We start from the raw sequence: 70,794 nt of genomic DNA on the forward strand, positions 1-70,794 counted from the left end.
CTTCGGAAGTGAGAAAGGCAGTGGGTGCTCTCATCAGAGGGACTGAGGCGGCGTTAACACAAGGCCCCACTTTGAAGGAGAAGCAAGACTGATCACAACCACTAGTCCCAGCCTGCCGTGGTGAAGCCCTCTTGGAAAAGTTCAAAATAAGTATCACGTTCTGTAATATCCCCGGGTTAACCGCAAAAGCGCTAGAAACCCAGACCGGAAGTGCACAGAGCTGGAAGAATCATGGCAGAGAAGGTTTCAGCGTTGGTCCCAGCCCTCCTGCCCTCATGTGTCACCTGCAGCAGCCGAGGCTGGGTATGGGCCTCGGACCCAGCCCGCCCCATGCTCACCTTCCTGCCACCTCTGAGCGCTTGGCTGGAGTGTGGTCAGGGGGCCCAGAGTGGGCTGCAGGACGAGAGGTGTACTCAGTCGTTCAGAGGGCTGCTTGCCAGCTCACCTGCTTGTGAGCCTGGGCCCCAACTCCAGCCACTGCAGACCCTGGGCAGACAAGATCCCACCCCCACCCCAGCACAGGTGTGGGCAGGTGCGTCTGGGCGCCTGGGCTAGCCACCTCCCCTTACCTTCTGTTCAAAGCTGTCTGGGGTCAGGAAGAAGCTATGCAGAGGCACGAAGTAACCCTCCAGGAGCCCCATGAGCAGCACCAGGTACACCCCATCTGCAAACTGGAGTGAGAGACAGGTTGTTGGGGGGCAAGGTGCCACCCAGAATATAGGAGTGGCTGGGAAAGGTGGAGGTGGGCTTGGGTTTCAAAACCTAGAATCTGGGACAGCTTGGGGTCTCTGCCTGTCCAGATATCATCATGTGAGTATCAACTCTGTTCTTCTCTCTCCCTCTCTCTCTCTCTCTCTCATGCTCTAACATGTGAATGTTCTGAAGTTTCCTGAATAAAAGTCCAAAGTACCTGAAAGCCATGCTCAGTTCTTTTGTTGGGATAATAATATATGACGAAACTTTTAATATTGGGAGACGAGCGGTGACCTCTCTTAGCCCTTAAACAAGGTGAAAGCACTGGGTCCCCATGCCTTCCTTCCCAGTCACGCCCTAGCCAGGGGTGGCAGTCTCCAGGCTGACTCCTCCAAGAGACCTTTCCAGACAGGAGTCTGGCAGCAGGTGAGGGTCAGTGGGCTGCAGCAGGTCAGCTCACAGCAACTGCACCCCTCCTGTCATCTGGCTGATCCAGTGGGGGTAGATAGTATAATGGTTATGCAAAGAGACTCTCATGCCTGAGGCACCCAAATCCCAGGTTCAATTCCCCACCTCCTCCCCACCCCCATGACCATAAGCCAGAGCTGAGCAGCATTCTGGCAAAATAAAGTAAAAAAGAAAAGCTTTTTCAAAAAATTAACTTAAGGGAGTCAGGCGGTAGCGCAGCGGGTTAAGCACCCGTGGCACAAAGCACAAGGACCAGCATAAGGATCCCGGTTCGAGCTCCCGACTCCCCATCTTCAGGGGAGTCACTTCACAAGCAGTGAAGCAGGTCTGCAGGTGTCTGTCTTTCTCTCCCCCTCCCTGTCTCCCCCCTCCATTTCTCTCTGTCCTATCCAACAACAACAACAACAATAATAACTACAACAATAAACAACAAGGGCAACAAAAGGGAAAATAAATAACTATTAAAAAAAATTAACTGAAGAACTCCCAAGTCCCTGGTCCTAATACCTGTTGATTTTTTTTTTTAAATTTCCTTTCAAAACATTGTGGACACTGATTATTGACCAAGCCCTGACCTGGTACAGGGTGTGTGTGTGGTGGGGGTGGGGGTTGTGTCAGGTATGGCTCCTGGGAGTTCACAGTTCAGTGGTGAGGCTAGGTAGCAGCTCCCTGATGGAGGGAAGCTTTTTGACTGCAGTGAGATGGACTAAAGTTGCCTACCCTGACTGAGTTGATGGGGGGATCTCCAGAGGTGGCTTTGCCTAGGGAGAGCTAGGCAGAGCAAGGCTACTGGAGTGATCTCTGGTCTACTGGCAGGCAGACCTGGGCCAACTCTGTCCCCACACCTCACTTTACTATTGCTCCAGAGGCAACACAGGACTGCTGTCACACACCTGAGCCCTGGGGCTGGGAAGACAGCTTAATAGTCATACAAAAGACTTTCATGCCTGAGGCTCAGAGGTCCCAGGTTCAAGCCCCAGCAGCATCAGAAGTCAGAGCTGACTAATGTTCTAGTCTCTCTGCATCTTTTTCATTAAGTAATAACAAATATCTATCCATATTCTCTATCCACACACACTATCCAAGTGAGCTATTCCTCTCGGCCTCACAGAATTTTATGAAGACGTAATTTTAATCCCCAAATCTCAGAAGAGAAGCTTTTAGCATTTTTGTTCAAGAAGACAGTGAAAACCTGGTACCCGTGTCATGTTTGTGGATCACAGAACAGAGGGATCTGACACGCCTCACAGCCTGCTTTTGTAATAAGCACATAAAAGCGACAACTAGTTTCTCTTCTTAAAAAGTGAGACAATAGAATGAACATCAGAAAATAAACAAAAGAAAAAATGCTATAAAATATTTCCATGCTTTTCAATAAATATGTGCATTTTTTATGCTTCTTATATTATTCTGTATTGCATACAATATACAAATAGCCTATTTATTGTTAAACAGAAAAGGAAAAAAAGATAAATTCTGAGTTTTGTCGTACTGAGATACTTATGTGATAGGGAAATGTACTGTGAACTATGACTTAATTTGAGAATTTCAACTTAAATAGTTGCAAGCAAATGGTTTAATTGCTGACTCATGTTTGCCTGTGATATAATTTCCAACGTGTATTTTTATCTGTGATTTTTTTTGGACACAAAATACCTTTATTGCAGAAAGATAAGAAGCAGAGGAATAAAAAATGAGATCATGGCATCCTATTTTACATTTTGCAGTGTAGGGAAACTAACATTTCACTTCTCAAGACATATAATGAACATTTTCATTGTATTCATGGGCATGCTTCTGGGCACTCACTCCTTACAACTGGTGAAACCACAGTGATGTGATTTTTTTTTGTGTGTTAAAATTGTTTTTGTTATCTTTTATTTGATACAGAAATCAAGAGGGAAGGGGGAGATAAAGAGGGAGGGAGACAGAGAAACACCCGCAGCCCTGCTTCATCACTTGCAAAGCTTTCCCTCTGCAAGTGGAGGCCAGGAACTCGAACCCAGATCCTTGTGCACTGTAAGGTGTGTGTTCAACCAGGTGCGCCACCACTCGGCCCCCCAGCAATGTGACTCTCTAAGTTAAACTTTGTTTATATTTTCAATTTTGCCAAGCAAAGGAATTCTAAGGACTGGAATTCCTGGATAAAACATGGAGTACGGGGAGTCGGGCTGTAGTGCAGCGGGTTAAGAGCAGGTGGCGCAAAGCACAAGGACTGGCATTAGGATCCCGGTTCGAACCCCGGCTCCCCACCTGCAGGGGAGTCGCTTCACAGGCGGTGAAGCAGGTCTGCAGGTGTCTGTCTTTCTCTCCCCCTCTCTGTCTTCCCCTCCTCTCTCCGTTTCTCTCTGTCCTATCCAACAACAACAACAATAATAACTACAACAATAAAACAACAAGGGCAACAAAAGGGAATAAACAAAAAAAACAAAACAAAACATGGATTACGTTTTTAATGGTTTCAATCGAAAAAATGGCCCCAGAAAAGTGAGGGATGAGGTGGGGGGAGTGAGTTTCTTATTCGTAGTTCTTGGATCCTTTGACCAAATTTGCATATGACTAGTATGGGCTCTCTTTGTTTTAATAGAATCAGTTTCTTTCAAATATATATATTCTTTCAAATATATATATATATATATAATTTACTTATTTATTCCCTTTTGTTGCCCTTATTGTTGTTATGATGTCGTCGTTGTTGGATAGGACAGAGAGAAATGGAGAGAGGAGGAGAGAAAGACAGACACCTGCAGACCTGCTTCACCGCAGGTGAGTTGACTCCCCTGCAAGTGGGGAGCCGGGGGCTCGAACCGGGATCCTCATGCCGGTCCTTGTGCTTTGCGCCACGTGCACTTAACCCGCTGCACTACCGCCCGACTCCCTCTTTCAAATATTTTTTATTTATTAATGAGAGGGAGGGAGGTAAGGAGGAGAAGAGAGAGAGAGGGTGTCACGCCAGCATTTCAGTGCTAGCAACTCAGCTTGGGAGTCTCAGGCCTGCATGTCTTGCCCTCTGCTCATCTGAGCCACCTCCCTGGCCACAGGCTTGCTTTCTTTCTTTTTAAAAAATATTTATTTATTTATTCATTCCCTTTTGTTGCCCTTGTTGTTTTATTGTTGTAGTTATCACTGTTGTCATTGGATAGGACAGAGAGAAATGGAGAGAGGAGGGGAAGACAGAGAGGGGGAGAGAAAGACAGACACCTGCAGACCTGCTTCACCGCCTGGGAAGTGACTCCCCTGCAGGTGGGGAGCCGGGGGCTCGAACTGGGAGCCTTACGTCATTTCTTGTGCTTTGTGCCACCTGCACTTAATCCACTGTGCTACTGCCCGACTCCTGGCCTTTTTTTTTTTTTAATATATGTCCCATCTTCTCTTCCTTTCCAAGTCACACATACACGTATTATTACATCCAAATGTCCCTCCCTCTTTCCACCTCTCTTTCCAGTTCCTGATGGAGCCTCTGGGTCAGCTTCCCCTATCATTTCTCCCCCACTGGGAGTATGGATCAAAATCATTTTTGGGGTGCAGAAGGTGCGAGTTCTGGCTTCTGTGATTGCTTCTCTGTTGAACATAAGTATTGGCAGGTCAGTCCGTACCTCCAGCCCCAAGTGCAACTTTTGAAAATATAAGATAGGGGAGAAAAAAAACAAAACCAAAAACCAACTCAGAAAAAGTTCATCTAGTCTACTGCTCTGAGCAGAACACAATGGCCTTCCCTGTAGGAAAAGGTCGGGATCAGTGTGAACAGTCCTCTGGGTGAGGCGGATACGGCACAATTCTTGCCGTGACTGGTGAGCGAGGCCCTGTCCCACCTCTGTGGTCGGTCACCCACCTGGGTCTCCAGTTCCGTCACCTCCAGATTCAGCTTATTCAGGTGCTTGTTCACGAACGTGATGAGTGTCTGAAAGAGAAGTACAAAGCAAGCACTTAGAGACACCCCTGCCAGTGTCTAAAAGAGGCCTCGACAGGGCCAGCTTTCATGCTGTGGTCGGAGCGGACTCTCCCAAGGGCAGGATGACGGGGAATGTCCTTGCCTGAGGTCAGGGGTCAAAGGGTAATCAGAAAGACAGACCCATGTGGTGGGTCTCCTTAGTAATTTGTTCCACCTTGTCCCACCCCTACCTTCCAGGGACCCTCTTCCCCACCTTTTTCACAACGTTGAGCTTGTCTGGTGCGTGGTCAAACAAGGTGTCAAAGGCATCACGTTCTGCAAAAGAGGGCAACGCAGAGGTGGGGTGTACAGAGCAGACTCCTGGAGGGGAGTCAGCTGAGGTGCCAACCACGAGCCTTTCAAATCCATGCAGTCAGCTACGTAGGGAATTTTGGGGATGAGGCTGGCAAGGACTCAGGAAGCTGAGTGTGTGTGGATCTGGGAGCTCATTTTTTTTTTTAAATAAATTTATCTTTATTTATTATTGGATAGAAACAGAGAAATTGAAGCTGAAATAGCTGAGCCAAGAACATAACTAGCTGAACAAGCTAAAATAGTATCAGAACAGGGTAACAAAATAGATGAACTCCAGAAAACAGTAGAGGGGAGAGAGAATAGAATCAATGAGGCTGAAGACAGAATTAGCAAGATAGAGGACAAATTAGAGACAACTAAAAAAGAAGTAAGAGATCTCAAAAAGAGATTAAGAGATTAAGATTAAGAGATACTGAAAACAACAACAGAGACCTATGGGATGACTTCAAAAGAAATAATATATGCATTATTGGCTTACCAGAGGAAGAAAGAGAGGGAGGGGAAGAAAGCATTTTTAGGACATAATAGCTGAGAACTTCTCTAGTCTAGACAACATCAAAGACATAAAGGTTCAAGAAGCCCAAAGGGTCCCAAACAGAATTAACCCAGACTTAAAGATACCAAGACACATCATATTTGAAATGGAAAGGAATAAGAATAAAGAAAGGATCCTGAAGGCTTCAAGAGAAAAACAAAGAGTCACCTACAAGGAAAACCCATAAGATGAGCAGCAGACTTCTCCATACAAACACTACAGGCCAGAAGAGAATGGCAAGATATCTGTCGAGTGCTCAATGAGAAAGACTTTCAACCAAGAATACTGTATCCTGCTAGACTGTCATTCAGACTAGATGGAGGCATAAAAACTTTCTCAGACAAGCAACAGTTAAAGGAATCAACTATCACCAACTATCTGCCCTGAAAGAAGTTCTGAAAGGTCTCCTATAAACAGTAAGGCCACCATAAACATTCCATGTATGAACACTCTAAAAATCTACAAGAGTGGTGTCAACATATCTTCAGTCTTTGATATCAATAAATGTCAATGGTCTGAATTCACCTATTAAAAGACAGAGTAGGAAGATGGATCAGAAAACACAACCCAACAATATGCTGTCTATAGGAATCCCACCTAAACAAGATAAACACAGACTCAAGGTGAAAGGATGGAAAACTATCATACAGGCCAATGGCCCACAAAAAAAGGCAGGAACAGCTATTCTCATATCTGACATGATAGACTTTAAAATAAATAAAATTTAAAAATATAGGGATGGACACTAATTAATGCTCAGTGGATGAGTCAATCAAGAGGACTTAACAATTATTAACATCTATGCACCCACTGAGAAGCCATCTAAATACATCAAACGTCTACTGAAAGAGCTACAGCAATATATTAACGGCAACACAGTCATAGTAGGGGACTTCAACACCCCACTCTCTCAACTTGACAGATAATCCAGGAAGAAAATCAATAAATACATGAGGGAGCTAAATGAGGAGATAGATAAACTAGAACAATTAGACATTTTCAGAGTCATTCACCCCAAGAAACTGGAATACACGTTTTACTCAAGTCCACATGGGTCATTCTCAAGGATAGATCATATGTTAGGCCACAAAGACAGCATCAGCAAATTCAAGAGCATTGAAATCATCCCAAGCATCTTCTCAGACCACAGTGGAATTAAACTAACACTTAACAATCAACAAAAGATTAGTAACAGTCCCAAGATGTGGACGCTCAACAATACACTTCTTAACAACTTCTGGGTCAAAGAGGAAATAAAGGAAGAAGTCAAAATGTTTCCAGAGTTCAATGAAAATGAAGACACAAGCTATCAAAATATTTGGGACACAGCTAAGGCAGGACTGAGAGGGGAGTTCATAGCCATACAAGCACACATTAGGAAACAAGAAAAGGCACATAAACAACCTGATTGCACATCTTAAAGACCTAGAGGAAGAAGAACAAAAGAACCCTAAAGCAACCAGAAGGACAGAAATCATTAAAGTCAGGGCAGAAATCAATAACACTGAAAATAGAAAACCATACAAAAGATCAAGGAAAGTAAATGTTGGTTCTTCGAAAGAGTAAACCAAATCGACAATCTTTAGCCTTTAGGGAGAAGACCCAAATAAACCGGATCATAAATGAAAGAGGAGATATCACAACAGACACCGCAGAAATTCAACATATCATGCGAGGCTCCTATGAACAACTATATGCCACCAAGCTAGAGAACCTGGAAGAAACGGACGATTTCCTAGATAGCTACCAACTTCCAAAACTAAGTAAAGAGGAAGCAGATAACATGAACAGGCCCATCACAGCTAATGAAATTGAAACAGTTATCAAAAACCTTCCCAAAAATAAAAGTCCTGGGCCAAATGGTTTTACAAATGAATTCTATAAAACCTTCAAGGAAGAGTTAATACCTCTACTTTTAAAAGTCTTCCAGAAGACTGAAGACACTGGAATACTCCCTGCCAGCTTCTATGAAGCCAACATCACTCTGATACCAAAAGCAGACAGGGATACAACCAAAAAAGAAAACTACAGACCAATATCTCTGATGAACATAGATGCGAAAATATTGAACAAAATTCTAGCCAACCGGATACAGCAGTATATCAAAAAGATTGTTATTCATGACCAAGTGGGGTTTATCCCAGGCATGCAAGTTTGGTTTAATATACATAAATCAATCAATGTGATCCACCACATCAATAAAAGCAAGACCAAAAACCACATGGTCATATCAATAAATGCAGAGAAAGCCTTTGAGAAAATACAACATCCCTTTATAATCAAAACACTACAAAAAATGGGAATAGATGGAAAATTCCTGAAGATAGTGGAGTCTATATATAGCAAACCTACAGCCAACATCAGACTCAATGGTGAAAAACTGGAAGCATTTCCCCTCAGATCAGGTACTAGACAGGGCTGCCCACTATCACCATTACTATTCAACATAGTGTTGGAAGTTCTTGCCATAGCAATCAGGCAGGAGCAAGGAATTAAAAGGATACAGATTGGAAGAGAAGAAGTCAAACTCTCTCTATTTGCAGATGACATGACAGTACACATAGAAAAACCTAAGGAATCCAGCAAGAAGTTTTTGGAAATCATCAGGCAGTACAGTAAGGTGTCAGGCTACAAAATTAACATTCAAAAGTCAGTGGCATTCCTCTATAGAAACACTAGAAGAATATGAAATCCAGAAATCAATTCCTTTTACTACAGCAACAAAACCAATCAAATATCTAGGAATAAACCTAACCAAAAAAAGTGAAAGACTTGTATACTGAAAATTATGAGTCACTACTCAAGGAAATTAAAAAAGACACAAAGAAGTGGAAAGATATCCCATGTTCATGAGTTGGCAGAATTAATATAATCAAATGAATATACTACCCAGAGCCATCTACAAATTTAATGCTATCCCTATCAAGATCCCAAGCACATTTTTTAGGAGAATAGAACAAATGCTACAAATGTTTATCTGGAACCAGAAAAGACCTAGAATTGCTAAAACAATCTTGAGAAGAAAGAACAGAACTGGAGGCATCACACCCCCAGATCTCAAATTGTATTATAGGGCCAGTGTCATCAATGAGCCCCAGAGGGCTCATTCTTACTCCTGGGGCCTCTGTATTTTTCGTGTGTGTGTGCACATGGCCGTGTCTGTGTCCGCCCTGTGTCAGTGTTTTTAGGGCTTTGGAGTGGGAGCGGGTGCTCTGTCAAGCTGTTTTACATGGAATAGTTTTTCTTTTTTTGCCTCCAGGATTATCACTGGAGCTCGGTGCCTGCACTATAAGTCCACTGCTCCTGGCGGCCATTTTTTCCCATTTTATTGAACAGAGCAGAGAGAAACTGAGAGGAGAGGGATGTAGAGAGGGAGAGACACCTGGAGACTTGCTTCACTGGTTGTAAAGCACCCCCCCCCACCCCCCGAAGGTGGGGAGAGGGGGTTTGAACCCGGATCCTTGCACGGGTCCTTGGGCTTAGTGCTGCGTGTGCTTAACCCGGTGTGTCACATGGATTAATTGTCCAGCTAATTATTTGTATCTCGTGGCATCATGGCTCTGTCACGGTTTTAAAATGTTTTCTGTGTCTTTGCAGAGGTAGAATGTTATCCAAATACCAAGTCCATTTGCTCCCTGGTTTTGAAAACCAGACACCCAAGACAAACATCCTGGTTGATGGTGCAGATAAGGAGACCGGGAGCCAGGGAGCCCCGCATGGAGTGTGAGCTCCTCCTCTCTCTACGGGGTCACTTCAGTCCTCGCATCTGTCTGCCCTCCTCTCCTATGGAAGGTCATCTGGAGGCTAAACTTCCCTCACGTATGTCCTGGGGAAGGAGGACATATGTCTGTGCATGTGCCTTGTGACCTGAGGTGGCTGAGGACCTGAGTTGTTACTGGAATAAATGCTTTTCTTTTCTTTTCTTTCTTTTCCTTTCTTTTCTTTTTTTCTTCTTCTTCTTCTTTTTTTTTTTTTTTTTTGCCTCCAGGGCTATCACTGTGGCTCAGTGCCAGCACTACTAATCCACTGCTCCTGGTGGCCATTATTTTTCCATTTTATTGGCTAGGACAGAGAGATAATGAGAGAGGAGCAGGGGAGATAGAGAGGGAGACACCTGCAGACCTGCTTCGCTGCTTGTGAAGCATTCCCCTTGCAGGTAAGAAAACAGCAAAGCAAGGTCCCCTGCCCCCATGAGAATTTCCTTGTTATAGTCAGTCCCCTCCCCCCCTGAGATGTGAGCTAGTGGAAAGGATCCCAGGCAGGTAATGAGAAGTTCCTTCAAGAGGAAGCTGGGCCTGCGGCTTCATAGCTATAGGAGTCTCTCCTCTCCTCTCTCTCTCTCTCTTTTACCAAAGCATTGCTCTGCTCTGGTTTATGGTACTGGTGGCAGCAGTGGGGGAATTGAACCTGGGACTTTGGAACCTCAGGCCCAAGAGTCTCTTTGCATAACCATTATGCTATCTACTTCCCCCAGCTCTTCTTTTCTTTTTTTATTCAGGGCCCGAAGGCTAAATCTGAGACTGCCTGAGAGGTGACTGTGACCTCTGACACTCACACTTTGCAAACACCCCTCCAAAGTCCTGAGAAGCAAGAGGCAAAGGTGGGGAGGCTTCCCCTGCCGGGGCCGCACAGAGACCCTCAAGGGAGGGGCGAGTCTCTCGGTGCCCACATCCAGCCCCTTCTCCTTCAGCTCTCCAGTGTGCTTGGAACTAGCCAGCCTGCAGATGCACAGGGATCTCCAGGAGCCCCGGCAATGCCTGTGGCCTGGCTCCTTCCACGAGGACCCTACCGCTCGCTGGCCTGCCTGTCCCACCAGTAAGCTGCCCCCCCCTGCAAGGCAAGCCCTGACACCGGGCACAGACAGGGGTGCAGGAAGCAAGCTCTTGCTAGCTGCTGCAGAGTGAACCACACTCCCAAGACAGCCACCTGCACCAGAGGACGATCTCCTGTGACTCACCATGCCTTCCGGAAAGAGCCCTGCAGAAAAGGAGAAAGAAAGGGACATGAGTCTTCTCTCCTAGCTTGTGGTCAACGAGTCCAAAACGCTACCTTCCTGGGAGTTTTTATTCTACCAAAGATCTCCAGTTATTGAGTTTTTAGGCACATTACCATTTATTCCCCCCCCACACACACATACACACACAATGCAAATATATGGCATTTATACAAAGTCTGCTTCTTGGGGCTGGGTGGTGGCATACCTGTCTAAGTGCACATGTTACAATGCTCAAGGATCCAGGTTCAAGCCCCTGGTCCCCACTTGCAAAGGGAAAGCTTCACCAGGCTGCAAGTGTCTCTCTGTCTCTCTCCCTCTCTATATCTCTCTTCCTCCTGATTTCAGACTGTCTCTATAAAATAAAGATAATATATATTATCTCTTTGACCTCTGAAACGAGAAGAGTAATGGTCAGCACCTCGGCGGAGGGTTGTGCGGATTCAGCATTTAGTACGCAGGGAGATAGACGGTAACGTGATTTCCAGTGTCGAGTAAATGCTCGGTACATTTTTTTTTTCTCAGTCTGTTTTTGGTTCTCCCTGATTTACTGCCACTAGACACCTGTGACCCACTACGTGGTCAGAAGCAGGTGGAAGGGGTTAATGGAGTTGGAATTGGCTGGTGAAAGGCCAGGCCTGGAGGAATCCTCCGTTCCCAGCAGACCTGACCCAGGAAGCTGGGCTCCTCCCGCCTCTCACAGAACCCGGGCAGGATTTGGTGTGCCGTGTGCACCCACTGCCCCCTGGCTGCAAGGGGCCAGGGCTGCCTCTGGGAGGGTCTCTCAAGGTTCTAACTGGGGGATCTGGGGCAGGTCTGAAAGGCTTGCACCCCTGGGTCCTCTGGAAGCAGACGCATCAAAAGGGTGTGTGTGTGTGTCCATCAGCCATGCCAGGGTATAGGGAGTGAGTTTCTTTTTTTTTTAATTTTAAAAAAAAATTATTTATTTATTTGATTTGGATAGAGACAGAAAAAATTGAGAGAGGAGGAGGAGAGAGAGAGAGGAAGAGAGACAGAGAGACGCCTGCAGACCTGCTTCATCACCTGTGAAGCAACTCCCTTGCAGGTGGGGAGCCGGGGGCTCGAGCCGGGAGTGAGTTTCTTAGAACTCAGGCAAGAATTGGAACTTGTGGTTCAGCTGCCAAAGGAAAAGACCAGCGGGGTCAAAACAGAGGCCAAGGGTGCCTGGGCAGCTGCCGTACTGTCTCTCTCTCATCCCTGGTCCCGCGAATGCTCTCCACACCGAGGTGGAGGAGTCCCACTGACTGAGAGAGGCTCCCAGGCTCGGCGTAAGGGCTGCAGTCTGTGTTTGATCTCAGGTTTCTGCTCTTCTTACTTTGTTGTCTTGTTCAGGGAACAGAGAAGCCTGCAAGCCAGGCTTTGCCTGTGGCCAGGGCTCAGGGCTGCCCTGTGAACCTGCCCCTCACCCCAGCCCCACACCTTCATCATCCTGCTCTTGGGGCCTTGAAGCTTTGCCCGTCACCTCCCACAGGGTATACTTCTTGCATGGTCTGAACTTCCAATTTCTTAATGTAGATGAAAGAAAGAAAACACCCTCTTCCAACACACACACATACACACACACACACACACACACACACACACACACACACACACACACATCTAAGGTAGAGGGCTTTTGGGGTCAGGACACATGACCACATTAATCAGATTCAGAAAAGGGAGAAAAATATCCTTTTGAAAGTGAACGATTTAAGATTTAAATGCAGCCTCGTGTATACGGCACGATGACTTCATGCCGGTCAGTGGGCTTTTCTCTCTTTCTTTCTTTTTTCTTTTTGAGCACCCTTTTTTCCTGGAGTGCCACAAAATCAGAATTTTCGATCGCTGCTAATTCCCTCTCCCGACTTCCCCACCCAAGTTTGTACCTTAAGCATTGAGAGGCATGTTTTGAATGCATGGAAAAAGGCTAAACTCTAATCATTGGCTGAAGTCTAATCCCTCTTGCAATCCCAATAAATGAAAACTAAATATCAGCAAATGGATGAATTTCGGAGAAACATCTGTGTTCCATTACAGAATCGCTGGCAACAATGGTGTTGACATACTCTGTGTTACCAGTTATCTCCTCTTGGATTTGCCGAGACTGGAGGATTCCTTCTCGTTTCTGAAATGGGTGGGGAGGAGAAGAGGGAAAAAAAAACATGTTTTAGAAAAATACAGAACAAAGCAAAACGGATGAGCATTCCTGATATTGAAAAACAAGACAAAACAAACAAACTGGCGATCCTTTCAAAATAAATCTAGAGACAAGTGAAAACTGGAAGTGAACCAGACTTTTGGTCACCCGGGACTGGACTGTGCCACTCGCATGTAAGTGCAATTAGTGTTCAGTCCAAATAAGTAGGCTGTTTCTTGGAGGGGGATCTTTTCCCTTCTTTATTGGAAGACGTTCTGTTGGAAGCAAACTGTTAGCCTCCTGGAGTAATCCGCAGTAAACCAAGTGGAAATGAAGGCCAGGGTGTGTCTGCCCTTCAGCTGGGACCACGGAAGGGGCTGAGCTAGAGACACTGAAGCCAACTTGGAGAATTCAAGTGGAGGGAGAGTTGTGGTTTATTATTATTATTATTATTTTTCCTCCTCCAGGGTTATTGCTGGGCTCGGTGCCTGCACCATGAATCCACCGCTCCTGGAGGCCATTTTTCCCCCCTTTTGTTGCCCTTGTTGTAGCTTCGTTGTGGTTATTATTATTGCCCTTGTTGACGCAATTTGTTGTTGGATAGGACAGAGAGAAATGGAGAGAGGAGGGGAAGACAGAGAAGGGGGAGAGAAAGACAGACACCTGCAGACCTGCTTCACCGCCTGTGAAGCGACTCCCCTGCAGGTGGGGAGCCGGGGGCTTGAACCGGGATCCTTACTCCGGTTCCTGCGCTTTGTGCCACATGCGCTTAACCCACTGCGCCACCGCCCGACCTTATTATTATTATTTTATTTTAATGGATAAATATGGATGTTTTAAAATAAGTAAGTGCTTGGGGGCTGGGGAGTGGCGCACTGGGTTAAACACACGTAGCACAAAGCTCAAGGGCTGGCGCAAGGATCCTGGACCAGCAGGGGTAGCTTCACAGGCGGTGAAGCAGGTCTGCAGGTGTCTGTCTTTCTCTCTCCCTATCTTCCCCTCTTCTCTCTCTCTCTTTTTTTTTTTTGCCTGGGTGATTGCTGGGCTCGGTGCCTGCACCATGAACCCACCGCTCCTGGAGGCCATTTTTTCCCCTTTTGTTGCCCTTGTTGTTGTAGCCTTGTTGGGGTTATTATTGTTGTTGTTGATGTTGTTCCATTCATTGTTGGATAGGACACAGAGAAATGGAGAGAGGAGGGGAAGACAGAGAGGGGAGAAAGACAGACACCTGCAGACCTGCTTCACTGCCTGTGAAGTGACTCCCCTGCAGGTGGGGAGCCGGGGGCTCGAACTGGGATCCTTATGCCGGTCCCTGCGCTTTGCGCCACGTGCGCTTAACCCGCTGCGCTACCGCCTGACCCCCCTCCCTCTTCTCTTAATTTCTCTCTGTCCTATACAAGGTTTAAAAAAGGGGAAAAAATGGCTTCCAGGAGCAGCAGATTCATAGTGGAGGCACTGAGCCCCAAGGATAACCCTGGAGGCACACACACACATACTCTCTCTCTCTCTCTCTCTCTCTCTCTCTCTCTATATATATATATATATATATATATAAAGTGCTTCAGTCTTCAGGTAACAAACTTACTTACCCACCTACCCACTCATCCATCCATATGCCACCTTCGTAACCCTCTCTAGTGATCTGTCTTCTTTATTTCATGAATCAGTGTCTTCTGTGTACACAACCCCCTCCCACCCACCCTGGCTGGATTTAGAGAGCACATCGTGGATTCGATGGTTCCCATCTTTGTACGATACAGTGGGATATGCTGGGTGAGGCAGGTATGAGAATGTGAAATCCTAACCAGCCCTGGTTTGTCCCTGACGCCCCAGCCCAGCCACTATGAACAGCACCTATCACTCTCCCCAGGTGTCTTGGACAGGGGCTGGGCAGTGGCACAGAGTGCGTATGCTAGAGGCTGCGAGGACCCAGGTTCAATCCCCTGGTCTCCAACTGCAAGGGGAAGCTTCATCGGCACTTCAAGTGTCTCTCCCTCTCTCTCTACCTCTCGTCTCTCTCCATTTCTTTCCTCTGTCTCTACCCAATAAACACTGTGTGTGTGTGTGTGTGTGTGTGTGTGTGTGTGTGTGTAGAAAAGAGATGTTATCTTAAAAAAAAGTATCATAGATAATAACATGTGGTTATGCTGAGTGAGAATAAGAACGAACACTTTCCACTTTAATCAGGAGAAATTGTCTCCTGATTGGAGAGGAGGACCTTGAGCTGGCATAGAATTTGACTGGACACAGAGGAGAGACCATACCCCTGGGAAGAAACAGCATGATTCAGGAGGGTCGTTCGGAAGTTGGCTGCCATTAATCAACTCAACAGGGAATTGCTGAGAGTTTAGATCTCATTATATGAACACGAGAATCAAGGAGGGTGTGCTCAAACTTAGGAAGGCTGGAAAGGCCTGAGGAGAGAGACTCCTTTGATCAGACCACTTTGCAGTAGTTACCAGGCACTCAGGACAGGGTGGTCTGGGCCTGGCAAATGAGTGTCTGAAAGGATCCTTCAAGCAGTAGTGTCTCAGTTAAAATCTGCCTTTCAGTCAATTGACCTTCTTGCGAAAACTTTCAGAGCCTTTTATTTTACATTCCCAGTGACCACAGAAAAAAAAAGTGTCCTTGCAGAATACTTCTATAGAAGGCAAGGTAGAGCTGGATAAAGGCCAGAGTGTATCTGGATTCAATTAAGAATGGACTATCAAAACAAAAAAGAAGTCATGAAAAAAAATCAAGATACCCTTTTATTGGGATCAAATGCGGACAGATCAGGACAACCCCTCCTTTTTCAAATTCAGCTTTAAACATGTAAAAGGTTCACATGTGGCTCATGGACTCTGTCTCCCTGTCACGTGAGGCCATTGACAGGCCTGAAACCTCCTCTTCAGCTTTCTGCAGAATCAAAAATGTTTGCAGCATGGGATAGAAACCCGGGGGAAAACCCTAGCAGCCGGTCTCTGATGCACCTCGACCTGTGGTTGTTCCCTGCAAGATTCTGGTGTCTATCCAGTCAGTGACTCAGAGTCAGCTCCGAGTCCTGCTTCTGTGTAACTCCATAAAGCAAAACACCTCTTGCAAAAGCTGAGCTGCATTGATGCCATTTGATGGAACATGTCCTCTTTTCTCCCCTGTGCTCACACAACTGCCTATAGCAAAAATAAAGCCAATACCACCCTTCCGATGGCCGGTAACTGAGCTCGAAACAAGGCGTGTGATGTGGGTCGACAGGGACCACTGGTTCAGACTTGGAAAGAAGGTCCTCTTCTGCTGCTCCAATCTTGAGCGACAGTTTTACATTTAATGAGATTCAGATATTATCTTAAAAATAGAGAAAGAGAGAAGAAACGAAAGAGGGAGAATACAAAAGAGATGGCCTGGATCAGCTCAGAAGATGCTTGTACCAGGATGCTGGCCACACATCTGTAACAGACATAAAACGCTTAGCTCTGTGCTTGACGCAGCCGAGTGCTCTGTAAATCAGGCCAATGAGTCCTTCTCAGTCAGCTGCATCTCATATCTGAACCGCACACATTCATAGAGACTGCGGGCTTCTCAGTACTGCTTATGGCCACGGTGCTACATTCTGACTGTGCCCCCGGGTGGCTCACAAGATCAGTGCTCAGAAGGCTGGAAGAAGGGCTTTCTCCTTAGGAGGCGTCTGACAGAGGAATAAGACCGCCAGCTCCTTCACTCCTATGAACATCTGGTGCCTGGAAGTCCTTGTGAAGACCTTTTTTTTTTTTTTTTTGCTGCTTCCAGGGTTATTGCTGGGGCTCAGTGCCTGCACCATGAATCCACTGCTCCTGGAGGCCATCCCCCCCCCCCCTTTTGTTGCCCTTGTTGTTGTAGCCTTGTTGTGGATATTATTGTTATTGGTGATGTCGTTCGTTGTTGGATAGGACAGAGAGAAATGGAGAGAGGAGGGGAAGACTGAGAGGGGGAGAGAAAGATAGACCCCTGCAGATCTGCTTCACCGCCTGTGAAGCGACTGCCCTGCAGGTGGGGAGCCAGGGGGGGCTCGAACTGGGATCCTTATGCCGGTCCCTGTGCCTTTTATCCTGGATACCGGCCTAGCCCCATTAGGCCAAGTTCACCAGCCTTTGAGTCTCTTTCTCACCAAGGGATGGCGGAACTGCCAAGTTGTTTCTATTCCAGAGTGCTGGGTGACCAGGGAACTGCTTACAAAGAAGGGCTCTCTCTCTCTCTCTCTCTCTCTCTCTCTCTCTCATGCTTATTTGGAAAAGAACAGAAATAAGCAAACACACAAAATTATGTCCTTCTACTAAACAGGCATAAAGTCAGAAAATAAAATGAAATTTGAGGGCCTAGTGGGGTTAAGGGGAGAGTGAGAGTCACGGGGAGAGAGAGCACACCCTCACTGTGGAAGTCACACAGCCACATGAGCGTGGGGATTCCATCCAATAATCTGGAAAAGATGACGTGACATCCAGCTGAGTGCTGCTCTGGGCACATGAAAAGCAACGGTGCCCTCAACACAGGCAAGGCCATTTGTGTCACATTCTCCCTCTCTCTCTCTCTCTCTCTCTCTCTCACACACACACACACACACACACACACACACACACACTCACACACACACACACACTGATACTTGGATGGATGACTCTTAGTGGCTTGCAGCCCCCCACACACACACATGTGGATATGTCTTCTCCTGACCTTATTTCATCTCTTTTTCTATTTTTTTTATTAGTGATTTAATATTGATTTACAACATTACAAGATAACAGGGCTACAACTCCCCCCCTCCCATCCCACCATCCGAGTTCTGGATCCTTAGTCCCTCCACTGGAAAATCCAGCAGTTCTAAGGTGGCAGATAAGAGTTAACTATTATTTCTATAATTATTTGTCTATATTTGTATCGATCTGCCCACCCCCCCCCCCCCGCGACGGGCCCATCTTCTCTGCCTTCCCAAGTCACACAAACCCCCTTCTACTACACCCAAATACCCTCCCTTCCCCCCCCCTTCTTTCTCTGGGTCCTGATGGAGCTGGAGTTCAGAGCCATCTGGTCACCTTTCTCCCTATCATTTCTCCGCACTGGGAATATGGATCAAAATGATTTTTGGGGTGCAGAAGGTGGAAGGTCTGCTTTTCATATGCCTCCCTAGGTCTCGAATAGCCAAGGACATCTGTCCTGGACACTGGTCTGGCCCCATAAGGCAAAGCTGACCAGTGCTTAGCAAAGCAGGCTACCCAGTGAGCTTAGTGTTCGTGGGACCTCGGCCACAACACCTCTCTCAGGCTGCATCCGCTTAGTGTTGTCTGTCTTACCTGGACCACAACCACTTGGATAGAGACATGGTCTGGGAGTCGGATGGGTGCCCGGAAATACTGGGACAGAGCAACCAGCAGGTGCAAGATGGCTACCAGGCTCTTGGCATGAACGGCTGAAATCAAAGATGGTAGGAAAGTTAGAGTATCTGCTTCCAAGCTCTGGGCAGATACAGACAGTCACAATGGAGCAAGACCGTATGCAATGTCTGTTTTATTCAATAAAATAAGCTTGATCACCACAGATCTTTCCTAGGGACCAGTGACTTTTTGCATTGGAAATTTTCGTTTGTTTGTTTGTTTTACCAGAACCCTGCTCAGCTCTGGCTTATGGTGGTGCAGGGGATTGAACCTGGGACTTTGGAGCTTCAGGCATGAGAGGCCCTTTGAATAATCATTATGCTGTCTCCCCTCCACCCTGCATTGGAGTTTTCTGGATCATGTTCTTGCTAGGTTTCTTTCTTTCTCTCTCTCTCTCTCTCTCTCTCTCTCTTTCTTTCTCTCAAATTAAAAAAATTTTTTTTTAACCAGAGTACTGCTTAGATCTGGTTTATGGTGATAGGAGGGGGGGAGAGGGGGACTGAACCTGGGACTTTAGAGCCTCAGGCATGAGAGTCTCTTTGCATAACCATGATGCTATCTACCCCCATCCTTCTTGCTAGATTTCCAAGGCAGTGCCTTTCTGATGTAATCTAGTGATCCTGCTGAGACCTGGACTACTGCTGAACTCAGTCAGACCAGCCCCCCCAGCCCCCCATAATGGTGTTTACTCTATTTTGGTAACACAAGCATGTCTGCTCTCTGCAGTGCCCTCCTTCCACCTGACTAGGAACTCTGGGTTACCACTACTTCCCTTCTCTCTTTCCAAGTTCTTTTAAAAATGTTTTATTTAATGAGAGAAATACACACACACACACACACACACACACACACACACACACATGGGCAGAGAGAGAGAAAGAGGCAGAGGCAGAGGCAGAGAGAGAGGAGAGCAGGAGAGCTCCTGGCACACAGCAGCTGTTCAGCAATGAGTTGAACACAAAGCAGGCCTTCAGTCAGTGGACACTGAGTCAGGAATACTGAGTGATCTAAAGCATTGTGACCTTGAAGAAAGGCATGAGAGACATCTAAATAGTCTTGCTGTCCTCTCTCTTTCTCTCTTACTTTTTTTTTAAAAAAAAGAGTTTGTTTATTTATGAGAAAGATAGAAAGAGAGAGAAAGAACCAGACATCACTCTGGTACACGTGCTGCCGGGGATTGAACTTGGGACCTCATGCTTGAGAGTCCAAAGCTTTACCACTGCGCCACCTCCCGGACCACTCTCTTTCTCTCTTACTTTTTTAAAGTTCTTTTAAAACCATTTACAGAGAGAGAGAGAGAGAGAGAGATGTTTAGGAGCCATCCCAGGGCACTGCTCAGCTCTGACTTAACGGCAGGCAGCAAACCTGGGACTTCAGAGCCCCAGGCGTGAGAGTTCTTTTTGCAGAAGCATTCTGCTATCTCCCGGGGTCCTTGCCATTCTTCTGAGAGCCGCACACAGTCAGTGTAGGCAGTGCCCCTTGGGGAGTGTCTGGGAGCTGGTGTCAGTGACTCAGTGGGCCTCTGCGACTACTGAGCTGAGAGTTGGAGATGCTAACAGAGACTGAAATGGCTTGGTAAAAGTTCACAGCTCCCGCTCAAGCTGCTGCTGTGTGCCAGGAGCTCTGCCCACAGGACCGCACAGCCTGCCTCCTCCTGGGTAGGTAGACTTAGTCCTTGTTTGCTGTATTGCACCAGAGTAAAAGACTGTGGGGGAGGAGGGCTCAGGTCCTGGCAGACAGAGGAGGACCTAGTGGGGTTTGAATTGTTATGTGAAAAACTGAGAAATGTTACACATGAAATGTTATTGTATTTTATTTAACTGTTGACTGGAAACCATTAATTCCCCAATAAAGAAATAAAAAAAAAAAAAAAGAATTTTCCCTACTTGTGAAAATGAGAGGAATGAGACTCACTCGGCCTTAGGGAGCCTGCCCGAGGCCATGCAGCCTAGAGAGGAATCATCCAGTTGTCAGAACAGAACACAAACTCATCTGGGGGACCGTGTGGGGCCTCACTACCTCCCGGCCTTCCTTCTTCCTCAGCTCGGCCATGACCCATGAAGTTTCCCTTGTGTGGGTGTTCCCTGCCCTGAGGTGACCTCCCACGAGGGCTTTAACAGAGCCCTCACACAGGATAAAGTGTGCCCTCTGCTAGATGAGATAGTCACCGTCCCCTTCTTCCTCTTCTTTTTTTTTTAATATTTATTATTTATTCCCTTTTGTTGCCCTTGTTGGTTTATTGTTGTAGTTATTATTGAGGCTGTTGTTGTTGGATAGGACAGAGAGAATTGGAGAGAGGAGGGGAAGACAGAGAGGGGGAGAGAAAGACAGACACCTGCAGACCTGCTTCACCGCCTGTGAGGCGACTCCCCTGCAGGTGGGGAGCCGGGGGCTTGAACCGGGATCCTTCTGCTGGTCTTTGCGCTTTGCACCACGTGCGCTTAACCCGCTGTGCTACCGCCTGACTCCCCACTGTCCCCTTCTTTTCTCTGTTTTTTTTTTGATAGTCAGGAAGAAATTGAGAGGAGAAAGGAAGACAAGACACAGAAGGAGAGAAACACAGACACTAGCAGCCTTTGTGAGGTTCATCCCTGGAGATGGGAAGGTGGGCTTGAGCCTGTTACCATTCACAGGTGTGCTTAACCGAGTGCGCCCGATCCTTTCCTTTCTCTTTTCTTTCCTCTTCTTTTCTTTTTTTCCTCCTTCTTTCTCTTTCAAATATTTATTTATTAATGGAGGAGAGAGAGAGAGAACCAGAGCATTATTCTGGCACATGGGATGCTGGGAATCAAACTCGGGACCTCATGCTTGAGAGTCTAACACTTTATCCATTGTGCTACCTCCCAGGCCAGAGTTTGGCTTTGTCCATCCACTCTTTCTGCCCTACAGGTCATTTTTGCTCAAGGAAGCCATTTCAGTCTCTTAAGCACACACACAATGTGTACAGAGATGTTCATTTTTGTGTTTTATCATTTCCAAAATCTGGGAAACATGTTTAAGCAAAGGAATAGTTGAGACTAGTGTTTTTTTTTTTTTTGCGTCCAGGGTTACTGCTGGGGTTCGGTGCCTGCACTACAAGCCCACTGCTCTTGGAGACCATTTTCCCCCTTTTGTTGCCCTTGTTGTTATTCTTATTATTGTTACTGCTGCCATTGCTGTCAAACAATTATCACTGTCTTCATCAACATGACATGTGCATACAATAGAAAAGTATTGTGCATTGGTAATAGCAATATGGCTGTTTGGCTCTGAAGTAGCATAAAGGTTGTTGTAAAAGGCAGTAGCCTTAAAGTTCCCTTTTTATGCAGAAGTTTTTAAGTTCCTTTTAGTATAAGTTGCTTGTAGTGTGAGATGGAAAATTCCTTGTCCTTTCCCCCTTGAAGAACAGGACCTAATCAGTAAGCCACTGGTTGTTTACCAAGACCCTGCAAACAGGCAGAGCTTATCAGGGCCTTTGCACTAGGAAATTATTTTCTAGGAAGGGGCAGCTGATGGCGGGGGATGCGGTGACCCTACCTGGCTAGATTCTATTGGTTGTGTGATTTTGCAATGTTTGAAACTAGTCCACGCTTTGCTATGAATGGATCATGCTTTTGCTAAGTTTGAAATGATTGGATTTTGTGTTTTCTATAGCCTGTTACTGGATGTAGGTTGATAAGGTGATGTGCTCCCCCTCCCTGAATTCCTATAAACTGTGTGGTTTGAGCCTTGTTCAGGGTCGAGCTGGTAGACTGCTGTCAGTCACCACTCGGCCCGGATTCGAATTCGTGAATAAACGTCTTTTGCTTCCTTGCAGTGGATGGTGGTTTGATTTTTGCTCACTAACAGTTATGCAAAAAGCCTTTCATGCCTGAGGCCCCAAGGCCCCAAGTACAATCCCCAGCACCACCATAAACCAGAGCTGAGCAGTGCTCTGGTAAAAAAGAAGTGCAGCTGTAAGCCCCATCCAGTCATGTGATGTTGAAGAGAAAGTAGAGATGACAGCATCTGACTTATACGCACTATATGCTTACGTGCATAACCATACAGAGAAATAGATCTTTACACAGAGCACACGTGGAAGCATGTATGAGTGGTCAAGACTTCGAAAGAAATACAAGTAAAACGAAAATAGTCATGCTGGGAGACAGTTTTAAAAGAGCCGGTGGTGGCGCACCTGGCTAAGCGCACACACTAATTACAGTGCATAAGGGGCTGGGTTCAAACCCTCGGGCCCCATCTATAAGAGGATAAGCTTCAGGAGTGGTGAAGCAGGTCTACAGGTGCCTGTCTCTCTCCCTCCTTTCCCCCTTCCTTCTAAATTTCAAATAAAGTTAAAAAAGAGAAACTATATATATATATAAAAAAGAAAGTAGTTTTAATTTTTATTATTTCAAAATCCCTTTTAGGGTAAGAAAAAAATGTCATCATGTGTGTGTGTGTGTGTTCTACACTACAAAATTCTCCACGTATGATTTCGCCACTAGAGGCTGACTTCCATATATATGAAATAAAAAGATTGTACGGGAAAAACTAGAACTCTGAAAGAATGCCTTGTGTACTCAGCTAAGTACCTTGATCTGAAATGAAGGGCTGCCATCAGGCCCTCACAACCAGCGGAGGTAGTAGAGAGGAAGGACAGAGATTTCCCCCAGGAATTGTCCCTGTCACATTCCTTAAGGAAGACTCCAGTGACACTTGTAAAGCCAGCTGGAGGGAACTGGCTCCTGAGATCATCATTTCCTCTGCCTGGGTAGAGGTCAACGCTTGACGTCTCGTCACCCAATCTGGTCCCCTACGCCTACACTGAACTTCTCTGTTCCAGTCTCTTGGAAACAGAGCTGGCAGTCAGCTGAGGTAAAGAACAAACACCTCATCACAGACCCCTGCGAGCGTCAACCCGGCTTTGACCTAGCACGTTATGATTGGGCCCTCCTCAATCGCTATCGAACAGGCCATGGCCGGTGCGCCGCTATGTTCCATCGCTGGGGAGCCAGAGACGATCCGAACTGCCCCTGCGGCTACAGACAGACTATGACACACATAGTCAACGACTGCCACCTCTCCAGATTCAAAGGAGGTCTCGAAACTTTACATCAGGCTCAACCTGATGCTGTTGACTGGCTACGGAAGAAGGGCAAACACTAGAAGAAGAAGGTAGAGGTAGAGAGCATAATGGTTATGCAAAGAGATTCTCATGCCTGAGGCTCCAAAGTCCCAGATTCAATTCCCCACCACTCCTCTCCCACCACTATAAGCCAGAGCTGAGCAGTGCTCTGGTTTTAAAAAAAAAAAAAAAAAGCATTCTCTTTGCCCTAGCAATTCTGGAGAGCTAGCAGATCACAAATATGTCAAGAGAAGAAAGACATTCTTGTGGACTCTATCTGACAACTAGCAGAAGGCTGGTGGATACCTAGAAGGGAGATGTCAATGCAGTTTGAAGGATCCCACAAACTAGAAGCAGCCACTGCAAGTCGTAACTACAAAGACCACATAGGAATGCAAAAGAGATGTCGTATTAAGGGAAAGTAGCGAGGTGTAGGGGTATATATACCTTGGCCACGTGAAGATGTGCCTGGGTATGCCCAGTAGTGGGGAAAAAGGTGAAAGCGGCTGGGTGATAGCTGGTAACAGGAGTGATACTCTGACACATTTCCTTGAAGAAGTGAAAATATAAACTGAACAAGTCACGTCAAGACACCGGAGACACGGGTTTAAAAATGGCTTTCAGAAAGTCCACACTTGTGTGTTTTAGTCTTACTGAAATTGTGTTTTCTAATGTAAAAGGAGGGAGGCAGACAGAGGTCTGCCCATATTTAGAGGTGAGGAACTAGGGTTGAGATAACAGAACAGGAAGCTTTTTTTTTCTTATAGGAGGAGAGACCAGAACACTGTTCTATCATAAACAATATTGAACCTAGGACCTCAGGCATGCAAAGAATGTGTTCTCCCTGCCTGGCCATCTTCCTGGCTTTGAAGTAGGGATCTGCATTCGAGGATTTCAATGTTCACTGCATTTTCTAAGCCAGTGAACAAGCCAGCAGCCACCCCACCCCCAAGGCTATAAGCCTTCATCCCCTGGATACAGACTAGACCCAGGGCCCAGAGGCCTCTGTCCTCTGCCCTCAGGCGTCTCCCTGTGCTCACCAGAGGATGCCCTGTTCTGAGCTCTGTACTCTACGTGACAGTTTATCAAGCAGTGTGAGCAAAGGCGTAATTATGCTGAAGGAGGTACGTGGCGTCTTGCCACCAAAGCCAGGTATCAGAAACCTGCTAAAGAGATTGCCACTGGACGCTGCCAGCTCTCTAAATCGAGAGGTAAAAAGACTCTTATTTTATTTCCTAAGCTCTAAAGGCATTCTTTGAGAGGGGAGCAGGGGTGTCTTCTTAAACTGTACTGAAGTATAGGACTTGACCCCTTAATACAAAGGTAAACGCGCACACACACACAAAACTCATATTTTGATGACAAACAAAACAGCTTTGAAGTCTCTATAGGGGAGTTGTTGCTAATAGATTCAACTAATATGATACAATTTTCTTAAAAGTATTATTTCTTATGAGAGCTAGAGGGTCCAGAGCATCTCTCCAGTCCCTGTGATCCTGGAGTCACACTGGGAGCCTCAGACATGCAAGTCCTGTGCTCTGCCCTGTTCCAGCTGGCCGTGGCCACTGCGGGCTGATTCTGAAACGCGCCCACAAAGTTGCGATTAGACACGCAGAATGCTAAGGCAGTAAAAGAACAGTTTATGTTTTCTGAGATCCTGAGCTGTCCTTGTGGGGAAGCCTGAACTGAAAAATCCTTCCATCTTCAGGATCCAGGGAAAAGGAGAGGAGAGGAGAGGAGGGGAGGGGGGGGAGGGGAGGGGAGGGGAGGAAAAGGAAAACTGTTGGGACTATGTGTGAGCCTGACAGAGCTCTGGGAGAACCACCCCCGTCCCTGGATGGAGGTCTGAGAAGATAACCTCTTGGTGAGCCTCACTCAACCGAGGTGAGCATAAGGGGGGAAACTCAGACTTGGTTCTTTCCTTCTTGACTCTCAGGCCCACAGAAACCCCAGTACTTCCCTCCATTCACTGCAGGCCACATGGCCGCAGATTCACTTATTCAAAGTCACCTTCTGATCACAGAAGAACACACCTTGTCACACACTTCATCACACACCTCAGACCCCAGACAAGAGAAATTCCAAACTATATGGCCTTTTGATATCCATCTTCTCTCTGTCTCACCCTATGGGTTTAACCCCTATGCTTCTCTCAAATACCTTTGGATAATTAAGTCGCTTGCGTCATGGAGAATAACTGTCTTGTATCTCATCAATTCCTGTCATACCAGCCCCCTACCTTAGGGGCATGCTGACTGTTAAGAAACCTGTAATTTCTGTCATATTGCAACAATAATTACCTCCATTGCTTTTCTATTTAACTCATGTCAATTTTGCTAATAAACGGACTCTAGGATTCTGGGGCTGAAGGACTCAGATTCTAGATTCACGCTAAGAGTCTACTGGTGACTTTTACTTCGTGTCACCCCTGTCGTGAGCGAGAAAGAACCAGCCCGTTACCTTTCCCCTGGAGGACACCCTGCCGGAGAAGGAGAGAGACACCCCGAAATCAAGGAAAAGGGATGGACATCTGGATATAGTCGTAGGTGTATGTGTGACTTGGAAAGGAGAAGATGGGATCATGGGCAGATATATACAAATAAAGACAGAGAGTTGCAGAAATAATAGTTAACCCATACATATCTGCAACCTTGAGAGAACTGCTGTAGCTTCTAGTAAAGGGATTAGGGACACAGGACTCTGGTGGTGGGAATGGTGTGGACTTCTTGTAGCCCTGTTATCTTGTCATTTTGTAAATCACTATTAAATCACTAATAAAATTAAATAATAATTTTTAAAAATATTTTAAATATTTATTTCCTTTTGTTGCCCTTGTTTTTTTTTTATTGTTGTTATTATTGTTGTTACTGATGTCGTCACTGTTGGATAGAACAGAGAGAAATGGAGAGAGGAGGGGAAGACAGAGAGGGGGAGAGAAAGACAGACACCTGCAGACCTGCTTCACCGCTTGTGAAGCGACTCCCCTGCAGGTGGGGAGCCGGGAGCTCGAACTGGGATCCTTGGGCCAGTCCTTTGCGCTACCACCCGACTCCCTAAATAATAATTTAAGAAAAAAAGAAAAAAGATAGACAAAGGGTGAAGTGTTCCAAACTGAGCTAATCCCTTGCTCTCAGCCACGTGCACTTCACTGAGACTGTGCAGTCCGGACATGCCTTTCTTGAGAGGCTGAACTGGAGCTCATAAGCGGTTCACTAAATGGGAGTTTCCTTTCCCTTTCTGCCTTACGCGAGGTTTCCACGGAGCGCCTGTTACAGAGTGGGAACACTGGGTTCAGACATCATGTCCCCCCCACCCCAACCCATTCTCTCTCTAAGGAAGGGCATTTCTCCCTGGCAGATCAGTGGGCTGTACACACCGCTGTTTACAGGCTGCCTTTCTGGGAAGGGGGTCCTAAGAGTCCACTAACAGTCCTGCCTTCCTCCGCCTTCACTCACAGTCCACATTCCACTTGATGTTCCGGGGAGGGAGTTTCAGAGTCTCGTTGATCTTCTCCAGGACTGTCTGCAGCTTCTGCTTCTGAGCGATCTCTGACTGGGTCACCTCGGCAACATTCAGCTTCTCGCTCTCAAGTTTCTCTGGGGTGAGAGGGAAAAAGAGAACAGTGGGTTACCTTCAGCCTTGGAGCGGACAAGCCCATGGAGCTGCGGCTTCATTCACTGATCTCCATGCACGTCCTCAGACGTCTGTCTGCTCACATCACAGTCCTTGTGAGACACTGCATGGCCCACTCATCTGATGGTGACACCAGGGTGCTGAAAGCCACCTGCGTCATGAACTCAAAAACGATGAATACCCCAGGACCATGGAAGTAAATCGCTTAATCTGTCTGTGTCTTCCTTCTTCTTTTGCATTCTGCCTGCTCCCTCCCTTTCCTGTTTTTGCCTCCAGGGTTATCGCTGGGGCTCGGTGCTGGTAACACAAATCCCCTGCTCCTGGTGGCCATTTCTTCCATTTATTTATTTAAAAATATTTATTTATTTATTTCCTTTTTGTTTCCCTTGTTTTTATTGTTGTGGTAGTTATTATTGTTGCTGTTGTCATTGTTGGATAGGACAGAGAGAAATGGAGAGAGGAGGGGAAGACAGAGAGGGGGAGAGAAAGACAGACACCTGCAGACCTGCTTCACCGCCTGTGAAGCGACTCCCCTGCAGGGGGGGAGCTGGGGGCTCGAACGGGGATCCTCATGCCGGTCCTTGTGCTTTGCGCCACGTGCGCTACCGCCCGACTCCCTCTTCCATTTATTTTTACTGGATAGGACAGAGAGAAATCGAGAGAAGCTGAAGCCAGGTGGTGGCACACCTGGTTAAACGCACATGTTACAGTGTTTAAGCCCCCGGTCCCCACCTGCAGGGGAAAGCTTTGCAAATGGTGAAGCAGGGCTGCAAGTGTCTCTCTGTCTGTCTCCCTCTCTGTCTCCTCTACCCTCTTGATTTCTGGCTGTTTCTATCCAATAAATGAAGATAAAATCTATTTTTAAAAATTGAGAGAGGAGAGAAAGATAGACATTTGCAGACATGCTTCACCACTTGTGAAGTGTTCCCCTCTGCAGGTGGCGGGGGTGCTCGAACCTGGGTCCTTGCACTTAGTACTAGGTGCACCACCACCTGACTATTTCCATTCCACCTGTGGAAAGGAGCTCTGTGCCCCTAACTGGAAGCTCCCCTGTGCTGCCCCAGGGTGACTAGTCCTGACTGAGGGCGCCTGCATGCTCCTGTAGACTAGAATGCGCCAGGCTCAATCACACCCATCTGTTAACTGCTTCGTTCCTATTTCTTGGAACTTCTCCTATTTGAGGTGTCCAGATTCATCAGTTTGGAGACCCAGGATTTCATATCCCTAACACTAGATGGTGTCTTAAAATTTGAGACCATCTGACAATTGCTGCTAGTCAGGCAAAAGAGCCAGTGCTAGGATATAGGTCAGTAAAGGGCCATTATAGGTCACTCTCAGGCCTCAGCCTTTTGAAAGTAGAAAACATGGGGGGGGGGTGGATAGCATAATGGTTATGCAAACAGACTCTCATGCCTGAAGCTCCAAAATGCTAGGTTCAATCCTCACCCCCCCCACACACACACACACCACCACCATAAGCCAGAGCTGAGCAGTGCTCTGGTTCAAAAATAAATAAGGAGGGGTCGGGCGGTGGCGCAGCGGGTTAAGCACACCATGGCGCAAAGCGCAAGAACCGGTAGAAGGATCCCGGTTCAAGCCCCCGGCTCCCCACCTGCAGGGGAGTCGCTTCCCAGGCGGTGAAGCAGGTCTGCAGGTGTCTGTCTTTCTCTCCCCTTCTCTGTCTTCCCCTCCTCTCTCCATTTCTCTCTGTCCTAGCCAACAACGACAACAACATCAATAACAACAGCAATAGTAACTACAGCAATAAAAAAAAAAAACAAGGGCAACAAAAGGGAATAAGTAAATATTCAAAAAAAGAAGAAAAGAAAGAAAGAAAGAAAGAAAGAAAGAAAGAAGTAAAAAAATTTTTAAAAAGAAAGTAGAAAACAAAAGCTGTGACCAAAAGCTGTGACCAGTAAGAAAGCGATAGGCTTGCGTTTAGTTAGTGGAGGTGCTCTGCTCTTTGTAAGTGGCACTTGTAGAATTAATTGTGTCTTAAAGCCAGTGGTTCTTAAATGCAAGAGCAAATTCCCTTTATACTTTACTTTTTTTTTGTTAGTGATTGATAAATTAATAGAGGTACAGTTTCATACTGCACCCACCACCAAAGTTCACCACCCCAGTTCTCTCAAAGTCTTTGTTTCCCCCCTTTATTGGGGGATTAGTGTTTGACAGTTGAGAGTAAATACAAGAGTTTGTACATGCATAACATTTCTCAGTTTTCCACATAACAATACAACCCCCACTAACTCAGTCTTTTTTTTTTTTTCAGGAACTTTAAATTTTATTCAAGAAAATGGAGAATATTCATATATTAGTCCATGAGAGAGAGGAAGAGAGAAAGAAGCCCCCTTCCTCACATCTCCTTGGGTGCTCACCTAGCAGAGAGTGAGGAGAGAGAAAACCCCCCACTGACTCAAAGTCTTATAGACTGGTTGGCTTTTTTTCCCCCCAAGCATAGGTGTTTCAGTTCTCTTCTTTAAACTTATATTTTATTAGTGATTTACAAGATTATAAGATAATAGGGAATTAGTTCCACACATCTCCTACCACTGAAGTTTTGTGACCCAGCCCTCTTCCAATGGTAACCACCACAGTCATAACTTTTTCCTTGCACTGTTGACCATTCTGCTTTTGAATTTTACATGTTTGCCAGTGGATACCTTTAGTATTTTTCTTTTTTCCATCAATATGTTTAAGCAGTCAATGATACTAAAATTATAAACCATTCTTTCTAATATATATATATATATATATATATATATATATATATATATATATGTATACATGTATACATATATACTTAACTTGGTATTGCTTATTCAGGAGAAAATATTTTTTGGCTTTCCTTTTGCATTAATTATCTGTTAGAAAATGTAATTCTGGGGTAGGGTCGGTAGCATAATAGTTATGCAAACAGACTTTCAAGCCCGAGGCTCCAAAGCCCCAGGTTCAATCCCCCATACCATCATAAACCAGAGCTGAGCAGTACTCTGGTTTAAAAAAAAGAAAGAAAGAAAAGTAATTCTGGGCTGGATGGTGGCACACTCAATAAAGCAGACATGTCACCATGTCCGAGGACCTGAAATCAAGCCTCCTAGTCCCCATCTGCAGGAGGGAAGCTTCACAAGTGGTGAAGTAGTGCTGTAGTGTCTGTCTCTCTCATCCTTTCCTTCTTTCTGACCTTGTTAAAAATAATAATAAAAGGCCCCTTGTAGAGGTGGACTCATGATGGTGTTGAGCCCCAGTGATAAAGGTGGCAGCAAGCAAAGATGAATTCTGCCCAACTTCCCCCCATTTTATCCCTCGCATTGGGTTGGTTGTCTAGCTTTTCCTTTCCGTTGTTGTTCATCTTGTTTGAGCGTGCACACGGGTATTAGGAGGAGTGAGTAGACAGAACATCTCCAGGCAACCCTCGTTGCCTTATTAGATCTAGGTGGTGGTGGTGAATAAGGTAGTATAATGGTTGTGCAAGGAAGATTTTCATGCCTGAGGTTCTAAAGTTCCAGGTTCAAGGATTCCTGCACCACCATACTGGAGTCATGCTCCGGTAAAAATGAAAACCAAAGCAAAAACAAAACCAGAATCCCCAAAAAAATTACTTAAGTGCACATGGTACAAAGCACAAGGACCAGCTTAAAGATACCGGTTCGAGCACCCAGCTCCCTACCTGCAGGGGAGTCGCTTCACAGGCAGTGAAGCAGGTCGTCTGCAGGTGTCTGTCTTTCTCTCCCCCTCTCTGTCTTCCCCTCCTTTCTCCATTCCTCTTTGTCCTATCCAACAGCAATGACATCAGTAACAACAACAACAATAATAACTACAACAATGAAACAACAAGGGCAACAAAAGGGAATAAATAAATATTTAAAAAATAGTTAAGAAAAAAGTAGCAAAGAAAACTCCCAAATTTTGGGCAATCTTTTCTTGCTCATAACATACAGATAGGTTTGCTCTGTTAATAAAGATGAGATGAATATATATATATATATCCTATGAGCTTTCTACTCAAATATATACCTACATCAATACATATGAATATAAATTAATTTTAAAAGTATATTTTATGGAACTACAATTTATTCGACTGTCTCCCTTAGACATAATTTTTCCCCGTTAGCAATGAGTTGACCAGGAGCACCCTGCGGGGGTAGTCCTGATTAATGCAGGTCAGAAAACAGTGACTGACTGCCTTATAGATTTTCTTCTTGAATCACTCCCGTTAAGTTCCCTAACAGGCTGTATTATTTGAGTCTCTGCTGTTCTCCAGCTCTGCAAGTAAAGACAGAACTGTCGTCTGCATTGTGCAAGCTTGTATCACTCATCTACTTTTTGTGACATTTTAAAATAAAAGCTTTGGGTACCTCTTCTGTTATCCCTACCTCGTTTTTTATTCTTAAAACATACAGCCCATGAAATTTAAGATAGCCAATGAATTATCTCCATAACAATTCCCATAAACTATTTCACTCAGTATTAAGGATTTTAAAAAATAATAATTTCTTTATTAAGGTTCCCAGTTTCCCTCTTTGATTCTCTGTTAGACTCTTTTCAGTGAGTTCTGTGTAACTTACTATTGCTATTTTTTTTATTTCTTCCAATAAATTGTTTCTATAGTTATGCAAATTGTTTATCATTGTTTATCTTGTTAGAAAGCAGCAGGCATGATTTTGAAATATTTTCACAGGTGGAACCATTTTGTGAAATTCTCATTTTTTTTTAATTGGCATCTAAATACACATTTGGAGAGATTATGTGTAAAAAAGCAATCAAACAAGGCCCGGGTGGTGGTACACCTGATTGAGCACACATGTTACAGTGCACAAGGACCTGGGTTCAAACCCTGGTCCCCACCTGCAGTGGTGAAGCAGGGCTGCAGGTCTCTCCCTCTCTCTCTCTCTCTCCCCCCCCTCTATATACCCCATTCCTCTCTGTTACAGGCTATCTTTGTCAAATAAATAAAGATAAAAAAGGAAAACAATCACAAAAGTCTTCCAAAAGTTCTGATGTACCAAGAGAGGGGAGAAAAACCCCAGATATATATCCAGTTATACTGAAAGGTTAAAGGACTGAGTTTACACAATTGCCACAAATAGGATAATATATTGATGTCACCTAGTATGAATGATTCCTGCAATATTAAAGTATTGTTGTTTCCAAACATATGGAAAGGGATAAAGTTATTAATATTGCATGATGGTCAGAGAATCTGGTCTGAATAATTTGCTGAGGTTTCTCCCTGAACATAGTCATACTTTTGTGAATGTTCCGTGTGCAGTGACAAAGAATAAGAATGCCCCAGCTGTTTAACTGTATGGTCCAAATGGTCTCTACCTTTATGAACCTTTTATCTATTTATTTGCTGTATTGCCATTTGAGTTATTGCTGGGGCTCAGTGCCAGCGCTATGAACACACTGCTCCCGGGAGCCATTTATTTTTTCCTTTTTAAATTCTCTTTCTACTTTACTAATAGGATAGAGAGAAATTGAGAGGGAAGGGGGATACAAAGAGAAAGAGAGAGACACCTGTTGCACTTTTTCACTGTTCATGAAGCTTCCCTCCCTGTGGGTGGGGAGCAGGGGCTTGAACGCAGTCCCTTTGCACAATGAAGGATGTACTCAACTGGGCACGTCGACACCCTGCCCCGACACTTTTCTGAACATGTGAAAAACTACCACTATAGGACTAGGAAGATAGCTCACTTTCATAGTGCACATACTTTGTCTTGTTTAGAGCTCAGGTTCAACTCCGGCCCCTGGAGTAGTAAAGGAAGTCTGGGTGCTGAAGTCTCTCTCTCTCTTTCTCTCTGTGTGTCTGTCTTTCCATCTGAAAAAGTCAGTGTGGAATGGCAAAGTGACAACCAGGAAACAATGCAACCACTGTGGTCATTGGTTTGCCAAGCTCTTCCAATTCTGATTTTTCATTTCTTATTGCAGATTCTACAAACAGAACTATATTCAGCATTCTCATGAGTACAGTCTCTGTATTCTTTTCTGCCCTTTTAACTTTTCTGTTTTCATACATTAAGGGATGCTGGATTTTGTCAAAGGCTTTCTCTGCAGCTATTGATATAATCATATGGTTTTTGGTTTTGTTTTTATTGATATGGGGGACCACGTTGATTGATTTACACATAGTAAACCAACCTTGCACCCCTGGGATAAACCCCACTTGGTCATGATGAACAATCTTTTTTGTTTAATATTTATTTATTTATTCCTTTTTGTTGCCCTTGTTGTTTTATGGCTGTAGCTATTATTATTGTTGTTATTGATGTTGTCATTGTTGGATAGGACAGAGAGAAATGGAGAGGAGGGGAAGACAGAGGGGGAGAGAAAGACAGACACCTGCAGACCTGCTTCACCGCCTGTTAAGCGACTCCCCTGCAGGTGGGGAGCCGGGGGCTCACTCTGGGATCCTTACGCCGGTCCTTGCGCTTTGCGCCATGGTGCGCTTAACCTGCTGCGCTACCGCCCGACTCCCTGAACACTTCTTATAAATTAAACAGGTGTGGCCTTTTGTGTCTGGCTTCTTTTACTATATATATGTCTTTTTGTTTTTAACATTTTTTCCTCTATTGGGGGATTAATGCTTTACAGTCACCAGTAAATACAACAGTTTGCACATGCATAACATTTCTCAGTTTTCCACATAACAATACAACCCCCACTAGGTCCTCTGTCATTCCTCCTTTTCCAGGATCCATATCCCACCCCTCCCCAACCCACCCCTTGTACTCTGGTGCAATACAAGACTTTTTTCTATTTCTTGGAAGTACTTCTAGCATCACCAGTGGCACTTTGTATGGGCCCCAGGGCGTTACTCAAGGTTCTCAGTATTGCACTCCACACAACAAAAAGCCCACGAGAACTGTGGGTGACGGCTTTCTACAGTGATAACGCAATTGACTGGGGTGACCAGCTTGCTCACATGGAGATGGTGAGTGCCACAGTGTTTGAAGTAGATACTGGTGACACTTAAACTCGCCTCAGTAGAAACGGGAAGCATTTCTGACACCCTTACAGTTGTAGCAGTGTGCTGTCCAGTGAATTTTCATCAGCCATGATTTAAGACTGCATCTAAATGTTTGTATTTCCCACAACTGTGAATCATGGAAGGGGTGGCCTTAATTGTGTAAGTTTGGATAATGTTTACCTTGGCAGGAGTCTTGTGTCTATTTTATGATAGTAAATATCTAGGTTTCATGCATTCAAGACATACCTACATTAAAAATTTTTTTTTTCAGTATTTCTAGGCTACTCATTCTTTATAGTTATTTCAAATTGTCACAGATCTCCTAAAACATTCCTCTCCCTCTGAGGGTAAGGAGCAAGATTCTTTATGGGGTTTTCTGACTTCTGTAATTGCTTCTCCACTGGACATGGGTGTTGGCAGGTTGATCCAAGGTATCAACTTTTAAGTTAAAATTTTTGCATTGAAATCATCCCAAGCATCTTCTCAGACGACAGTGAAATTAACACTTGACAATAAACAAAAGATTAGTAATAGTCCCCAAATGTGGAAACTCAACAATACACTACTTAATAACTACTGGGTCAAAGAGGAAATTAAGGAAGAAATCGAAATGTTTAGAGAGTTCCTTGAAAATGAAGACACGAGCTATCAAAATATTTGGGACACAGCTAAGGCAGTTCTGAGAGGAAAGTTCATAGAACAGATGAGTGGCTGAGCAAGTTGTGGTGTATACACACAATGGAATACTACTCAGCTATTAAAATGGTGACTTCACTGTTTTCACCCCATCTTGGATGGAGCTTGAAGTGAGATAGATCAGAAACAGAAGGATGAATAGGGGATGATCTCACTCTCAGGCAGAAGTTGAAAAACAAGATCAGAAGGGAAAACACTCAGCAGAACCCGGACTAGAGTTGGTGTATTGCATCAAAGGAAAAGACTCTGGGGTGGGTGGGTGGGGAGAATACAGGTCCCAGAAGGATGACAGAGGACCTAGTGGGGGTTGTATTGTTATGTGGAAAACTGAGAAATGTGATGCATGTACAAAATCTTGTATTTACTGGTGACTATAAAACATTAATCCCCAATAAAGGGGAAAAATGTCCAGCACTTTTAAGATTTCAAAATCTTGTAGCTATTACTCTTTATTTATTTATTGCTAATTAATTAATTAATTTTTGCCCCCAGGGTTATTGCTGGGCTCAGTGCCTGCACTATGAATCCACTGCTTCTGGAAGCCATTTTTTCCCACTTTGTTGCCCTTGTTGTTGTCATTATAATTGTTGTTGTTGTCATAGCTGTTGTTATTATTTATTTTCCCTTTTGTTGCCCTTGTTGTGTTGTTATTTTTTTTAAAGATTTTATTTTTTTATGTTTCTTTATTTTTCCTTTTTGTTGCCCATGTTGTTTTTCATTGTTGCTGTAGTTATTATTGTTGTCGTCGTTGTTGGATAGGACAGAGAGAAATGGAGAGAGGAGGGGCAGACAGAGAGGGGGAGAGAAAGACAGACACCTGCAGACCTGCTTCACCGCCTGTGAAGGGACTCCCCTGCAGGTGGGGAGCCGGGGGCTCGAACCGGGATCTTTACGCCAGTCCTTGAGCTTCACACCATGTGCGCTTAACCCACTGCGCTAGTGCCCGGCTCCCAGACGCTCTTGTTTAAATCATGAGAGAACAAGGTGTGAGCGCCAAGGTCTTACTATGCTTGTTAGCTGTACATTCCACTCACGCTGAAGAAACTCCTGCCCAGTCTCTGCAACACTGCCCCTCTGCGCACCATGGGGCACCTACTAGACATTCCACTGGTGCTTCTGAGCACGCACACACACACACACACACACACACACACACACACACTCACACACACACACTCACACACACTCACACACTCACACACACACACTCACACACACACACACACACACACACACTCACTCACACACACACTCACACACACACACACTCACACACTCACACACACACTCTCACACACTCACTCACACACACACTCACACACACACACTCACACACACACACTCACACACACACACACTCACACACACACTCACTCACACACACACACTCACACACACTCACTCACACACTCACTCACACACACACTCACTCACACACACACTCACACACACACACTTACACACACACTCACTCACACACACACACACACACACACACTCACACACACAGCCACACACACACACACACACACACACACACACACACACACTCACACACACACTCTCCCTCTCCCTCTCTCTTCTATGCTCCTACCTGACAGTCCACAGTCCTTTTCACTACAAGGACATGAGCTACCTGAGTATCTTATAGCTACCTTTCACTTGCTAGCTCCCTAAATTAAGCAGTTAACTCAGGGCACATCCAGTGATCTTTGGTTAATGAGTAGTCCTTAACTAGATTAAGATCTAGTACAGGCCGGGGCCGGGTGGTGGCGCACCTGGTTGAGTGCACATGTTATAGAGTGCAAGGACACAAGTTCAAGCCCCCAGTCCCCACCTGCAAGGGGAAAGCTTCACAAGTAGTCTCTTTCCCTCTCTATCTCCCCCTTCCCCTCAATTTCCAACTTTCTCTATCAAATAAATAAAAAAATGAAAAAAATTTAAAAACTAAAAAAAACAACAAGAAAAAAAAACAAATCTGCACACACCGGATTAAAAAAAAAAGACAAAACAGGAAGTGGGGCGGTAGCACAGCGGCTTAAGTGCAGGTGGCGCAAAGCGCAAGGACCGGCCTAAGGATCCCAGTTTGAGCCCCCGGCTCCCCACCTGCAGGGGAGTCGCTTCACAGGCGGTGAAGCAGATCTGCAGGTGTCTGTCTTTCTTTCCTGTCTTCCCCTCCTCTCTCCATTTCTCTCTGTCCTATCCAACGACAATATCAATAACAACAACAATAAAAAAAAAAACAACAAGGGCAACAAAAGGGAATAAATAAATATTTTAAAAAAACTTAAAAAACAAAACAAAGCAAAAATAAACCCTTCTTGTAGAATTTTTATGCCCAAGGGACCTTTCTTGGCCTCATGCCTACAGAGGGGATCCTGTTTCAGCTCTATGCTGCTGTGAAAACCAGAAAGAAGAACCTTATGAACTTTCATCCCTCCAAACAGGCCTCTCTGTTACTGGGGTCTGCACATGTTCAGAGATAAGAATCAGTCAAATAAAACACACAACAAGGAAACCTCAATAAGAAACAGGCAGTAACTTGTGCTCAAATAAAATAGCTTTCTTTTTCTTATTTACAGAGGGAGAGATGAAGACAGACACCTGCCTCACTGTGCATGTAGCTCCCCGCCCCCTACAGGGGGGGGGACCAGGGACTAGAACCTGGGTCCTCATGCATGGTGGTGTGTACACTCTACCAAGCGCACTTCAGCCCTGGCCCCTTAGATAACTTTGTTGGGCAGGCATTTTTTTTTAGACTTGTCTACCTCTGATCCCTCCTTTTGCCTAGGTACAGAGCTTAAATACAGCAAGGCGGTCAGGAATGTCACTGCAAAGCGCAGAGGCTGGCAGACATGTCCTGCCAGTGCACAGGTCCAGCCTTTCATGTTGGTGTTGTGGAGTAAGAGTGTAGCAGGGCTGGGAAATGGGGGGTGAGAAGCTCTTGCTGTGACATGCAGAAAGGAGGCAGAGGGACCAGCATCTGGCTTTTCCCACCAACAGCACCAAGAAGCGGCCGGGGTCACGGGGGGCAGTTCCGGAAGCAGAAGCCGCCAAGTCCTCTGAGGGTATGAGCTGCCCTGAGCTGCTGGACTGGGGGCGGGGTGGCATGGACTAAGCTTTCCTTCTCCTGTTGCACCGTAAGAGGGGTTGAGGTGTGCCCCTCTGGAGAAAGTAGTTTAGAAAATATGAAGAGATAAAAGTGAGGAGTAGGGAGTCCGGCAGTGATGCAAGGACCGGCGTAAGGATCCTGGTTCGAGCCCCCGGCTCCCCACCTGCAGGGGAGTCGCTTCCCAGGCGGTGAAGCAGGTCTGCAGGTGTCTGTCTTTCTCTCCCCCTCTCTGTCTTCCCCTCCTCTCTCCATTTCTCTCTGTCCTATCCAACAATGACAACAACAACAACAACAACAACAATAACTACAACAACAATGAAAACAACAAGGGCAACAAAAGGGAAAATAAATATTAAAATTTTTTTTTTAAAAAAAGGATAGCAGCTCCGCTTGCCATCAAGACTTGACCCTGCAGAGGTCCCTGTGAGAAACCAGGATACTTCTATTCAATAAACCTATACAAACAATTAGCCGCCAAGGTCAAGAAAGACAGAAAAAAAAAGTCACAGGTGGACAAGGCTAGAAAGGAAGAAAGAAAGAAAGAAAGAAAGAAAGAAAGGGAGAAAGAAAGAAAAAGAGAAAGAGGGGGACCGGGTGATGGTGCACCAGGCTGAGCGCACATGTCACAGTGCACAAGGACCCAGGTTCGAGCCCCCGGTCCCCACCTGTAGGGGGAAAGCTTTGCGAGTGGTGAAACAGAGATGCAGGTGTCTCTCTGCCTCTCTCTCTCTCTCTCTCTTCCCTCTTGATTTCTGGCTGTCACTATTCCATAAATAAATAAAGATAATTAAAAACATTTTTAAAAAAGAGAAAGAAAACAAGATAAGACAGTGGACTGTGGGGTCCTATATCCCGGTTGGTTGGGTAAGAGGTTAACATCTGAGGAAGGTGGGTGAGGGCAGACAGGACCACTGTACTATCTTTGCAGCCCTAAAATTAGCCCCAAATAGGGAGTCGGGCGGTAGCGCAGCAGGTTAAGTGCACGTGGCGCAAAGCGCAAGGACCAGAAAAAGGATCCAGGTTCGAGCCCCCCGCTCCCCACCTGCAGGGGAGTCGCTTCACAGGCGGTGAAGCAGGTCTGCAGGTGTCTGTCTTTCTCTCCCCCTCTCTGTCTTCCCCTTCTCTCTCCATTTCTCTCTGTCCCATCCAGCAGTAACTACAACAATAAAACAATAAGGGCAACAAAAGGGAATAAATAAATACAATAAATATTTTTTTTAAATTAGCCCCAAATCACAAAGGTTTTAGAAACATTGACAAATGGCCAATGGGTCTGCTTTATAGGTTAAAGACAAACAGCGCAATGAAAAGATTATTTGGACAAAACAGGAAACAGCAGAGTGCAGAGAAAGGGCTTGACTGGGCAGGTGGTGGCGCGCCTGGTTGAGTGCACGACTGCCACCTCTCCAGATTCAACGGAGGTCTCGAAACTTTACATCAGGCTCAACCTGACGCTGTTGACTGGCTACGGAAGAAGGGCAAACGCTAGAAGAAGAAGAAGAAGTGCACAGGGACCCAGGTTCAAGCCCCCAGTCCCCACCTGCAGGGGGAAAGCTTCACGAGTGCTGAAGCAGGGCTGCAGGGGTCTCTCTCCTCTATCTCCCCCATCCCCTCTCAATTTCTCTCTGTCTTTACCCAATAGTAAATAAATAAGAAGGTTAAAAATAAAAACAAAAACAGAGAGAGGGTTTGGAAACACAGAATCTGAGAAACATGATGAGCTTCTGAGTGAGGAAGCTGCAGAAAAAAGGGTGCAGTCGCTGTTCCGCCAGTATAGACACGGGCACTGGGCGTGAGGCTTCACACGGGCTGCCTGAAATGAGCCGGGTCTGGCCTGTGGTAGACGGGACAATGGGCAGAATTTGTGACACATACAAGATGGAGAAAGGGCAGTGCCACTGTGGGATGATGACTCCTTCCTGGCCTGCACAGCTGGCTGTGTGGCTGGACCGCCATTCCTCGAGGTGGTAAACAGAAGGAGTTTGGTGGGGAGGAGGAAGACGACGTGTGACTGACGTGAGACAGGATGTCTGGGAGGCAGTGAAAAGGTCACCAGTATAATGCCAGCAAGCAAGGGTTCCAGAGCTGCACGGGTGAGGGCACACGTCACGCAGGCGATGACTAAGACTGAGGGTAAGTAGAGGCATCCAGAATGGAGGGCATGAAAGAAACAGAGGGAGGCCAGGAGGTGGAGTGCCCAGTTGAGCACATACGCGGTGCCATGTGCAAGGATCTGAGTTCAAGCCGCTGGACCAGGGATCCTACTTGTAGGGAGAAAGCTTCAAAAGTGGTGAGACAGGGGGTCGGGCGGTGGCGCAGCGGGTTAAGCGCAGGTGGCGCGAAGCGCAGGGACCGGCGTCAGGATCCCGGTTCGAGCCCCCGGCTCCCCACCTGCAGGGGAGTCGCTTCCCAGGTGGTGAAGCAGGTCTGCGGGTGTCTGTCTTTCTCTCCCCCTCTCTGTCTTCCCTTCCTCTCTCCATTTCTCTCTGTCCTATCCAACAACAACAATAACTACAACAACGATAAAAAACAAGGGCAACAAAAGGGAAAATAAATAAATAAAATATAAAAAATTCTAAAAAAAAATAAAATGGTGAGACAGTGTTGTTGTTTTTTGTTTTTTTTTTTTAATCTCTCCCTTTCCATTTCTCTCTATCAAAGAAAAGAGAGGGGGGGGGAAAGTGGCTACCAGGAGCCTAGTGGAAATTAAAAAAAAAAAAGAAAGAAAGAAGGAAAGAGAGAGGAAGAGAGAAAAGAAATAAGAGGAAAGAAAGGAAAGAAAGGAAGTTAAAAGAGAGCTAGCTAGAGAGGGTGGGTCAGTGATAGAGAGGAGGCATTGTGTGAGTGCGCGGGCAAGGCTTGCGTTTGAAGCCTGGCACTGCATATGCCTGAGTGAGTTCAGGTCTGTACTTTCCCTCGTTAATAAATAAAATGTTTAGAGAAGGAGAAGAGAGGATGAAGGACAAAGACTGAACCCGCAGACTTGGCTGAATGAGGAGAACGCTGGTGACAACGGGGCGGGTGCAGAAGTGGAGGGAAGCCAGCGGGCATGAGCGGGCGGGCGGGCGGGCGTAGACGCGGGCTCAGAGGGGCTCCACCACGCCACACTACCTACTGGACAGCACATCACGGTGACCTCAGGGGCAAGGCGGGGGACAGAGGGAAGCTGGCACCTAGCCCACTGCTCAGAAGGGAATCATCAGCGTGGGGAAACACAGCCAGTGGCAAACATTCTTTTTGAGAAATTGAGCTGGAAAAGCGAGAAGACAGAACAATAGTCAGAGCTGGGGACAGAACAGAACTGGAAGTGATTACACTTTGTGAAGAGTAAAAAAGGTGGGAGACGAACTCCCGGATGGTTTCACTTAGATGTGGAATCTGGAGAATGAAAAGGCATGAGCTCACAGGCAAACAGAAAACTCAGAAGTAAACTGTAAGACTTTGTGAGAACTCTAGTGGTGGGTGTGGGGCTACATATACTCTATGATGCGCTAATTGTGTAAACCACCATGAATCACAAAGTTAAAAAAAATGGCTTAATTAAAAAAAAAGTAGAATAGGGGGCCAGGTGGTGGCACATCTGGTTGAGCACTGACAGTATAGTTTGCAAGGACTTGGGTTCAAGGCCCTGTTCCCCACCTGCAGGGGAAAAGCTTCAGGAGTGGTGAAGCAGAGCTGCAGGTCTCTCTCTGTCTCTCTCCCTCTCTAATTTCCCCTTCCTCTCAATTTCTCTCTGTCTCTATCCAATAATAAATCAATATTTTTTTATAAGGAAGAAAAAAATATTTTAAAAAATATTTATTTATTTATTCCTTTTTGTTGCCCTTGTTGTTGTAGTTACTGTTGTTGTTGATGTCGTCATTGTTGGATAGGACAGAGAGAAATGGAGAGAGGAGGGGAAGATAGAGAGGGGGAGAGAAAGACAGACACCTGCAGACCTGCTTCACCGCCTGTGAAGCGACTCCCCTGCAGGTGGGGAGCCGGGGGCTCGAACCGGAATCCTTAGGCCGGTCCTTGTGCTTTGCGCCGTGTGCGCTTAACCCGCTGCGCTACCGCCCGACTCCCGAAAAAAAAATCTTAAAAGGTAGAATAGCCAGAGTGAAACTCAGGGCTCAGAGGGATCAACTCAAACTCTCCTCAGATTGACCCCTCGCTCCTGGGAGACTCTGGGGCATATCTGTAACCCCGAGCCGCCTCTTGCTGTGGGGTATCTTGCCTGCGCTCACCTTGGGCCCAGAGCGGCTGTTTGTAAATGCTCACATGGACAGAAGTGGCATCACATTTTCCGTGACCACCTTTCTCAGCATGAGTGTTCTTCTCAAAGAATCTGATCTGACTGTACTAGATGCCTGAGCAAAGGTTACACAAATGGGATGCTGGGCAGTTTTGCAACTATTCCAGATTACTTCATGACCACGTTCCGTTGCCACATTTCACCCTTGTTTTGAAAGCCCAGTAAATAATCCTTTTAAGACAGTTCTACAGCCTGCCTTAGGTTTTCTGTTTTTTTTTTTTTTTTTTTTTTCTGGAGAAGGGAAAAGCTGCCATCCGTGAGGGGGAGGGCCAGGTTCTGGGCTCTCCCAATCTGCAGGTAACAAAGGCTTCTTCTTCCTTCTCCCTTCTCCCTTCTCCCTTCCCCTCCCCCTCCCCCTCCTCCTTCTTTTTTGCCTCCAGGGTTATCTCTGGAGCTTGGTTCCTGCACTATGAATCCACTGGTCCTGGAGGTTATTTTTTCCCTTTTGTTGCCCTTGTTGCTTATCATTGTTATTGCTATCATTGTTGTTGGATAGCACAGAGAAAAATCTGAGAGAGGAGGGGAAGACAGAGAAGGGGAGAGAAAGACAGACACCTGCAGACAAGCTTCACCGCCTGTGAAGCAACTCCCCTGCAGGGGGGGAGCTGGGGGCTCGAACCAGGATCCTTATGCCAGTCCCTGCACTTTGTGCCCCATGCGCTTAACCCGCTGCGCTACTGACCAGTCCCCCCCAAAGGCTTCTTATGTCCTCTCTCACCGTGTGTAGCTGCACTGACAGCATTTAACACCAACACTCACTAATATTCATGTCTGGATGCGAAGTCAGTTCCGCTCCCTAGACATTACTAGATGTTCTGTTAGCCCTCTGCTCATTCAGTCTGCCCTGATTAAGTGCCAGGCAGCCTGCCAGTAGTAGAGAAGCCTGGATTAAATAAGGCCTGGCTGCTGCCCACGAGAAGCCCACAGACACGAACACAAACAGCTATGAACACCAGAGCATCTACTTAGAGGAACGTAAAGAGGACAGTCAGGAGGGGTCCACTAGGCAGCAAAGATGGAGTTGGTCTTTGGCAAACCCCATGCAGTGCATATGTGAATGTTACTTCACAGGGTTTTGTAGGTAGCAAGTAGATAGCCTTTATCATGCACGAGGACAGGACGTAGGTTCAAGCCCCAGGCCAGCAACAGGAGTGGCTCGGAGTAGAACCGGAGTACCCTTCCTCTGTACTCTTTCTTTCACCCTCTAGCTACAGAAAAGAAATGGCTGCCAACAGTGGAGGAGTCACGCAGGCCCCAGAGGTAATCCTGGTGGGAAAAGTGTTAAACATAAAAAAGGTACCTGGGGGCCGGGCGGTAGCACAGCGGGTTAAGCACACAGTGTGCAAAGCTCAACGACCTGCAGAAAGATCCCAATTTGAGCCCCCGGCTCCCCACCTGCAAGGGAGTCGCTTCACAGGCGGTGAAGCAGGTCTGCAGGTGTCTATCTTTCTCTCCCCCTCTCTGTCTTCCCCTCCTCTCTCCATTTCTCTCTGTCCTATCCAACAATGACAGAAGCAACAACAACAACAGAAGCAATAGCAACACAAACAACAGAAATAAAAATGGCCTCCAGGAGCAGTGGATTCATAGTGTAGGCATTGAGCCCCAGCGATAACCCTGGAGGCAAAACAAACAAAAAAACAAACAAAAAAAACCCTTATGTGAGAGCCAGACAGTGGCACTCCTGGTTAAGCACACATATCACAGTGCACAAGGACCCAGGTTCAAGTCCCTGGTTCCCATCTGCAGGGGGAAAGCTTCATAAGTGGTGAAGCAGAGCTGCAGGTGTCTCTGTCTCTCTCCCTCTCTGTCTCTCCCACCCTTCTCACTTCTCTCTGTCTCTATCCAATAATAATTAATTTTAAAAATACAATTTTTTTTCTTTGGCCAGAGCACTGTCTTATGGTGGTGCTGGGGATTGAATTTAAGGCCTTTGGTGACTCACTGAGGCATGGAAGGTCTTTTTGCATAAGCTCTATGCCACCTCCCCAGTGCTAGTACGTTATGTATACAGACATCTGTGTAGCTGAGAGAGAATGCAGACAACTTTCTTGTAAGAAGGAGACAAACTGATTCCAGAGACTGGAAGTTGCATTAATGTTTTCCCTTGGCAGATAAAGGAGGAGGAAGGGTTTTGGAAAGAGTAGAATGAGGGAAAGGACACAATGGTGGCTTACACAATAATGTATCAATAATATACATTAAAAAAAAACAAACTTAACAACGGAAATGAAGAGAGGCATCTCATAGGCACTATTCTGAGCACACTGCCCTGTCTGAGCCACCTGTGGGCGTGGCCGGAAGTAAGCAGCTGGAAGTAAAAACAGATGAGGAAATGCTTGGAATGTTGTCTTCCAGCTAGGGATAGGGTTGAGACTCCTAAGCCAGTGCTGGCAAGAACAGACTTGTGATTTCAAAAGGCTCTTCTGGGGAGGGAGAACCAGCCCAGGGGCAGCACACTCGTCTACCAAAAGGCTCTCCTGCTAGCTGTGCAGGGACCGGGTTACAATTGGTTGAGAGGACTGGAGTGCAGAAGTCGTTGGCATGGTTCAGACTGGTCCAAGTGACAGGATTTGGGCAAGAATTTTGAGTAGCGAGCGCTAAGGAAAGCTGTTCTATACACTCAGGTGAAGAAGTATTTTTAACGAGTGGTTGAGCACAGAAACAGGTGCCTAGCAGGCAGGTAAGAATGACAATGGTCTATCGGGGTAGTGGTATGACCCACAGATAAAATGGGGTGGTGGTGGTGGGGGAGCCATTCAAGTTCAACTTGAGCTTTCAACACAAAAGTCACACTGAAGTCTCTTCCTCCACACCGGACTTGTATTTTCCTGGGGGACACATACCTTCCCCCAAGTGGCGTCCCTGTTCTCCAGGAGGGGCAGCCCCTTCTGGCTCACTGTGACTCTCTGTCGTTAACGCAGGTAAAACACATTTCAAGAGGAGCTCAGACACGGCTGTGTTATCCCACGTGCCACACATTCACAGCCCATTCCCAGGAACACAGCTGAACAGGGAACAGTTCCTGGGGTGCGGGCGGTGGCGTGCCCAGTTGAGTACACATAGTACTAAGTGCAAGGACCCGCACAACGATCCAGGATCGAGCCCCTGGCTCCCACTTGCAGAGGGGATGCTTCACAAGTGGTAAAGCAGGTCTGTCTCCCTCTCTATCTCTCCCTTCCCTCTCAATTTCTGTCCTGTCAAATAAAATGGAAGAAATAGCCACCGGGAGCAGTGGCTTTGTAGTGCCAGCAGCGAGCCCCAGCGATAACCCTAGAGGCAGACCACAATGACAACAAACAAATAAACAGGGGCCAGGTAGTGGCGCACCTGGTTAAGCACACACACGAGGGTGTGCAAGGACCCAGCTTCAAGCCCTTGGGCCCCACCTGCAGGGGAAAAGCTTCCCAAGTGGTGAAGCAGAGCTGCGGGTGTCTCTCTCCATCTCTCTCACCCTCTCAATCTGCGGTAGCGCAGCGGGTTAAGTGCACATGGCCCAAAGTGCAAGGACCTAAGGATCCTGGTTCGAGCCCCCGGCTCCCCACCTGCAGGGGAGTCGCTTCACAGGCAGTGAAATAGATCTGCAGGTGTCTATCTTTCTCTCCCCTTCTCTATCTTCCCCTCCTCTCTCCATTTCTCTCTGTCCTATCCAACAATGATGACATCAATAACAACAACAATAATAACCACAACAACAATAAAAAGACAAGGGCAAAAAAAGGGAAAATAAATGTAAAAAATAAATAAATAAATAAATAAATAAATTTAAAACAAAATCAATGTCCCCCATCCAAACCAAACAAAACAAATTTCCTCCTAATTAGGAATAAGAACTCCACCCCCCCTTCAACCTTCCTCTTACCAAAAAGCTTCTGCAGGACTTGTCCATCATATAAATCCTCAGCCAGGTCTTTCACAATGATTCTTTCTCCAACAAGAACATCATTAATCCAATCAATTAATACCTAGAGGGAGAATAAGAGCCACTGGGGATTATCTTTTAAATGTATATAAGCCTCTATAATTAGAATCTAATCTAAAAATAAACTTTGCATTGTGAAAGCATTATAACCTAGGGGAAGATATCTGTGAGGACAAATTCCAGTGACCTGTTCATCTTCAGCTGTGACTCTTGTAGAGTTGGGGCCATCGCTGTCCCTTCCATCTTTTTTTATTCTTATGACAAGTAACATTCACATGGTGTTTGGCTTTGGAGTTATTCACACAGGGTGGAAACCCCAATTTTACTCATGAGTGGAATTGTTGAGGTTAGAAATGACAGGAAGTGCCTAGGGGAACAAAGACTCTGTTGCACCATTCCAGAATATAGGTCCCCCAGGCACACAGGGGCAAGGAAATGGCTGCACAGGAAATGGGTGTGGTAACAGGTGTGGATGTGGCTTAGGAAGGAGAGGGAAGGTGGGGCTTGGGTGTTTATAAGATAGTCCTATGGGCGTGGCTTGCTCTCTGCCTAGGTGAGCCTGCCATCATTAGTAAGGGCTGGCTCTCTCTCCGCCCACAGGTACTCTAATATGTGAATCTTCTCATTTTTCCTGAATAAAGTTTACAATTCCTGAAAATCATACTTTCCCCTAATTCCTCATTGAGATTATGTGTGATGAACCTTTGAACATGTAGGAAATAAACTCAGCCCATAATTTCTCTCCATACAGAACTGGGTTGCTCCTTCCTCCATCTGTATGTGTGCTTCTGAGATCTATGGCTCTAAGCCACTCTGGCTATCTTCTGGGCCTCTGACTCCCTACTTCTAAAATGGAGGATGACATCTGGCTCTGTGGGGATTGTCCTCCTGTGTTCAGGATGGGAATCAGCCAAAGGAAACATGTTTGTCCAGTCACAGACCTCTCCATGGGTGCAACTGTAAACCGAACCCTTGTCTCTCTGACTCTAAAGCACATGCTCTCCCTGAGTCTAGCTGCTGGATGGTGCCATGGAAGTCACCTCTCCACTCTACACCACTGCGAGCTCTTACTCCCTGAGGGCCTGCTGTGTGCTAGGAATTTGAAAGAGGCATTCCATGTGCTAGTTCACACAATCCTGTGAGGTAGGGATCATTAGATTCATTTATTAAATATATATATATTTCTTATTATCTATCTATCTATCTTTTTTTGCCATTAGGAGTGATATGAGGAGCTAGAGTATGGAGACCCCAATAATAGCCCCCTGCCCCTGAGTCCCGCAACCTACAACTGGTGGGAAACTGAGGGCAGATTCTGAGCAGGAAAATGGTCTGCTCAGATTTGCTTCCTGAATGGACTTCTCGAGAATCCACTGCTTTCTGGTCTTGTTCACAGTACAACCCGGAGAACTCAGAGGAGGACAGTGCAGGGAAGGGGGTGAGATACACAGGGTGTGGGAGACATGGTCACTTGCTGGGGGTTGGGTACAAACTCAACCGCTGTGCCAGGGGCACCACACACCATGCTTGGTTTACTGTTGATTCTGTTTCCGTGTTGCTGGTTATGATCACCATCAAATCTCTTGCTGTTTCTGAGACTCCGTTTACTCAGCTGTAAAACAGAGCCACCACTGGACCCCAGTTCACAAGGCCCTTGAAGAAAGCAGTGCAAACACTGAACCAGAGGACCCTAGCAAGCGTGTCATTGGCACCAAGTCCCTAGCACTTATGTGTGCTGCTGTCTGCTGGTCTTTGCATGACGCTTAAGAGCTGATTTCTTTCTTCTTTTTCTTCCCTCTATCAGTTCTTTTTTTTTTTTTTTTTAATTTTTCCCCATCACCAAAGGTCTGTGTCCCTATCCCCAACTCCATAAATAACCACTATAGTTCTCCCCCCGGTCTTGAAAATCGGTTGCTATTTTTTTCTTACTTATATGTTCAATTGTCTGTATTCCCTGTATGAGCGACCCCGTTCTATAGTTGCCATTCACCTCCTGACTTGCTTCACTGAGCACCATCTTCTCCAGTTCCATCCACTTTATCCCAGAGGACACAAAGCATCCCTTTTTATTGCTGTGTAGTACTCTGCTGGGTATATGTCCCTTGACTTTTTTTTTTTTTTTTGCCTCCAGGGTTATTGCTGGGGCTCAGTGCCTGCACCATGAATCCACTGCTCCTGGAGGCCATTTCCTCCATTTTGTTGCCCTTGTTGTAGCCTTGTTGTGGTTATTATTGTTATTGTTGATGTCATTCATTGTTGGCTAGGACAGTGAGAAATGAAGAGAGGAGGGGAAGACAGAGAGGGGGAGAGAAAGATAGACACCTGCAGACCTGCTTCACTGCTTGTGAAGCGACTCCCCTGCAGATGGGGAGCTGGGGGCTTGAACAGGGATCCTAATGCCGGTCCTTGCACTTTGTGCCACAGGCACTTAACCCACTGGGCTACTGCCCGACCCTCCCTTGACTTTTTTTTATCCAGTCATCTGTGGAAGGGCATTTTGGTTGTTTCCAGGTTTTTGTTATTGTGAATAAAGCCGCCATAAACATGGGGGTTCATAGATCCCTTTGAATCAGTGTGATTATAGCTTCTGGGTATGTGCCCAGCAGTGGAGTTGCTGGAGTATAAGGTATTTCCATTTGTATCGGTTTAAGGATTCTCCGCGCTGTTTTCCAGAGTGGTTGCACCAGTTTGCATTCCCAGCAGCAGTGCAGCAGGGCTCCTCTCTCTCTACATCCTCTCCAACACTTATCTTCCTGTGTTTTATTGACGGAGCCCCGTTCTCACAGGTGTGAGGTGGAATCTCAGAGTGGTGTTGATTTGCATCTCTCTGGGGATGAACGAACCTACCTTCATCAGCTCTTGAAGTTTGGGGTCACTGCGCGAGTTAGGGTCCACCATGGTTCGAACCTCGTTCTCCTCTTTAAAAAGAAAGAAAGGAAGCCAGTGAGTTGGTTCCACTCAGAGGCATTAGGCGACCCCAAGAGAAAGACAAGAGAGCAACTTACCCAGCATCGTGTCCTCGGGGTCCAGCTCAAAGGGGATGGGGCTGAGGGGCAGGTTGATGGCGTTCATGCCTTCCTCCTGGAGCTCGGAGACTGTAACGGGATGGGAGGCAGGGTCACAACGCGGCTCACCAGCAGTGGGAGAGAGGGACACAGGAGAGAGGTGTTTGCATGCCACATGTTGCACGGAGCTCCATGACAAACACGCCAGACATCGACACTGAGAAATAAAACCACTGCGGGTAGGCGACAGTGCCACTCAGTCTGCAATCTGCTTTCCTGCCCCTCAAAGAGTGTGTGTCACCACCCCATCGTCTCACCTCTTCCAACTGTCTGTCACCTCTCTCTCGCTGCCTCAGAGAAACAAGGAGGGCTCAGTGGCCTGAGACTGTCTCTCTCCTTAAAAAGGATCTAAGATGGAGTCGGGTGATTAACACAGTGGGTTAAACGTGTGAAGCACAAGGACCAGCGTAAGGATCCCGGTTCGAGCCCCCGGCTCCCCACCTGCAGGGGAGTCGCTTCCCAGGCGGTGAAGCAGGTCTGCAGGTGTCTGTCTTTCTCTCCCCCTCTCTGTCGTCCCCTCCTCTCTCCATGTCTCTCTGTCCTATCCAACAACAACAACATCAATAATAACAACAATAATAACTATAACAACAATAAAAAAACAAGGGCAACAAAAAGGGAAAATAAATAAATCAATTAATTAAAAGAAGAAGAAGAAGAAAGGATCTGAGAACAGTGGAAATGAGGCAGGGTCTAGTTTCTAGAGTCTTTGCCTTCTGGTTCCTGCCACCCCTACTTAGAGGGACTGTGTTCTGGGGTACTTAGTACCGGCTGCTGATGCAGGGAACAAGGTCATGGATGCAAGACTGTATTTAGGTTGTGTGCCATTTCTCTCTTTCCAGCCCTCTTCTGGATTCTTCCCTGTCTTCTCTGGGCTTTGGCCGTATCTCTTCAGCTCAGGCCCTGTTTTTTTTTTTTTTTTTGCTGCACATAAAGGTCTTGGCTAGATGACTAGAATGTTCTCTTGAGGCCAGAAGGTGGCAGTGCACCTGGTTAAGCGCACACTACTGTGTGCAAGGATCCAGGTTCAAGCCCCCAGTCCCTGTGTGCAGGGGGTAAACTCCGCAGGTGGTGAAGCAGAGCTGAAGGTGTCTTTTTGTCTCTCTCCTTCTCTATCTCCCCCTCCTTACTCAGTTCCTCTCCCCACTCAGTTTCTCTGTCTCTATCCAATAAAAAAAAAAAAAGAAGTGCTAAAAAAAAAAAAAAAAAGAGAAAGTTCTCTTACAGTTTTCAAATCCTAGGAAATCTATAGTTCCACCTTCCTCATGAAAAGCAAAGATGTCAAAAGGCACTTAAGACATTCAGTCAGTTCTCTTCCATGGGCCCACCCCCCACATCCATCCATCCCCTAAAGGCCTAGCTTTAAAAATCATTATTTTATTTATTTCATTTTTTCCCTACCATCAGATCTGTTGTGTGTTGGACACTTGCTGAGTGGCTGACCTCGGATGACCTCGCTGAGAACAGTGACTCCAATCCCCTCTCGTCTGTTCACTTCCAGTTTGAATAATTCCTTTTTTCACCCGTTAAGCACAGAAAGACTATTTTCTCTGGTGGTGTCGGTCACCAAATGTTTCTTAAGAGCTAATATGGCAGCCTCAATCAGCCTTAATAAAAGCACTGTCCTATCTTAACTTTTTTTTTTTACTCTGCCAGCATCTACTTGCAAGAACTCTCTTCCAGTGCCAGACAGCTGCTTACAAAGAGTCCTTTCATATTAGTAAACTCACTGCTGGTTGCAGTTGGACAGGGAATTAAATTGCCTAACAAAGAAAGCGAAACACGCTTGTCCCTAGAGACACACAACTGTGCATTGTGCGGCGATATTTCCCCCCGTTGCTGTGGGCCCTTGACATTTATATGGGACACCGGCCACTCACTGTCTCCCATCTCTGAATTCACAGATGTCACCCCCTTCGTCTGTATCATTTTCCCTCATAAAAAACATTGGAAAATCTAAACAACATCTTTAATGCTTAACTGACTCAAAATTCTAGGATTGCGTTTGCTTCCTGGGGTTTTCCATAATTTCATCTAATAACCCTCCCAGGACTGGCACTTTGTCTGGTTCTCCAGGGTGTTGTTTTTAAAATTCTATTTACTTATTATCGGATGGAGACAGAGAGAAATCGAGAAAGGAGAGGTAGATAGACAGGAAAAGAGACATAGAGAAACCGGCAGCCCTGCTCCACCACTTGTGAAGCCTTTCCCCTTGTAGGCGGGGACCAGAGGCTTGAACCTGGGTCCTTGCGCACTGTAATGTGTGTGCTTAACCAGGTGCGCCACCTCCAGGCTGTCTCTCACAAAGAAGCAAGATTCTCATTACTTAACAAGCACTGCAGTAAAAGCCACAGTGCGTAGAAATGAAATCACATCTAAATGGGGGCAGTGTGGGACTTTGCAGGTTAGTGAGGAAGCTAGCTGGTCCCTCCGCTCTTCTCTCCGCACCGCCCCCCAAGTTTGTGCTGTCCAGTGTGATAGCTCTTGGCCACATGCCGCTAATTAAATTGAAGTGAGTTACAAACTGGGTTATGCACATCACAAGTACTCAGCGTGGCTAGTATGGTTCCCTCCGCTGGCGAGCGCAGATATAAACGTCCGTCACCACAGCAAATAAAACTGCATGGCATCCTAGGTGATCCATCCATGGCGATCCATCCATGGATCCTAGGTGATCCATGCTGGCGGTATCCACACTTCCAACGTCAGCCTAGGGCTGAGCTTCAGGTCCCCTGGATTCCTCCTCTTAAGTCTATTAACAGAGACCTCAAATCTACATATTCAAAACGAAACTTGTGATATTTCCCAGACCCAAAACCCATCATAACACTAAAACAAGACCCATTCCTTCCCCAGTCTTATTCTCCACAACTAATATCACCACGACTATACCACAGTTGATGCCACCATGGGCGGAAATCTCTCTGGAATTCTCTTTTATTCACCCTTTGCATCCAAGATGACAAGTTTGAGAGGCTCCACCCGCGAAACAGAGAACACAGTTCCAACCACCCTGCCGCTTTCAGCACCATCATCATCCCGGTTGAGGCCACAGTATCTTTCACCTGGACAACCAGAGTGACTTGTAACCAGCTGACTGCTGTCTCATGCACCTCTCCCCTCCCTCTCCCCTTCCCGCTGCACGGTCAGGATGGTCTATAAAAAGGTAATTAGGGGAGTTGGGCGGTAGCACAGAGGGTTAAGCAAGGACAAGCACAAGAATCCCTGTTCGAGCCCCCAGCTCCCCTCCTGCAGGGGGGTTTACTTCACGGGCAGTGAAGCAGGTCTGTAGGTGTCTGTCTTTCTCTCCCCCTCTCTGTCTTCCCCTCCTCTCTCCATTTCTCTCTGTCCTATCCAACTACAATGACGTCAATAACAACAACAATAATAACTACAACAATAAAAAAGAGGTAATTAGGATCATACATTAAGCTTCCAATTAACTCAGAATAAAATCCTCTTCCCTCGCCCCCCTCCAGGGTTATCACTGGAACTCGATGCTGGCACTATGAATCCACTGCTCCTGGTGGCTATTTTTTCCATTTTATTGGATGGGACAGAGACAAGTTGGGGGGGTGAGGGGACAGAGAAAGACAGACATCTGCAGACCTGCTTCGCTGCTTGGGAAGCCTCCCTGCTGCAGGTGGGGAGCTGAAGGCTCAAACCCTAAAGCCCTAACCCTTTACCCAAATCTACAGGACTCTCATTTGACCTCACCTCATCACAGTCTGAGTAATTATTATTATTTATATGTCTCTTAGGATTTATTACTAGATACAGAGAGAAATTGAGAGGGGAAGGGAGAGAGAGAGGGAGAGAGATAGAGAGACACCTGCAGCCCTGTGCCACCACTTGTGAAGCTTTCCCCCTGCAGTTGGGGACCAGGGGCTCGAACCCTGGTCCTTGCACATTGTAATGTGAGCACTTAACCAGGTGCGCCACCGCCTGGCCCCACATTATTTATATGTCTGTCATGTCTCCCAACACATCAGAATGAACAGTGTGTGAGGCCTGTCACCTTTTCTCTTTCATTAGACTCCCAAGACCACACAACACAGTGGTTGAAAGTCAAGCCACCTTGATTTCGATTCAGGACCTACTATTGACTGAGCGGTGTGGCCTCAGGCAAGTTTATTCACTGCGTCCACCTCAGCTTTCCCCATCTGCAAAATAGGAAGCATACACATGACTGCCCACCTCCTCAGGCTATCGAGACGATCACTTAATATATAGATGGGACTCGGTCCACAAGTGCTGACACCTAGCAGGAGCTCTGTGCAGATGAAGGCTCCTTCTGTCAGCAACACGCCCCTCTGCACTCCCTGCTCCTTTAATTCACTCCCAGAGACATAAAAACCCCAGAAGAGAGACTGAGGCATGTTTGCAATTGGGCATGGTTTCCTTCCTTCCTTTCTTTCTTTCTTTCTTTCTTTCTTTCTTTCTTTCTTTCTTTCTTTCTTTCTTCCTTCCTTCCTTCCTTCCTTCCTTCCTTCCTTTCTTTCCCTTCAGGAAATGGTTTGGTAAAGGAACATCATTCCCATCCCATTAACTGCTGACTCAGAGCCAGCTGTCTGTAAAAGTGAATATACAAACTGCCCAGTTTGGCTTGGGCCAGCCCCCTCTCCCCCCACCTCCCGCCCCATGGGGCCACATTAGTGGCCACTTTCCCAAAACAGCCTGCCTGCCTGGGAGGCCCCGTTTTGATGAAGCCAGAGGGAGGGCCCAGCAGAAACCCCCTTCCCTCGCCAGTCCCGGCACACTCGGAAAGGCAAAAAGAGCTGCGATTGAATTTTCTCAGCATAGATTATGAATATAATGTTTATCCCTGGAAGCTCCTGGAACCATCTGAAGCTGGGTCTGAATGTGTAGCCCTCTGTGCCTTGCCATGCCGCTGGTCATAACTCAATAGACAGACAGCTGAGATGCCCTGCGGTCAGGAAGAGCAGGCTGAGTGCCTCCACTCCCAGGGTGTCCTCCAGGAGAAAGCGGGTTTTGGCTTTTCTGGAGACCGGCTGACCCTGGGTCCCGCTGTGGAGCAGAAAAGGACAGGGGTGAACTCTGAATCCTTGCTCTATTTTTATCAGCTCTGGGACCTTATTTACCGTCACTGAGCTTCATATAAAACATTTCTCTATTACACAAGAGTGTAGCTGAAACTGATGGCTTCCTTGCCAGTGGTTGACTCTTCTGTTTCCTGCCAAAGGAACCCTGCAGTTGCCCGCTCTTCCTATGACCTCTGGTCACATCCTGATTGGTTTAAACTGATCAGGGTGGGCCCTGAGACGCGGCTCAGTGGGTAGAGTGCATACCCTGCATGCATGACACTGGGGCTTCGTGTGTGTGTGTGTGTGTGTGTGTGTGTGTGTGTGTGTGTGTGTAGGGGGTGTTGCTTCTCTCTTTCTCCCTCAAAAAAAAAAAGCACAAACATTAAAGACTATTGAAAAAAGAATTATTTTTAGAGGCAATCAGTGGCACAGCTATATCAGTGGCACTATGCTGTATAGTACTGGGTACTATACAGCAAACCCTAACAAAAGGACTTTTCAAAGTTAACCCAATTACCAAATAATGTGACGATAACATTAACTATCCATTGTCTTTTTGAACCCTAAGACAGCAGGAACCTCACATCTCCACTATAGAGCCCCTACTTCCCTCCCTGGAACCCTTGGATAGGGCCCACTTTCCCGCATGCCTCTCCCAATCCATATCAAATAATATTGCATCTGCCGATCGCAACCTAATCAATTCAACGATTGCCACCTCAACATGCCTCAGCTCAGACTGTGTCCAGAGACTTCAGGTGTGGAATGACAACCCTTCAGCTTCATTACTCGGGTGAGACCTTTCCTTTCATAGCATTCTCTAATTCCATCCCAGGTGGTTCACTTTCTAACAAAGTCCCAAAACCTAGATATACACCAGGTTCTGTGAGAGAGAGCATATGTTCACACGTATCCATAAACAAGTGCAAAATATATACCTGAAAGCAGAAGTACACTAGAGTTTGCAGTGAGTACCCCCTTAACACTTCCTCTCCACTATTCCAAGCTTTGGGTCCATGATTGCTCAACAATTTGTTTGGCTTCGTATGTTAACTCTCTTTTCAATCACCAGGTTCCAGATGCCATCAGGATGCTGGCCAGGCTTCCCTGGACTGAAGACCCCACCAATGTGTCCTGGAGCTCAGATTCCCCAGAGACCCACCCTACTAGGGAAAGAGAGAGGCAGACTGGGAGTATGGACTGAATAGTCAACGCCCATGTTCAGCGGGGAAGTAATTACAGAAGCCAGACCTTCTACCTTCTGCAACCCACAATGACCCTGGGTCCATACTCCCAGAGGGATAGAGAATGGGAAAGCTATCAGGGGAGGGGGTGGGATATGGAGATTGGGTGGTGAGAATTGTGTGGAGTTGTACCCCTCCTATCCTATAGTTTTGTTAATTTATCCTTTCTTAAATAAAAAATAAATAAATAAAAAGATTTTTAAAAAGTAAATGTACAACATGCTAAAAAAAAAAAGAATCATTGTTAACCTCTGTAGCAACCATTGGCTTAAGCATGGAGGGGATTTAATTCTAGATAGCGAGTTGGCAGAAGACATTTCTAGGAGCTCCTGAGAAAGGCCTTACTCCCTTTTAAAGAGAGGCTCAAGGAAGAGAAAGTATCTCTCCCCTAATCACGGTGGCATTAGGAATGTTATGTCCAGATGTGCTGTAATTGTTTTGTAAGCACGAGGGGAACTGGCCCAAAGAAACAGTCAATACGATGAGGTTGGCAGAGAACAAAGAGTGAGAAAAGGATATTATTGATACTGTCTAGCGGCCATGTCTGGAGTCATCTAGCTTTATGTGTCCTGTTATTAAAGATGTAACAAGTGTACTTATTGCCTAAGCCGTTAGAATTGGTGTTTTCTGTGGCCTGGAACCAGGACACCCTCACACTTGAGGCGCTAAGATTATAAATTTGATGGGTGAAAATAATAGTGATTTTTTTTCCCTTTCCTTTGGCCAGTGAGAAATAATCTCACTGCCGATATCTCACGCTCCAGGGCATGTTCGGGGAAAACAAGCGTGAGGAGAACAATGGACAGAAGTTTCTGAAGGTACAAAAAAAGCAGCTCTTTATGCAAGGCCAGTAATTTCGTTCATTCAGCCAGTAAACATGACTGGGCATCTCCCCCTCCGAAGCAGACCCTGTGCCAACACTGGGAATGCGGCTTGACATGGGTCTGCTTGCATCTGCTCCAGGTGGGAGGAGACACGCTCTGTGGTGCACTGCAGTGGGCCTGGAGGGCTGTGAGCTTAGGCCAGGGAGGCTAACTTTGGATGGGAAAGACAGCAGAGGGTCCCCAGAGAGGGTGGACGTTTGAGCTGGATCCTGAATAGAATGCCGATTTTTTTTTAGATGTGTTTAACACACACACACACACACACACACACACACACACACACACACACACACACACACACACGTACGCACACACACGCACTGGAGCAAACATGAAGTCCAGAGTTCAATCCCTGGCATAGAGTATGCCCGACTGATGCTCTGACTCTCTCCCCTGAATAAATCTTTTTTTAAAAGGATATACTCATAGATCAATGGAACAAAAATAGACTACCCAGAAATAAGTCTCTCTCTCTTTTTTTTGGCTCCCCCCCTTTTGTTACCCTTGTAGTTTTATTGTTGTAGTTATTATTGTTGTTATTGATGTCATCATTGCTGGATAGGATAGAGAGAAATGGAGAGAGATGGGGAAGATAGAGAGGGGGAGAGAAAGAGAGACACCTGCAGACCTGCTTCACTGACTGTGAAGCGACTCCCCTGCAGGTGGGGAGCCGGGGGCTCGAACTGGGATCCTTACGCCAGTCCTTGTGCTTTGCACCACCTGTGCTTAACCCACTGCGCTACCACCTGATCCCCAGAAATAAGTCTTTACCAAGTCAACTGATTTTTGACAAAGGAGTATAGGAAATTCCACACAGAATTGATAGTCTTAGCAACAATTGATAGTCTTAGCAACACCATCTTCCCAGACAAGACTTTTAGCCCACCTCCATGTTAGCTGACTGTCAAGCTCCGGTAAAACTTAGTCACGTCATGGTCCCCGTAGAATCTACCTAAAATAGACTTCCTAGCTTCTTCCAACATGAAGACCCCCAAATCTCATCTGCTTGACTCTTACCTTTAGGTTCCTGATTATCAAACGATTTGTTCTGCTTTATATCTTACTGCTTTTCAGCCTCCAAGTTGCAGATGATGTCAACCTGACTTCTCTGAGCAGAGGACCTCATCAATATATCCTGGAAGTTCACCTCCCCAGAGCCCTGCCCCACTAGGAAAAGATAGAAACAGGGGATTTGCATAAGCCTGTCAACACCCATGTCCAGCAAAGAAGCCATTGCAGGGGCCAGACCTCCCACCTTCTGTACCCCATAAAGATCTTTGGTCCATACTCCTAGAGGGGTAAAGAATAGGGAAGCTTCCAATGGAGGGTATGAAATATGGAACTCTGATGGTGGGAACTGTATGGAATTTTACCCTTCTTTTTTTTTTAATTCCTAAAAAAATTATTTATTTATTCCCTTTTGTTGCCCTGGTTGTTTTATTGTTCTAGTTATTATTATTATTTTATATTTTATTTATTTATTCATGAAGACAGAAGGAGAGAGAGAGAGAGAGAGAGAAAGAACCAGGCATCACTCTGGTACATGTGCTGCCGGGGATTGAACTCTGGACCTCATGCTTGAGAATCCAGTGCTTTATCCACCACGCCACCTCCTGGACCACTATTGATGTAGTTATTATTGTTGTCATTGCTGATTTTGTTAGATAGGACAGAGAGAAATGGAGAGAGGAGGGGAAGACAGAGATGGGGAGAGAAAGACAGACACCTGCAGACCTGCTTCACCGCCTGTGAAGCGACTCCCCTGCAGGTGGGGAGCGGGGACTCGAACCGGGATCCTTATGCCGGTCCTTGTGCTTTGCGCCCCCTGTGCTTAACCTGCTGTGCTACCACCCGACTCCTGGAATTTTACCCTTCTTATCCCACAGTCTTGTCAAATGTTATTAAATCACTAATAAAAAAATACAAGCTTTCTTTTTTTAAAAAAAAAATCTGTGTGATCTAGGGTTTAGTACTGAGGCTTTTTTGTTGGTTTGTTTGTTTATTTTTGTTTTTATTGTTGCTGGAATTTTGCTATACTGGCCAACTTTTTTTTTTCTTTCAGATGACAGCATGGGGAGAGATAACAGCAATAAAACTTCCTTCAATATGGCAGAAGCTAGGCTTGAACCCTGGTCATGTACGTGACAAAACTAGCACAGTGACCAAGTAAGCTATTTTTCTCAGCCCTAGCATTGAGTTTTTATATAGAACACCAAGCAAGAGGCCTATGGCAGAAATTTTGATAAACTAGACTTTGTGAAAATTTCTATTCTGCTAAAGATGACCAAGAGGATGAGAAGACAAAGAGGTTGGAAGAAGAGGTACAGTCGACTTGTTACGGGCACATTTGAATTGTGTGGATCTATTTACATGAAGAATGTTCTTCTAACCATGACTTTAACCAACTGTTGATGTCAGCTGGTTGAATCTGGGAAGGCAGAAGCAGAGCAAGAATATAGCCAGGTCTGAGTTACATGAGATTTTCAACCTTGGGGTATAGGAGAGGGTACCCAAAACACAGTTGCTCAAAACCACGGTAGTTGCCAAATACATATATCTCACGTAGAGATGAAAGACCTGCATGCACAACATGCAAAGAACTTGAACAAAACAGAATACGAAAACAGCCAATTCAATGAAAAAATGGACCAGAGATCTGAAAACACACATCACCAAAGAAGATGGACAGATAGACGCTAACAAAGCGGGTGAAAATATCTTCAACGTCATTTGTCACCAGGGAGCCATGAATCAAAGCAAGTAATCTGCGATCACACACTAGAATGGCTATTATAATAATAATACTTTTTAAAAAAGCAGTAACATATGCAGACGGGCTGTGAAGTAGTAGGAATTCTCATTTATCGCTGGTGGTAATTCTTGAATCAAGTTATTGTCATAATATCTAGTTAGTAACCATATTTCTAGGTATTGACCTAGTTGATTTGAAAACCTAGAGAAAACCTTGCTGTCTAATGTTGAGAGAAGCCTTATTCATAATTCTGCCCCACTGATGGTAAGAAACAGCCTTTCATGGGAAAGTGGATAAAAGTGGATGAACTGTGGTAACTCATTCCAAGCCAGCCACTGGGTGTACCCGCGGGTCTGACGCCTCCTCACCGCTTTCTCCTACTCTCATGTGCCCCAGGATGGCACGGGAACTCCTGGATAGCCCATGACAATATCCCTATTTCAGAGTCTTCTGGTTAGTAACCGGAATTCCACCTGCAACCTTAACTTCCCTTTGCCATATAAGGTTACATCCTCACAGTCTCCAGGGTTTGGGGCCTGAGTATCTTTGGAGCAGGAACATTTTTCTACCTGCACCAGCTTTCTTGGCTAAGGGAACAGGTTCTGTTCTTAATACTCACCCTTGCCTATAACATAGGAGTTCACTTTTCTTTTATGTGAGATGGTCACAAAGAAAGGGAGAAAAAGAAAGCAAATTCTCTCCGATGCCCTAAAGCAGAGAAGTCTCATTACTTTTAACTACATGTATTCTTGTTGCCACAGGTAAACATGGGAGCTGCTCCTGGTGGCCTCAGCAGACAGGCAGGTTCCCTCCCACACTCCTGTCTACTTGACACAGATGCTGTTGCCAGCGTCTTGACATCCGGTCCTTGGAAAGCAGCCAACAAAAAGGGAACTTGGAGGCTGGTGTTGTGATGGGAGCTGACGGGGATCTACAGTCCCGAGTCTCAGAATTTCCATCAGAGTCTTTGTTTGGGTCAGTTTTATAGTCTCTGCAGATCTGAAAGGCTGCCAAACAAATGACCCCCGGACATGTGTATGCTGTTCAGCCAGGCACATGATTCAGAGGCTCTCCAATGGCTCACAGACCTGGGGAGACAGGGAGGCACTATTGGCTGGCTTCCGGCCGTCAAAACAACCTGAGTGGAAGTGCTGGCGGAGGTCTCAAGGAAGCCATGGGAATTGACTTTCAACACAACACAGGCACTCAGGGTCCAGGCGAACAAAACATCACTGCTGTTTGTTGCCATGCCCTGCGCTGTTATTTTGTTAGAGCGAAAACCAGAACCACTTTCTTGGTTGTAAAATCTGATCTTACTTAAGCAGAAGGTGGTGTAGATGAGCCCTCCTGGGGGGGGGGGGGTGGAGGATTGGGGGGCAGGGTTGGTATGGGAAACACTGGGTCTGATGGTCCGGGAGGTGGCGCAGTGGATAAAGCATTGGACTCTCAAGCATGAGGTCCCGAGTTCGATCCCCGGCAGCACATGTGCCAGAGTGATGTCTGGTTCTTTTTCTCTCCTCCTATCTTTCTCATAAATAAAAAAATAGATAGATAGATAGATAGATAGATAAAAGGAAGAGAGAGAGAGGAGGGAGGAAGGAAGGAAGGGAGGGAGGGAGGGAGGGAGGGAGGGAGGAAGGAAGGAAGGAAGGAAGGAAGGAAGGAAGGAAGGAAGGAAGGAAGGAAGAGGGAGTCAGGCAGTAGTGTAATGGGTTAAGCTCAGATAGCGCAAAGTGCAAGGACCGATGTAAGGATCCCGGTTCGAGCCCCCAGCTCCCCACCTGCAGGGGAGTCGCTCCACAGGCGGTGAAGCAGGTCTGCAGGTGTCTGTCTTTCTCTCCCCCTCTGTCTTCCCCTCCTCTCTCCATTTCTCTCTGTCCTATCCAACAACAATAACATCAATAACAACAATAACTACAGCAATAAAACAAGGGCAACAAAAGGGAATAAATAAAATCAATATTAAAAAAAGCACATTTAAAAAAAAAAAGAAAGGAAGGAAACCCGAGTCTGTGTGCCCGCCTGTGCCTCTGTGAGTGGGTGCTGCGTGGGTGCCCATCCTCTTGTAAATGCTCTTTGGGAGACCGTGGAATTTGATCTCACATGTTGGCTAACTATGGGCAGTGTGGGCTCAGTGTGCCACCCGGAAGAGCTGGGGCAGAGCCACAACTCCTCTTTCTCTCCCGTTCCTAAGCCCGGGCATCTGTAGCGCCAGGGCTCAGTTGGTGGCTGTAGGTCACAGCTCCTTGTAGCGACCCTCAGAAGCCAACACCATGCCAGGCACAGGAGGAACAGGCAGAGAGTGAGTGCTGGGAGCGTGCTCAGAGGGGACATGAGTGCTGGCAGTGAACGGAAGACTCCCACCGGTGCTGAATCAGGAAGAAACGAGGCCAGAGAAGAGCCGGTTAGAGACGCCAGGTCGCAGGGCTAGTGGGGCTCTAGACACCTCTGCATCCCCGGCCTTTATCTGCGCATCACCTGAGCCGAGTTTCCTTTCTCTGTGTCCTCTGTGGCTCTTTGACCTTCCTGTCTAAATCCTCCTTGGTCATTAATCCTCAGCCGTCATTTAATTCTGCTGAGGCTCAGGGCTGTGTACAGAGTGCCTCGCTGACGACTGGTTGCATTCCCAAGTGGTGGCTCTCTGGACGCGGAGTTCTGGCTGTGGCTGCTGAGTGACCAGGGAGCTGCTTCGTCCCCGGTGGGCTGTTTCTGGATCTGTCTGCGAGGCAGTCAGTAGCGTGTCCTGAAGGGACAGTGCTTGTGGAAATGCTCCAACAGTGATGATGGTTAGAGACCACACACTGACACTCTAGTTCCTTTGATAGGCAAACAGACATGGCACTTAGAATACATATGTACAACTAGGAATAATTCAGTGACCCTGGAGGCTGCATGGAGAGCAGAGTGCCTACCTAGCAAGAATTAGGTCTCAAACTTGATCCTTGCCATCACGTATGCCAGAGTGATGCTCTGGGTCCCTTCTCTCTCCTTCTTTCTCTCTCATTAATAAATGCATAGAAGGGAGTCCGGGCGGTAGTACAGCAGGTTAAACACACAAGGTGTAAAGCTCAAGGAGCCGCACAAGGATCCCAGTTCAGCCCCCGGCTCCCCACCTGCAGGGGAGTCGCTTCACAGGCAGTGAAGCAGGTCTGCCTGCAGGTGACTGCCTTTTTTCCCCCCTCTCTGTCTTCCCCTCCTCTCTCCATTTCTCTCTGTCCTACTTGGCAACAACAATGGAAAAAAGATGGCCACCAGGAGCAGTGGACTGGTAGTGCAGGCACTGAGCCCCAGTGATAACCTTGGAGGCTAAAAACAAAATAAATGAACAATAACAACAACAAAAAACCCCTGCTCCCTTCAGAGAACTTGAAAAATATATTTTTTAAATCTTCGGAAAGAAAATCATCTTACTTCCTAGAGATAAGCTGTTAACAGGTTAGATTTCATGCCCCACTGTTGAAGGTTTTACACACACACACACACACACACACACACACACACACACACACACACACACTCACACACACACCACCACCACCACCAACAACAACAACCTGGATACACACAGTTCTATATCCTAATCTCGTCCTATTTTTATACCCTCAAAACCATGACTTTGAGTGGCTTCCCCAGTCTCCACAGAAGGGACCCCGCGTGCCACCTAAGCGAACTCCAGCACTCTCGGACATTTAGGTGGTCTTCAACCCGGTGAGAAGGGGCTGGATCTCCAGGGCTGAGTCACTCCCCAGCTCTGAGGACGGGCAGACGCTCGGGGAACCTGGGGCCGCTGTAAGATGTGAGCTTGGGGGTAGCGGAGGCAGGGCCCAGAGTGAGGGCTGGGTGCAGACAGCTCTTCTCTCCACAGTAAGGACTGGAGTGCAGACGACTCTTCTGTCTCTCATGGAGGAAGTGCAAGTACAGAGGTGGTTAAGGGCCCTCCCCAGAGGATGAGCCTAATAGTGAGCTTCCCCTCTCTTCAGTGCCTGAGTTTAAAATGACTAAAAAAAAAAAAAAAAGGGGGGGTGGTGGTGGTGGAGGGGAGAGGATCCAGAAAAAGGATGAGGGCAGGAAGAATGACACAGAGGCCTGGGAAGAGGAGACCTATCATATCACTGAGCTGATTACTTGAGAGTTTTTGAGGCTCTTCTGTGGAAAACAAAACTGTGTCCTAATTGGGGCATCCTCCCTCTCCCAGATTCCTCCATTTTCAGCATGCAGGCTGGGGAGGGGCTTAAGAAGTGAGAGCCCTGGGAGAGAGAAGCCATGGGGGGGGGGGGGCTGCTGTGCGCACCCGGCTGGCTACAGTCACAGGCTACGGTCAGGGGGCTGCAGGCATGCGGGATCTCCCGGGATCTCCTGGGGTTTGGGATACCAGTGTCCTTCCTCCCCTCTTCCAAACAGACCCCGGTGGGAGTCAATAAAGTCCATTCTTAACTGGGAGAGAGAGCCATCATTTCCTCCCAGGAAGAAAAAAGCAGGAACGGGTGCGCAGCAGAGGCCTGGGCTTAGTGTGGTGACACCAGGCAGTGTGTCAACAGAAACCCTGCCTCCAGCCTGTCCCTGATAGGCCTACACTGGAGCTACCAAGATGCAGATGTGAGCAGGCCCAGCGCCCCACCCTGCCCTACTCAGGACCAGGTTGAAGACACCTGCATGAGTGGGCAGGTGCTGCTTGTTCTGGGGAGAGAGGGCAGGATGGAACTCGCACGGAACTTCGGCCACTGTGATTTCAACTTCTGAGGTATTTCTGGGCAACGGGAGGACGGCACTGTCCCCCCTAGGGACACAGCCACCATCTTGGAACTAACTTCTTGTTACTTCATCATGAGCCTGGCGTCGAGAGATGTCTTTGACCCCAGCTCTACCTGAATGGGCATCTGTGAACATGCTTGAGACCCTCCTTACCCCTCTGATGAGGATCGAGTATCTAGGTGCTACATGCCTGGCTCTGTTCTGGGAAAGAACGACCCCTCGCACCTTGCCCTTAGCATAAAGCGGCAATGGCATGGACCGCCCCAGTCTCTGAAGGGAAGCTGGGTCACCCTGCCCTGCCCCTCGAGGAAGGCGGGTCCTGAAATGAGAGCAGCCTGCAATGTTCCCAGCTGTGGCCACGAACTGCGAGCTCAGACTAACAGGGATGCAGAGGTTACATGGGTTCCTGTGCTGAATATATTATAAGCCCTGGGTCAGGCAGATGGGGTAAACAGTTAATTTTATTCATAGACTTATTTTCTTTCAAGAATGGGAGCTACTCTCAGCCCTAACTCAACTTTCTAGCCCTTTCCTCTACTCTGACAGTATTTTTGTCCAACTCTATGTTAGCTATCAAACTCGAGCAAAAACTGCGAGAGTCATGGAACCCTAGAAACATGCCTAACATAGATTTCCTAGCTTCTTTCCACCCTAAGATAATTGTTCTCATCTGCTCTGTTCCTACTTTTTGATTCCTGTTCATTAAACATTTTGTCCTGCTTTATATATCGCCACCTTGCAGCCACCAAGTTACAGACACTATCATGACTCCATCCTGACTTCCCTGGGTAGACGACCTCACCCATGTGTCCTGAAGCCTCACCTCTCCAGAGCCCTGCCCCTCTAGGGAAAGATAGAAACAGGCTGGGGATATGGGTCCACCTGCCAACACCCATGTCTATTGAAGAAGCAATTACAGAAGCCAGAACGCCCACCTTCTGCACAGCCAGCACACATTCAGTATGGTGAATGAATGAATGAGTGAATGAGTGAATGAATGAATGAATGAATGGCACTACTGACCCCTGAGATGTCCTCTGTTTCCAGCTGAGTTTCATGGTCAAATAAATAGCTGCATCTTCTACATCAGAGCCAGGCACTAATTTCAGGCAAGTCTAGACTTGTGGAAGAGGAGGATAAGGAAGGAGAAGGCAGCAAGCAGGGAGCAGTGGGGACAGGTGTGCACTGGTTCTGGGAGCGGGGACTCAACGCATCAAGTTAGAAGAGCTCTAGCTTCTGGCCTCCTCAGCATTAATGACCGGCCCTGTCCCGAAGTGGCAACTGTGGACCAGTGCACGAGAGGCGGGAAACGTTGCCAGTCTCTGGGCGCCTCAAGAGCTGTGGCAGCTCCCTGATGTTTTTCGAGACCAGCAATCCATGCTGACAGCAAATTTGCATAGAGCACCTATTAAGAGAAATTGCGGCAAATCGGAGATGCTTTAACTGTTTATCTGGCGTGCCGCTGACTGCACACCCAACACTGCCAGTGTGGCTTCCTTCCTTCCGTGCAATCCTCCACCTGATTCAATTCTCCAGCTAATTACTGAGTCTCGACTGTGTGCAAGGCACTGCTTCAGGGGCCTCATTCCACTTGAATCTGCCAGGCCTGGGGCATAATTGGACTTCTGAACAAAAATAAAACATGCACAACATAAACCAAGAGTGACAGAGACCACAAGACACAGTAAAGTCTAATTCAAAGAAGAAAATATTTAACCCATGTGAGCAGGCATGGGAGGGTTGGTTCCATGCTTTTTTCCTGCCATTTACTTGAAGATGCCCTCAATGGTCTTCTTAACCAACTGTTCCAGGCCAGGCACTGCCCTGGGCTGGAGTCACAGGGATGAATGAGCACAGCAGAGAACCCAGTGGGAGCCAAATGAGAATCACTTAGCTCAACTGGAAGTGCAAGTCAGGAAGGGTGTCTCAAAAGAGATGCTGCTTTTGTATCCTAAAGAAGTCAGAGTTTCCCAGGTGGAGAGGGAGAAAGACACAGAAAAGAGATGGAGAGAGAGGGACAAGCAGGGTTTCCAGGAAGATCACTGGGGATGGTGCTTCTGTGCAGTGTGAAGAGAGTTAAGTCAAGGTCCAGGACACACACAGTAACCCCAAGAGAAATGGAGCCACTGAAAAGGACAGGAAGCTGAGTTCTGAAAGTGTATAGGGTGCTTGAGACAGGTTCCCCAGGAAACATAGAACCAGGCTGGGGGTTTGGATCAACCTGCCAATGTCCATGTCCAGTGGAGAAGCAATTGCAGAAGCCAGACCTCCCACCTCCTGAGCCCCAGAAATAATTTTGATCCATTCTCCCAGCGGAGGAGAAATGAGAGGGGGAAGATGATCAGAGGGCTCTGACAGCTCTGTCAGGACCCGGAGAGGGGAAAAAGAGAGAGAGACATTTGGATATATTAATAGGTGTAGGTGTGACCTGGAAAAGGGGGAGGAAGATATATACAAATATATATATATATATTTGTATACACACACACACACACACACACATATATATATATGGGAGGGGATATATACAAATATAGACAGATAGTTCTAGAAATAACAGTTAACCCACATCTGTGAAACCTTAGGAGAACTGCTGTAGCTTCCAATGGAGGGATTGGGGACACAGAACTCTGGTGGTGGGAATGGTGTGGAGTTATACCGCTGTTACCTTGTAATTTTGTAAATCAATATTAAATTGCTAATAAAAAAAGAGAGAGAATAATACCACTGATGCTTTTCTGTCATGGTGGGGGGTTGGTCATGAGCATAAAAACACTATACATTTTTTTAAATGTTTTAATTATTATTTATTTTCTCTTTCTTTTGCCCTTGTTGTTTTATTGTTGTAGTAGTTATTGTTGTTGTTGTTGATGTTGTCATTGCTAGATAGGACAGAGAGAAATGGAGAGAGGGGGGAAGACAGAGACGGGGAGAGAAAGACAGACACCTGCAGACCTGCTTCACCGCCTGGGAAGCGACTCCCCCGCAGGTGGGGAGCCGGGGGCTCGAAGTAGGATCCTTACTCCGGTCCTTGCACTTCACGCCACGTGCGCTTAACCTGCTGTATAGATTTTTAAATATGACACTTATGTGAATTTTGTCTTGAGCATTTGTTATCTAAGTAATACTATCACAAAGTACAATAAACTAGGTGATTTAAACAGAAAAAGAAAGATGGAGAAAAGAAAGTGAAAGGGAGAAATGTTTCTTACCAGGCTTATCTTTCAGAGGTCTCCCTGAGAACAAGGAGGACTGCAAAGCAGTAGTGAGCTGGCAAGAGCTCTGAGACAAGGCCGCACTGACTTGGTTCCAGCTCTCAACCTTTCCCTCTAAAATAGGGGTGGTGACACTGAGATCCCTCACAGGTCTGGAGCGAAGCCTTGATGGCAAACCACATACAATGTAGCCAGAACACAGGGGTGGGAGGAACACAGCAAATGACACTACTGAGATACAATTAGCAAAAGCCCGAAGATGGAGAAGCCATCTACTTTTCTCCAATATAAAGATTTCAGAGGAGAGACAGCCACAAGAGACTACCAACCAGCTGCAATGTGCAGGTCTTATTCCAGTGTTGATTTTCAAACTATACAATCAATTAAACCATCAAAATTATGAGACTGACTAGTTGAAACTATCAAGGAATTGCTAATTTTTGTCTACATGTACTACTGTTGTTTTTAAAAAATATTTTTATTTATTATTGGATAGAGGGGTGGGGGATATAGAGAGGGAGAGAGACGGGGAGATAGAGAGGGAAAGGGACAGAGAGACGCCTGCAGCATTACTTCACCACTCATGAAGCTTTCCCCCTGCATGTGGGGACCAGGGTCTTGAACCTGGGTCCTTGCACATTGCAATGTGTGTGCTAACCAAGTGTGCCACCGCCTGGCCTTGTCGTGTGTGTGTGTGTGTGTGTGTGTGTGTGTGTGTGTGTGTGTGTGTTAAAGAATTCTTATCCTTAAAAAGGCATGTAAGATTCACTTCAAAAGAATGGGGGGGGCGGAGGGGTAGATAGCATAACGGTTATGCAAAGAGACTCTCATGCTTGAGGCTCTAAAGTCCCATGTGCAATCCTTTGCAGCACAGTAAGCTAGAGCCCAGTAGTGCTCTGGTAAAAAACAAAACAGAACAAACAAACAAACAAACAAAAACTTCTGGATGACACCACAGGTGGGAGGGATAAAGGAGATGACCTCACCTACAGATTTCTACTTTTGTGAACATTAAAAGTTTGCCATAACCAGAAGTTCTGCTCTGGGCTGTCTCTGGGTACGGAAGATCTAGAAAGGAGAAACAAGGTTGTTTTGTAAAATGAGGCTGATCACGGCAAGTAGCTGAGAGTAAAGTCAACAAATGTGGCTGCCAGAGATGCGAAACAAAAAACAAAAACAAAAACAACATTAGCATCCATCAAAGTCCCAAAGGAATGTTAATTAAACAGATCAAATAGCAATGTGTAGAAAGAAAAAAACAACAAACTATGTTAGTAAATACTGGGGGAAAGCATTCACCTCCACTGATGATCTTCACAGAAAAAGAAGTGAAACAGAGTGTTAAGTCAAGGTCCACTTACAGTGTAGACGTAAGCCTGAGAGAAACGCAGGCCCTGGCAAAGACAGACAGCTGAGTTCCAAAAGTGTGTAGGGTGTTTCTCTGTGGACACTTCTTCCCTCTGTAGCTGCTCCATTTTTTTCTTTCCTCCAGGGTTATTGCTGGGGCTCCTCGCCTTCACTATCCACTGCTCCTGGAGGCCATTTGTTCCCTTTGTTGTTGTTATTATTATTATTATTGTCGTTGTTGGATAGGACAGGGAGAAATGGAGAGAGGAGGGGAAGACAGAGAGGGGGAGAGAAAGACAGACACCTGCAGACCTGCTTCACCGCCTGTGAAGCGACTTCCCTGCAGGTGGGGAGCCAGGGGCTCGAACCAGGATCTCTAATGCCAGTCCTTGCACTTTGCACCATGTGCACTTAATCTGCTGCGCTACCGCCCGGCCCCATGCTGCTCCATTTGTTACCCGACCCCATCTAAGGACCTCAGGGCAGCGACACCTCTGCCCAGGACCATGCGAGGCATTGGCTGCAGCCTCTGGAACCCTGACACCTCCTGCCTTCCCTCCTGCCATTCTCAGTGCAACTGACAGGTGACACTTGGAGCCCCACACTCAGTTTAGGGCTGCTGCTCGACAAGAAAGCTCTGGGGACTCAGGGAAGATCCAATCCCTCCTCCTCCCCTGACACACTCTCAACAGTGGGCTCTCTAGACCCTGCACCCAGACCCCTGATACAAACATGGAGATATTTTAGCCCAGTCACACATCCAGACGTGAGGTTTTTCAGATCACGCTTCACCTAGGCGGAAACTCAGTGAACCATCTTGCCTAGGACTTGCATGCGATGCCAGTCGAGCCCAGTCCCACCCCTGTCTCGATGTACTGATTCCAAACTGTCCAGGGGAACAGGCAAGGCCCATTTGGAATTTCTAATGAGCTCTTGAAGATCTCTGTCCTTTTTTGCACGCTACTGCCACTAATGAGAATCATAATCTCCGCTCCAGCTAGCTGTTAGGGCCAAGCAAAAGCACCGAGCAGGCTGACAGAGCTCACAGAGGCCAGACGCTCCTCTCTGCGCTTCCAGAACACACTCTTACATTCGCCGTTATGGCAAGTAGTCAGATTAGGTGGCGTTTCTCTTTCAGGGCTTCTTCACCCCTTGAATTTCTTTTGCTCACGCTTCCCTCCTCCCACTTCTCAACTTCTCTCACGCATACAAAAAGCACATGATCATTCAGGTCAGCTTGATTGAAGAGCCCTTCCCAGGAACAAGGAAGAAAGGGGTGAACAGAAACTCAAAGACACCAGAGAGGAGGCAGCCCCTGGCCAGGGCAACCTCCCGGAAATCCCTCCCCACCAGCAGCAGGCCCACCATGGCCCAGGCTCTGACCTACCTTTAGGGCAGAGCGCCCCACAGCCCATGGTCCTGAATTTCAGCCAGAATCATGGTATCTTCACCCAGAACCGACCTCTCCCCTCAACAGCCTGCACCCCTCTTATCTGAAGTCTGTGGGTCTCTGCTCTGTAGGATCCTTTTGGTTGTTTCTTAAGGAACACGCTGCCTGCTGGAGCTGACTCTCAGCTCCGTGCATCAGCGGAGAGCAAGTGGCTGCCTATATAATTTAATATGATACCACACGAGACTCGCAGACCTACGGCAAAGCAAGCAGGGTTCTGCCCCGCACCTCCCAGCAGCTAGAAGAGCCCAGCCTGCTTGTTTCCAGCTGGGGCTACACTTCAAGTTAACCTGCTGAGCTAGCACGACAGAGCTGCCATGGGGGCTGTGGTTGGAACTACCATGGGGGCCGACGGCTGGGGGTCGCTGAGAAGTGAGTCTCTTGGAGGAGGGGGGAGTGGGGGAAGGGAGACCTCTCCTTTCAGGAAAGAGAGGTAGGCCTGTGGTTACATAATGAAGATGTATGTCTACACACACATTCCTTTTTTATTTTTAAAGATTTTTAAAAAAGATTTTATTTATTTACTAATTAATGAGAGCTATAGGAGAGACAGAGAGAGAGAGAGAACCAGACATCACTCTGGTACATGTGCTGCCGGGGATCGAACTCTCACACTTGAGAGTCTAGTGCCTTAGCCACTGTGCCACCTCCCGGACCACACTTTTTTTTTTTTAAGATTCTCTTTAATTTATTTGCTAGAGACAGCCAGAAATCAAGAGGGAAAGGGGAGATAGAGAGGGAGAGAGACAGAGAGACACCTGAAGCCCTGCTTCACCATTCCTGACACTTTCTTCCTGGAGGTGGGGGACTGGGAGTCTGAAGCTGGGTCCTTTGCGCATTGTTGTAACGTGTGTGTTCGGCCAGG

The 70,794-nt window shown here is 46.6% G+C and overlaps 1 protein-coding gene across 1 annotated transcript; it reads right to left on the reverse strand.

Moving 5' to 3' along the window:
* Positions 1 to 521: 521 nt before the first annotated feature.
* PARVA (parvin alpha) lies at positions 522 to 49,337 on the reverse strand. The gene is made up of 10 exons (XM_060184474.1): positions 49,181 to 49,337; positions 49,023 to 49,093; positions 46,116 to 46,218; positions 27,001 to 27,141; positions 18,379 to 18,494; positions 13,005 to 13,063; positions 10,900 to 10,919; positions 5,307 to 5,368; positions 4,994 to 5,062; positions 522 to 671 (listed from the first exon to the last, which is right to left on the reverse strand). The coding sequence occupies exons 1-10, from the start codon at positions 49,245 to 49,247 to the stop codon at positions 552 to 554; spliced, it is 828 nt and encodes a 275-aa protein (XP_060040457.1). The 5' UTR covers positions 49,248 to 49,337; the 3' UTR covers positions 522 to 551.
* Positions 49,338 to 70,794: the final 21,457 nt, after the last annotated feature.

The sequence above is a fragment of the Erinaceus europaeus genome, unplaced genomic scaffold, assembly GCF_950295315.1.
Source record: "Erinaceus europaeus unplaced genomic scaffold, mEriEur2.1 scaffold_668, whole genome shotgun sequence".
In the NCBI taxonomy this organism is placed as follows: domain Eukaryota; kingdom Metazoa; phylum Chordata; class Mammalia; order Eulipotyphla; family Erinaceidae; genus Erinaceus; species Erinaceus europaeus.

Bases quoted from the DNA above. Each gene is read 5' to 3' on its own strand.
- PARVA (XM_060184474.1), bottom strand. From the start codon at position 49,247: ATGAACGCCATCAACCTGCCCCTCAGCCCCATCCCCTTTGAGCTGGAC. The intron at 49,094-49,180 runs GTAAGTTGCTCT...TTCTTTTTAAAG, and splicing joins CCCCGAGGACACGATGCTGG to AGGAGAACGAGGTTCGAACC. The intron at 18,495-27,000 runs GTGAGTGAAGGC...CTTTGATTTCAG, and splicing joins CATCAAGTGGAATGTGGACT to CCGTTCATGCCAAGAGCCTG.